Source organism: Rhinoderma darwinii, chromosome 3 (assembly GCF_050947455.1).
Source record: "Rhinoderma darwinii isolate aRhiDar2 chromosome 3, aRhiDar2.hap1, whole genome shotgun sequence".
NCBI lineage: Eukaryota > Metazoa > Chordata > Amphibia > Anura > Rhinodermatidae > Rhinoderma > Rhinoderma darwinii.
Window position 1 is genome coordinate 24,183,689 of NC_134689.1, and position 70,035 is coordinate 24,253,723.

The following is a 70,035-nucleotide window of genomic DNA, read 5'->3' on the forward strand; positions in this document are numbered from 1 at the left end:
CAGAGAAGAATTTTACCTAAAAAGGACATGGTGTTAAGGTGGGTGTTCACGTTAAGGCCTGATTTACACGAGCGTGTGCGTTTTGCGCACGCAAAAAACGCGTTTTGCGTGCGCAAAAAAACGCAGCGTTTTGCGTGCGCAAAAAAACGCAGCGTTTTGCGTGCGCAAAAAGCACTTGACAGCTCTGTGTCATCAGTGTATGATGCGCGGCTGCGTGATTTTCGCGCAGCCGCCACCATAGAGATGAGGCTAGTCGACGTCAGTCACTGTCCAGGGTGCTGAAAGAGTTAACTGATCGGCAGTAACTCTTTCAGCACCCTCGACAGTGAATTCCGATCACAATATCGAGTAACCTGTTTAAAAAAAAAAAAAAAAAAGTTCGTACTTACCGAGAACTTCCCGGCCGTTGCCTTGGTGACGCGCCTCTCTTGACATCTGGCCCCACCTCCCTGGATGAAGCGGCAGTCCATGTGACCGCTGCAGCCTGTGCTTGGCTTGTGATTGGCTGCAGCTGTCACTTGGACTGAATTGTCATCCCGGGAGGTCAGACTGGAGGAAGAAGCCGGGAGTTATCGGTAAGTCAGAACTTTTTTTTTTTTTACACGTTCACGTATATTGGGATCGGAAGTCACTGTCCAGGGTGCTGAACCAGTTTAACTCTTTCAGCACCCTGGACAGTGACTGTCTCCTGCCGGGTTTTTAGTCAAAACGAGTTCGGCCGAACCCGGTGAAGTTCGGTTCGCTCATCTCTAAGACACTCGGTTCGGATGTTTGTAAACAGAAAAGCACGTGGTGCTTTTTTGTTTACATTCAGTTTGACAGCACTAGCACGAATCACGCAGTTCGCACGGAAGTGCTTCCGTGCGGCATGCGTGGTTTTTACGCACCCATTGACTTCAATGGGTGCGTGATGCGCGAAAACCGCACGATTATAGAACATGTCGTGAGTTTTACGCAACGCACTCGCGCTGCGCAAAATTCACGCATTGTCTGCACTGCCCCATAGAGTAATATAGGTGCGTACGACACGCGTGAAAAGCACGCGCGTATATTACGCTCGTGCAAATGAGGCCTAAAGCTGGTTTCAGATTTCAGTAGTATGGCCCATATAAAAACCACAGATGTACAGAGTGTTGGGATTCTGAACACAAGCTTCATTTTTTATGCATTTTATTTTTTAATAACTTGCTCAGACTGGAATGAGAGATAAATAGAAGGCACAACAATTTTGCTCTTTTTGAAATTTTTGTTTTTTACAAATACAAACTAAAAACCATGAGGAAAAAAATAAAAATAAAACCCTATCAAAAAATTCACAAATTCATTGTGTTTTAAAGTCAAGTAGCTAGACATTTAAAACCGATCCCAAAATTTGGATGGTAAAACAGTAGTTTACAGAATTATTTTTCAATTCCATGATGGCGCGTATATAAAAAAAAAAGTTAGTATAGAAATTCCAATGATCACCCTTTATTCTTACGAAGTAAAACAGCATGGCTGGAGAGTGTAAGCAGCTGCTCTAAGCCACTTGTGTCTTCATCACTTCTCCCAGCTTCAAAGGATATATATATATACTACTCTCAACTCCTGAATACTGTGCCAAGGGTTTGCCTTTCTACAAAGGGCATTGAGTAAAGTGTCAAATTTTCCATCAGTCAGAAACCCAGATGCTATACCAGCATTCACAATCACTGGTGGATTTGCCCAATATCAGGTAATGTTCCATTGTATCTGACTCCTGAAAACAGGATTAGGATTAATTTTTCTTTAGTCCTTTTATCCCCTAAAAAGAAATTGTCCAACAAATGCTGGATTCTGGGAAGTGGATCGAGAAGAGTGGGAAAAATAAAATTGAATTTAAAAAAAAAAAAAAAAAAAAAAAATGTAAAATTGCAACACATTTGGGATGGGACAGGTGAAGTGAGGCAGTCCGTCACGTTGGGACAATATGCCAAGACATCCAAGACCCAAGTTTCAGAAGGCTGCAGGACAGAAGAGGGCTGTACCCAATTTGATGTTAGAAGCCACTCAGAGAAACAAATAAAAACAAAATCACTGGCGTGGACCTTGAACACCTCTTCCAGCCCCGAAACCAGGCTTCTGTGACATTGCACCACGTGGTGGTCCTCTCAGCCCTCCTCCAAGGCCTCCACGTGGACCTCCAGGACCACGGGGCCTCTCGCCACGACGGTCACCCTCTCTAGCTGCACGGGTTTTCTTCTCTTCCACATTTAGGCGGACATCTCCACGAAACATGATTGGCTGTGTGAAGAACAACATTACCAAATTAAATTTGTGAAAAAAATTTGGTCCTGGTGGTTTTATAGTAGCAAAGCCTTAAGGGTAGGAACACACACGGCGTAAACACTGCAGATTTTCTGCAACGGATTAATTGCAGAAAATAGAAAGCGTATTACAGTAGCAGCAGTGTGGGTGAGATTTCAACAAATCTCGTTCCCACACTGCGGTGAACATCCGCCTAAAAAAAACGCACATAAATTGATCTGCGATGCGGTTACTTCAACCGCAGCATGACAATTAATTCTGTGGCTACGCAGCTCTTCTGTTGCGGGTTTACCCATTGAATTCAATGGGGTGCTTAAACCCGCAACAAAGCAGTGTGTTGCAATATTTGCTGCAGAATCACAGCGATGTGCTGCAAAAAAAAAAAAAAAAAAAAAGTTATACTTGCCCAGAGTACCCTGCTACTTCTCCAGTCAGGCCTCCCTGGATGATGTGGCAGGCCAGGTGAGCGCCGCAGCGTCACATGGCTTGCAACGTCACTCTAGGAGGCCAGACTACGTGCCGAGAAGAGGGAGGGGGCAAGTATGAAAGTTTTTTTGTTTTTTTTTTCCGGCGCCCCTTCGCAGCAGAAATTCCGCTGGAAAAACATATCACAATGTGGTGCCATTTTCCGGATGGTATTCCCTGTGATGTTCAGGGCGGATACGCTGCGCAGATTAACGCAGTGTGTGTTCCTACCCTAAAGGGGTATTCCAGCCTCCAGCATTTTTTTCGAACCTATCTATTGTATAGGTGAAAAACGCTAGATCGGTCGGGGGTCCGAATGCTGTTGCCGTCAGTCATATAGACTTTGAATGAAGTGGCACCGTGCATGCCCAGACTCAGCTGAATTCAAAGTCCTCCTAGCTGCCGTTTTGTGGCTGGAACCATGACTGGGTGCCCGCTCTAGCAATCGTTTTGGGTTCCAGTAATTGGACCCACACCAATCTAGGACTTTTCACCTATCCAGAGGATAGGTGAAAAAGGCTAGAGGCTGGAATACCCCTAAAGTCTTTAGCTGACTAAACATACAAGATAGCTGCCGATTGAACACTCATTCAACTAACCGCTTCACCCCTAGACTCCCCCACAAACATTCATAATTAGCTAAGCATGTGTGTTCATTCGATACAGAAGATTAAGACTAGTCACCAATCCTTGCCCCACTTAGTCTGCCATCAGGGGACAGTCACATTACGGGTCCCATCCAATTGCTTTTTCTTTCTGGTATATATGTAAAGCTTTAGGCAAACCTCACCAAAGAAAAATCAAAAAGTACTTACTCGGCTGCCAAGGATTTTCTGCACTGGTTCTGCATCATCAAACACCACAAAGCCAAAGTTGGGAAGCTTTCCACCACTGTTTATACGTAGCTCAACCACATTGCCATAAGCTAGAAAAAATGACAAGTAAAATGTTCACACCAGTGCTTATAAATGAAGCCACCACTAGAGATTGTTAGATGCATGGAGAGGTTACACAGTCTTACTCTGGAAGAAGTCCTTGAGCTCGTTCTTGTCTACATCATGCGGCAGATTGCCTACAAACAACTGATGGCTATCAGGATACCGGTTGATGCGTCTGGTTTCTAATTCTCCTTGTTCACCTTCTCTCACTGAAAAGGGAAACATTTTATTTAAAAACAAACCATATACAGTTATGACATGTTAAACTGCAAAAGACGAGATATTTGGATATTGGTAGAGGATTCAGATAAATATAAATAACTGCAGCTAAACACGCAGACCCACATTTATCAAAGTAGCATCATTTTAGTCAATGTCTGAGCGAATCTCGGATAATTTATAGATAAACATTGTGACAACTTTATGACTACTTTGATAAATCGGTGACCACATACAATCAATTCCATTAAAGAAGCACTATGACATTTTTTATTGCTTTGCCGGTCTGTAATGGGCATCTTGTATAGGCCATTTATTTTCTCACCGAGCGTCTAGTTTTCAAAACGCCTTCTCCGTTCAGTCACCTGATCTCTAATCTGACCGGCCGAGTCACACAGCGTCTTGTGTGGACTGTAAGCCAGTTTCTCTATGCAAGTCTATGAGACTCAGAAGGTGTGTGTCTCAGACTTAGAGAAACGGGCTTCCGATCCACACAAGTTGCCGTGTGAATCGGACAGTCAGATTAGAGATCACGTGACCGCACAGGAGAGACGAAAGGAGTTTTTTTTTGTTTTTTTTTGAAAACTAGACGCTCGGTGAGCAAATAAATAGCATATACATGTACAAGATGCCCATTACAAACGAGCAGAGCAATAAAAATGCTCATGGGAGGGCGGCTTTAACGGTCACACTGGCTAAAATGACCGCACTTTCTCTACACCACGAGCTGTGAGTAGTTGGGAATAGAAACTTCACATTTCAGAAGTTTGTCACTAAATTAGAAACCTACGAAAAGGAGTGCATTTGATGAACGTTTGTGTACAGTCTAAAGGTGGTGCGAACAAAGCCTTAGCCCAACAGTCAACCTTGCCACAATGTTACGGAGAGGACAAAACAAAAAAATGAGTGACCTACTGCACCAGCAACACAAGATTAGAACTAATGTGCGTTACTAAATGGTGCAGATGTTTGTGACATTTTTTATCATGTACCGCAACATGCACAAGATTAGAAAATAGATGCAAAGTGCAGAAAAAATTGCCTCTGTTGAGAACCATATTTGGCAAAGAAGATTAGTGTCCGGCCATGAGGCTTAGAGTCTATGTACGCCTTTGGAAAATTTTGACAAAACGTAACAGTGTGTTTGGTGCAACTTTGTAATTACGTTTTATTAAAATATATTTTAAACTTTATCAAATACATCTGCTTTGTATGCTGTATACCGAGCAGAAATATCGGGTGCGGAGACAGTCAGTGGGACTGTCCGGGTCAGTGACGGCAGGTCCTGCGTGTCTCTGACACAAAGGACTGAGCGGTCACAGATCACATTTATCATGACTAAGATGTGATCGATAACAGGTGGCTCCAGCGTGTAAAGAGAAAACGCAGGACCCGCCGTCACTCAACCCTTTAGTCCCGCTGAACTGACAAATTCAGGTCTCAGCGCAAGATACAGCTGCTCTGTATACAGTATACAAAGCAGTTGTATCTCAAAAAGTAAAAATATTTTTTAAAGAATTACAAAGTTGCCCACGAACATAGATTTATTTATTTTTTTTAAATAAAACAGCGACTTAATAAACTAGTGACAGATCCTCTTTTAAAGGCTATGTACACCTTTGGAATGAATTCCCGATCTCCTAGCTAATCTAATAGGCGCTATGATGCTGATAACTAGTGTTGTTTTTTTTCAAAAACCTTTGATTTGCAAAGTTATGTACGTTTTTCTAAATATGCTAATTTGGCTATACTTGCCAAATGGGAGGTAACGCTTTCTTTTCACTCTGAGAGGTGTAAGGTTTTCTGTATGAGTGTCCAATCAGCCACATACAGTGCGCCTCTTCCCTGCCCAGCAACACAGGGTGATCATATAGTATACAGATTCCATTCCCAACTGGTGATATCTCCGTGTTTTTTCCACAGCTAGAACTGGTGCCATATGAAAGATAAGAATCTCCGGCTGTTCTAGGTGGTCCACAGCCGGAGATATGGCTGTTTTACGTGATCCCCTTCCTTCCAGCCTCAGTCTCTTACACTGTGTGTAGCAGCTTTATGTTGATAGGACGGCATCAGAGGCTGTGACGTAGCTCCACCTCAGGAGAATCACTGGTGTTGACACCCACTGGTCTGGTATGGCCTCATTTGCATATTTAGGAAAAAAGCTCACAACTTAGAGAACTTTTCACCTGCCTAGACATGTGCAGCTGATGGCAGCATGTAATAGGCAGGGCTGTACAAACCCGGTCGCTCTATAAATTTATTTTCGATCTCTCTCAATTATTTAGATATTAGTGTCGTCATATTTGGCACCCAATATTTAAAATAACCCCCTGAATGGGCAAGAGGGCGTGTAACATCACCGTGACACTGTCCAATCAGCTACAGACCGTGTATGAACCTGTGCGCAAGCAGCTCAGGGCTGTGCGAGCGCGCACTCTCAGGGTTTGTGCACACGCTAGCTGTCATTTACGGCTGAAATGACAGACTGTTTTCAGAAGGAAACAGCTGCGTCGTTTCAGTCGTAAATGCTCCTCCACGTAATATACGAGGCGTCTGACGCTCGTAATCTTTAGCTGCTCTTCATTGAGTTCAATGAAGAACGGCTCAAATTACGTTGCAAAGAAGTGTCCTGCACTTCTGTGCCGAGGCAGTCCATTTACGCGTCGTCGTTTGACAGCTGTCAAACGACGACGCGTAAATTACAGGTCGTCTGCACAGTACGTCGGCAAACCCATTCAAATGAATGGGCAGATGTTTGCCGACGTATTGTAGCCCTATTTTCAGACGTAAAACGAGGCATAATACGCCTCGTTTACGCCTGAAAATAGGTCGTGTGAACCCAGCCTAACTCTTCAGCTCTCGGCAGATAAGGACGACAAGACTGATCTCAAGATATCTTTAGCTCGCACAGCTCCGAGCTGCGCACGCACAAGCTCTACTCTCTCCAGCTCTTGTGTGACAAGGGCCATTGCGGATTGGACAGTGTCACAGCGATTTTGCACGCGCACTTGCCAATTACACGCCCCATTGTTAGTTCAGGGGGTTATTTAAATATCGGGCGCTAAATATAACGGCATCGATATCTAAATAACGGAGGAGAATAAGAAAGTTCTTAAAGTACTCCAGGGTTCCCCGCCTATTACATGCTGCACATGTATGGGCAGGTGAAAGGTTCTCCTTAAATAAACGTTTTGGGAACAAATTTTCTATAGCATTATCAGTGTGACAGCGCCTATCAGATTAGCTAGGAGATTGGGCATTACCAAACTAGTGACAAAGCCTCTTTAAGGAATAGAAGTGTGCTGTCTAGTATGCCAGGAGTTGCATCAAATTAAACGACTCGCTATCCCTTTGTAAAATCTCGTTCTTCTGACACTTTCTGTGACTTGCCCCATTGGGTCTAATGCATAGAAACCACTGCAATCGGATTGCTGGGAACAGACTATGGCAGAACAGCTTCCAATGTGTATACTCACCAGGTCTTGGCCCTCCTCGTGGAGGAGCGGTTGTAGTCCTCTGTTCCCTTACTCTTTGATCTCTTTGTGGTGGTCTCTGTGCGGTCTGGTTTTCAGATTTAACTTCGGGCCGGGGCTAAGAAAAAAAAAAGGGACATCAATATTTTCAGGTCAGGATAACTTAATATTGGTCTTAAGTGTATAATTTGGTCAATTTAATACATTATTGAGGAGGGCACCACCATAGCAAGCTGTTGTGAAAGCATCAAAACCTACCTACTAAGGCCGAATGCACACGACAGTGTTTTTTTTTTCCTGTGTGCTATCCGCAATTATGCGAATAGCACGTGGACCCATTCATTTATATGGCCCCATGCACATGACCATGATGTTCGCGGATCCGCGTGTGGAGCCGTAAAAACTCAGGACATGTCATGTTACTGTCTGTAGTTGCAGATCATGTGACCTACTCAGGTGTTTAGGACAAACTGGTCTTCCTTTTTTCGTGGATCTGTGAATACTGAGGACACACAGATGAACTACAAAAGGTGTTTTTGCAGACAAATGATGCGCAAATACAGACAACGGATCCGTGGTTTTGCAGATCGCAAACTCACCACGGTCGTGCGCATTAGGCCTAAAGGCTTTTCCCCACCTTAGACACTTACGGCATAAACACGGACCCGAACCTATGTCCAGCAAACGTGCTCAGCTGTTTCCATCACTCCCATCAAGGTGAACAGAGATAAAGGCACACGTGCGTAGCTACCTCTACATTTATTTTCTGCATGGATGCGGTGGCCACCCTGACAGACAGAACGAAGGCCGGTTGACAGTATACCACGCTTCACCGCGCAGGTGGAGTGTACTATCCAAAGCTTCATGTGTGCAATGCACATGATGCCGCTAAACCAATCTCCCGGACTTCGCTCACTTATTTGTACTTTTTGTTGTTTTGTTTTTTTAACTAACTTTTACCAAAACTGCAGTTTTGGTAATGTTTAGAGAACTACACACCAGCAGTCTAATGACATGATGGTGGTTTAGTAGCGCCAAACATAGTGACAGGTTCCCTTTAACTTGCTCAGTACTCCTAGTAAACACCATGGTGACTAAGAAACCCCTCTAAGAAAATATTAGATCAGTGTAAATAGAGGAATTACTTGAAGTGACATTTTAAGTCCTTCCCTTAACGCTATACGAATGTGAGTGCCTACCATGTCAAACCAAGAACAGTTTTTATAAAACGTGCTGCAAAGTGTCAATAAGATTTTCAAGTATTTTACACCTAGATGCGTTAGTCTTCCCAAGAAAAGCGTGAATGAGGCTTTACTGTATTTTTAATTCGATAAATTGATACATTATGGAAAGTTCAGTCAATTTCTAGCTGACTAATAATAATAATAGTACGAGGGGACTGGGGTAGACGCGGAGCCGTCAGATATAAACCTAAATATTGGTTACCTGTGATGGCTGAACTTTGACAACATGTGGTGGTATTCCGGACACCGGGACAGCCCCACTGGGTGGAAGATTTTTGCTGGTTACAGATGCCCACGAGAACGTCTAAAAACGAAAACCATCATTAGAAATGCTCTCGCATAACATGAAACCAGCTTTGTCGGCTAAAGTTGATTTTAAGCCGGGTTACCCTGGAGTCTTCTTGTACTGCTGGTGCGGGATCTGCAGGAAGAGGAGATGGGCTCTTTTCAACCACTTCTTCCTCTTCTGGAGTCGGTTCCTCAGACACTGGTTCACATTTTTCTTCAGTCACCTCAGGCTCGGGATCTTGCTCTGGTTCAGGTTCTGGCTCGGGTTCAGGCTCTACAATCTGCTCTTCCAGTGGCTCATCCAAGTCATTGTTACTAAAATGATAAAGTTAAAATGACAATTCAGAATAGAAATGACCAGTTAAAGTGAAGGGAGAGGAATGCTACTCACTTGCTGGTTTGATCATAGTACGCGCCGTCATCTGTGGCAACTACTTCTGGAGTTTGCTGCCTTTCTTCTGGCTCATCTACTTCCTCATCGGATTCTTTATTAAAAAAAAAATAAAAAAAAAAAAATAAGAGAATGATTAAATACCAAACGAATACTAATTTCCCATCTATTGCAAGTGCAGTTTAGGAGACCGATTGGCCTGATGGTACAGCGCCTACTGAAACCAAAAATGCTGTAGATGTGACCTGGGCTCACACGTTTTCCCTGCAGCAGGTGCTATGTATAGTTAGCTGCAGCAGCTGTTAGTTGTCGGTCAGGCTGCTGAAACTCGCAGCAACTAGTTGGAGGGTCAGCTTCATTTCCAAAAAGGGCTGTAATGGCGAGAAAACCCCATTAACTGAACATATCAAACGAAACAATTATACATACCTTCGGGAGGTTCTGTGTCAGAGTCACCAAAAACTTCATCTTGGTAACGGAATATGTCATTATGGACATAAAACTTATTTGCCACAGAGCCCTGAAAAGTAAATATTACAAATTAGTTTGTCATCCTTAGTAAATTTGGGAGAGCGATTTTAGGCATTTTGTATAAATATGAATACCAATAAATGGTGACATATCAGAATCGCACATATACATATAAAATAATTATACATACACACAATTACATTAACTTTCAAAGAAGCGATAGCCTACCTCCGGTGCCAGCACAAAGGTCTGCATGAAGCGCCGCATGGGTTGTTTGTTGTTGGAAAGCTCCCCCATAACTTGTACCACAACCCCATCATTCAGAGTGGCATGGGCATCAACGTGTCGGATTTTTGTTCGGCAATCCTTAAAATTCAAGGACATTACTTTCTTATGGATGTCCTATAGGAGGAGACACACATTATATTCTATGCCTTATTTTAGCTTGCAGCTAACAGAGTGCAATAGACTGGCGACTTACAGTTTGTCCATATACAGCATCCGCAGGTTTTCCACTGCTGTCCAAACCACCATGAACATAGGAAGAACTTTTGCCATAGAACCTAAGAGGAAAGAGAAAACGAAGCCCATGAAATACAACATGCAATTTACCAATGTTCAGGCACATCTCAACTTATTCAATTATTCCAAGCCAATACAAAAAAAAAAAAACCTAGCAGATCACCTATATGAAGGCTGTGGGTGTTTAGACTGGCTCAGAAATCTTACCTGTGCAGAAAGTCAGGTGCCTGGTTAAGCAGGGTATAATACTGCCTCACAAACTCCCGCCCGACAAGCAGGGGACTTGGCTTCTCCATCACCATTTCTTTGGTCAACTGAAATCTGAAAACAAAGAAAATAAAACTAAAGTTTAGACCAAGTTTATAAGTTACATCCTTTAAAAAGGTACCGGTCAGTCACATTATACTGCCGTCACGGAGGAAAGTATATAAAGTATTCAGAGCCCAGGCAACGCCGCTAGAGAGGGGTCCAGTGTATTTATGAGCTGCCGCCAGCTTCGGCCACTCCGCAGATTGACAGGTCTCTTTATGCACAGTAAGACTGTTTGTGTTTGTCGTTGTTCTGCTCAGTCATAGGAGCAGAACGAAAAATTGGAGCCGATGAGTCCGTCACATGACAGAAACCAAAGAAAGCTATTGACTTTAAGGAGTTCCGTTGGGTTTCAGTCATGGTGTCCGTCGTTTTGTGGGACAAACTAGTGCAGAATGGGGAGCTATCTCCAGAGAAAGCGACAAAATAAAACCACTTTTCGGGCAAAAAAAAAAAAGTAGTTTTATCTGATTTTGACTATTTTTTTTTCCCACAAACTTTACTTAACTGATTTAAATTTTTTTTTTAGTCCCACCACGGGACTTCACTATGCGATCTGCTGATCGCATATATAATGCTTTGGTATGCTTAGTATACCAAAAACTGACAGGCAATCTGTTAGGTCATGCCTCCGGCATCTCCTAACAGGCATTTGCTGAAGGCAGACCTGGGGGTCTTTGTTAGGCCCCCGGCTGCCATGGAAACCCGACAGCGACCCGCAATTTCTTTGCGGGGGCACCGATGGGGTGACAGAGGGTGCTCCCTCACTCTGTCAAACACATTAAATGTCGCTGTCACTATTGACAGCGGCATTTAATGGGTTAAACTGCCGGAATCGGAGCGCGCTTCGATTCCGGCAGTTGCAGCAGGAGCCAGGCTGTGTATAACAGCCGTGCTCCTGCCGCTCATCGCGTGGGTAGTGGCAGTACCCGCGCCATCACAGGACGGATATATACGTCCTTCTGCGCGAACTAGCAGCTGCAGAGGACGGATATAGCCGTTCTTCAGCGTTAAGAGGTTAATATTACTTTATGTTTTTACTTTATTTTTAAACTTTAATGTACTGGCATATATCTATATGCTGATAGTAATATACCGGTATATATCTATATACCAGTACATTAGCCTGTGTACGGGACACAGGCAGTTGTTAGGTCATACCCAAGTATGCCCTAAGAACAGGAAATATGGTCAGACAGCCCATCAATGGACCCTGGATTGTCTGCCCATATATGGTATGTCCCTCAATCGCGTCACAGGGATTCCAGTGATGCGATCCAAGGGGCATCGCCGCCTTCTCATTTTCCCCTTGAATGCGGCATTCAGGGGAATAACGGCAGAAATAAGAGGTTTCTCTGATCTCCGCTGTTAGAGCGGGGCTGCGGCTGTGTAATACAGCCATTGCCCCGCTCCGGATAACAAGTGCGCGCGGTCAGCATGAGGTGATGCGGCCGGCGCTGCACTAATGAGCCCCGGCACTGAAGACAGAACAGGGGGGGTGTTCTGTAGAGCGCCCGCCACGTTGTCAGGTCTGAGGAGTGCTCTCACACATTCATGTGTTACTATACTTAGCGGCCCGACAGTTTAGTATGGAAATACATGAAATAACAGTATTGAACCGTTTGGGGGTGCACGGTATCGAAACAGTATCAAAGTTTCTATGCACCGTGCATCCCTACCATTATGCAGTCTAAATCACCAGACGAGGACTACAGATTAGTTGCTGGAGAATACAGTAAAGATCATTACAAGACAATACAGTATCGAAATTTACTTTCATACACAAAAAGTTGATAAGGAAGGATTATGGTCCAGTGATAAACTCTTCGCTAGATGTAAAGGAAGGATTTCTTCTTTGCCATCTAGATGATCTTTATGTACACAATCCCTGACCACTACTTCAGTAAGAAAGATGCCAATAAATCCCAGAGGCATCACCGGCCATGCATGACCACGACGAGCATCTTGAAGAACTCAACCCAAGATTTATTCACAATTCCAGCCAACCGGGATCCTGAACCCAGAGCTGCTTTTCATACATAAATGGCATAGGGTCATTTTAATCCTGTAATTATATCATCCATATTTATTCAGCACACACTTAGCCCTGATTCAGACTAGCGTATTTCACGTCCGTGTGCTGCCCGTTTTTTTAACGGACACCACACGGACCTATGAAATTTGATGGGGCTATACAGATATGCGTTGTTTTTCACACTGCATGTCCTAATTTGGTGCGTTTTTGCTCACCGCGCAGCCATTGAAGTCAATGGGTGCGTGAAAATCACGGGCAGCACATGGATGTTTTCTGTGTGCTGGCCGTGATTCACGCACCAGTTGGTAAAGAAACGCAGAGAAATTTATTTTTTTTTAAAATGTGAACCAACACAGACATCAAAAACTCATGCCACGCGGAACAAACACTGATGGCATACGGAGCTGCAACGCAGGAAAAACGCTGTGTTTTTGCGGACGTTCATGTGAATCTAGCCCAGGGCCCTTTCACATCATGTTTTTGTCTTCCGTCAGATGCATGTCAAGAGGACTCGATGTATGCCTTCAATGAAAGGCTGTAACATATCCCAGTGTGTGCGCGCGCATGCGCATAATATATATATACACACACATATATATACATACACATATATATATATATATATATATACACACACACATATACACACAAAAAATGTTGTCTTTTAGGGACCATTTGCCACGTGTTCTTAATTGTTTTTAACATATGGTCATTTTCTTTGATGAAGATACATTTGTATTCAAGATTTGCTCAAGGTTGAGCGCCTTTATACAGATATTTTTCATAAATCGGCACAAGCAGAAAGTTAATTCCTCACCGAAGTCTAAGTTCCCATGGGGCGGATACGCTGTGTAAAAACGTGCAGCGCATCCGCCCGGTGCGCTGCAGGGAATCGCGGGCGAAAAACCACAACAAACTGTGGTGCAGTTTTTCACCCGGAATGTCCGCGGTGGAAAGATGACGTTTCATTCCAAGAGACCGCTGCAGCCTGTGATTGGCTGTAGCGGTCACATGGGATAAAACGTCATCCCAGGAGGCCGCGCTGGAGGGAGGAACACAGACTTCTGGGTAAGTATGAGATTTATTTTTTCCCAAGTTGCGTTTTTTTGCAGCAGAATCGTTGCAAACCCGCCACAAATAACGCATCAACTGCTATGTGTTGCAGGTTTTACCTCCCCATTGAAAATCAATGGGGAAACTCACAACAAATAGGCAACGTTTACGCAAATACAATTGACACGCTGGCGGAATAAAATTCCGCACTGCAGGTCAATTTGAGCTTTTTTTTCTGCTCAGTATTTACGCAGCGTGTGAATGAGATTAGTTTTAGCTCACCCACTTTGCTGCTACTGTATTTGCTGCAGATCCGCAGTATTTACGCAACGTGTGCATTTTGGAGGGCAGGACATGGGTACCAATCTGCTCTGACGCTGCACCTGCTGCTACTATAGCACTTGCCATCTGTTCTCACTCTGGAGAGCGGACACCTCTTAACCCAGTGTAGGTAATACTCCTGGTAAATGAAGGCGACATTCCTCTAGTTTTATTAACATACACACCTTGTACACCTAACCACCACAACCAGCAGCTGCTAAGCAATGCTTATAATACAAGTATATGGGAAACAATGCCAGAGAAGATGAATAGTCCGACACCACAGGGAGCGGCAGATCAGAATAACTTCTAGTGATGCTCAACAGAAAACGATCCGACCAGCAACCAATCCCTCAACATCCACTAAGAAGTGGCCAAAACAGAACAATGAGGTTCATTTGCATTCACATCACCCGGGTAAAGACACAGTTAATATAATGCAAACGTTATGAAACCCACAAGCGGAGATTACAATACAGACGTAAAAAGGGAAACCGGATTCTTGTACCCCGACATTAACAATGCAAGATGACAGGAACATCTTTCAATGAGGAGACCCATACTGGAGTGGGTTATGAAGAAAACCCCTAGCCCTCCATATATAGCCTATTAGAGTATATGGACATCATAAAGGGCTGCAGTTGCAGCTGATAAGACAGGGGTTTCTGTAGCTGGTCCTGCAGCGATCTGATTCAACGTCTATGGGAATGACGGATAGAGCTGAGCGCTGTACTCGGCCATTCCCATAGCCTTTGTATGACGAGTCAGCGCACTCGGGTGGAACACTGAGGAGGAATGGGGGTTTGTGAACCCCATTCTCTCGATCAGTGGTGGTCCCAGCAGTGTGTCCCCAAGCAATCAGAAAATGATCACCTATCCTGTGGACAGGTGATAACTTATGATCATTGGAAAAAGAGGGAATCTTAATGGGAGGGCTCATTTAAAAAGCTCCTCAACATCAGATATTACCTCTTTGCTAGGTTATACAAGTTGATCAGGAATCTGGGAAAGCAGGGTGACCCCCCCCCCCTTTACAGGAACAGTACCGGCAGCCACTTTGGTAGCCAACAATTGAGGACGTTCGGGAGTGAAAACATTAAATCATTTCAGAAGAGAAAAGAAAGAAAGAGTGACCCGGCTACAGAGCAATGCGCAGCTCCGGCTGTAGCTTCATGTTCACTTGCAGCTATTTATGGCACTTGGAAATAACTTGTACTCGCGTTACTAGAAGCTGCTCCGCTATTCATGGCAAGCAAGCAAAGTGCAAGAACAGGACCCCAAATGAAAACCACAAAAGTAGGTGTATATATAGTACACAGGACTACCGGGTAGAATATAAGAAATATAAGGAAGATGGGATCATCTCAGCACATACACGAGAGCCCGGCAACTGTGTCCCAGACAAATCTCCACTCCAAACAAAGCCACCACCTCAAACTACAATTGCAGCGATTACCAGGAAGAGTTAACATAGGGGACAGATTGCCACAGCACGCTATGGGCACCTAAGCCAAGGTCTGTGTGACTGCCTTGTATACAGGTGTTTACACTGACATGAGTACAGAACATTAGACAAGATGGCATACAACCTAACTTTTTAGGGCATCCTGTTTGCAAATTCACCCATTAGGTTTTCTTTTTTTCCCTTCTCAGGATCTGTTCACATTTTCATCATCTGCCGGTTCCAAATGGCGCCAGATAGACGACATTAAAGGGTAACTAAACGTTTGACAAACTTCTGACGTGTCATAGTGACACGTCAGAAGATTTGATTGGTGGGGGTCCGAGCAACGAGACCCCCACCAATCGCTAAAATGAAGCAGCTGAAGTGCTCGTGTGAGCGCTCAGCCGCTTTGTCTCTGTTCGGCTTTTTCCAGAAATCAATGCATCGGAGTTCGGGCTCATAGAAAGTCTATTGAGCCCGTACTCTGATACATCGGCTTTCCTGAAAAAGCCGAACAGAGACTAAGCGGCTGAGCGCTCACACGAGCACTTCAGCTGCTTCATTTTAGCGATTAGTGGGGGTTTCAGTGCTCGGACCCCCACCAAAACTTCTAACATGTCAGAAAATTGTCAAACTTTTAGTTACTCTTTCTTATAAATGGGTTCTGCAGTTTCATTGGTTAAAGTGAAGAAAATGCTGCCTAAGCCACTAAACAGCAGTGTGAACAGTGTCTTAGTATGGCCACTGTAGGGAGGATGGTAACTGATCCGCCAAGAGGGCCACTCTTCACTAGAGCGTCTGACAGATGAAGCTCGTGTGTGACAAAAATCCGGCAGACTCAGATTATTTGCGACTATCATGTCACAACCACATTCGTTACTTGTGACGTTGCGATCTTCATGACACAACCAGAGTTTCCATTTAGCCCTCGCTTTATAAACCACAGTTTGCATACAGCTTGCACCAAACGGTATTTTGGTGCAGGGTTGTCACAATATAAGAAACTGGACTTCAATATCGATACTTTGCGTATTATCGCGAAAAAAACAAAACAAAAAATAGAGCGTCCTTCCATTTGCTAATGAGGCACCTGGCGTTATACATTTTTAACCTCTGTGTGCTTCACATTAATAGAATTAAGCCCGTCGTGTACCAGTCATAATGGTAACGTTGGCTCAATGTGTGAAGTACATGAAGGGGTTAAGGACTATTAATGTGAGGCACATGGAAGTTAAAAATGTATAACATCACGTGCCTCACATTAATGAGTGACCCCCCCCCCCCCATGATGGCATTGGGGTTAACCCTTTATTTCCCCTCTGCATCCCAGCGTCCAGAACCATTTTATTTTTTGGTTGACATAGTTGTAGGATTATTTTTTGTGGGACGAGTTGTACTTCATGAAGGTGCAGTTTTTGGTACATTTACATGATCGTTTAATTTATATACATTTCTATTTTGTCAAAAATGCAGAAAAAAAAAGAGAAAAGAGCAGTTTTAATTTTCGCTCTTACAGTTCACACCGATAATCATAAATAGATAGCTATAGAAGCGTTGTGCAGGTTATATCAGTCGCGATGATACCAAGTACGCGTGTATTATTTTATGTATTGGGACATTTTTTACAATAAATAATTAGTAAAATACGCAGCGCGTTTTTGTTTTGTTTTTACAGATTTTAAAATTATAGTTAAAAAAAAACAAAAAACAAAACAATGTACTGGCGTATATCTATATACCAGTACATCAGTATGTGTATTAATACACAGGCAGTTGTTAGGATATACCTAAGAAAGCCCTAACAGGAAATATGGCCAGGCAGCCCTGGGGTCCTTCAATGGACCCTGGGCTGTCTGTCCAGCCATATAAGGTATGTCCCTCAATCGCGTCACAGGGATCGTGTCACCCCGCGACACGATCAAAGGCAGGTCCCCTGTTTTATTTTCCCATTTAATCAGCTTTGATCTCGGCATTCAAGGGAATAACGGCAGAAATCAGAGGTTCCTCTAATCTCCACTGTTAGGGCTCATCCACACACTGCGGAATTGTCGCGTTTTTCCGCACCATTTTCTGCCGTAAAAAAAACGCAGGAAATGGTGTGTTTTTGCCAAAGCGGAAAGTCTAATACTTTCAACGGAATTGCTACAGAAATGTTCTGCAGCAGTTCAGTTGTGTGTGGACAAGCCCTTAGAGAGGGGCTGCGGCTGTGTAATACAGCAATTACCCCGCTCCTGAGTGTGCCGGCGCGATTAGCATGATGTGATGCGGCCGACGCTGCACTAATGAGCAGAGGTGCCAGCGCTGAGGACAGAACACGGGGGCACAGTACGTGTTATCGGTCTTCAGGGCCGGAACTGCCGATTAGTGTAGCACCGGCCACATCACATCATGTAAACACATGAATACAACGTATTGAACCGTTTGAGGGTGCACGGCAATGAAATAGTATCGATATTATGATGCACCGTGCAACCCTAGTTCGGTGGGTCGCTCAGCAGAGGCAAGAGCACACGATGGATCACATAAACAGCACTCAACCCATAGGTCGTATGAAGATGAACCGTGCATGCTCGACAACCACTCCAAACATACTGAGGGGAAGGATGGGAGACTCCATTCTAGTGACCGCCCCAGCGGTTGGACTTCTTTCCCATGGATAGATTGTAAGCGGCTGGAATTCCTTCCCTCTTAAAAAGGGTTTTCAAAGATAAGTCTTTTATCAGACACTGCGGTTAGGTCCTCATGTAAAGTACTTATACGGTCTCTAAAACTTGCAATTTACTGCTGCGTGCCGTATACCCATCACGCAGAGAAGGCTGTGAATGTCTCTGCTACGTATACAGACCATGGCAGCGTGAGGACACCAGGAGCTGAACGGCAGCGGCGGCGGGGAACCGTATAGAACATTTATCAAACCTTGTGCAAATGAAAAATGGAGGCGTTGTCCACAGCAACCAATCAGATTTCACTTTGCAGAGGTCCTTTGGAAACGAAAGCAGAAGCCCAATATCGGTTGGCATAGGCAACTACTCCACTTTTCCTTTACACCAGTTTTGATAAATCTCCCCAATGCGTGCAGGTGTAAAGATATTTACTAAGGTTACGGACTGATGAGCAGAACATGGGAGGAGCTACATAACCGTTCTGATAACAGCAGAGACTCATGGGAAATCGTTTGATATGGCTATGAAACACCCAGCAATACCAGCACGAGGATGTAACCCTGCCGTGCACCGTTTTGGTAAAAACAAAAAAGTAAATGGTCATATTGTAGGTTGAACGATGGGAATCACTTAAGTTTTTCCTTCAGATCTCGGAAAATGCCCTTAATTTAGGTGTAGGATAACGAAGACCACGTGCCAGGTGAACCCCCTCCTCCTCCATTAAAACAACCCGATGCGGAGCCAATCATAGTAGTTTATTGGGGAACACCGACACCGGCTGACACCAGTTGTAGCACAAACCCCAACATCTCTGGTATATCCTCGGTCTCTAGCCCTACCAGGGACTGGAAAACCAGACAGGACTATTATGTGCATCTATACCGTGTGATTCCCTGATGGCCAATGGGACACCACATAAACCCCCTCTACCCCAGACATCAAGGTCATTATGGGAAATGAAATTATTGAGGTTTGTTTACTCAAGGGGTCAAGAACCTTCAGCTGCTATAAAACTACAATTCCCAGGATGCTCGAACAGCTCTTGGCTGGAATACTAAAGCCTTTGGCTGGCAGGGTATGCTGGGAATTGTAGTTTCACAACGGCTGGAGTGCTGAAGGTTGCTGACCTGACCCCCTGGACTAGATGACTAGTACATTGTGAGAAGACCGCAACCCATTATATGACACCACAAATAAAAGGGCCACAATAGAAGAAATCTTCATTTCCTATTAGGTTTATTATTCAGTTATCAGCCGCTTCGAGCTTACTATAGTGTGTAATACTGAGGGTGTTTATAAAGGCGCCTGTCGCCCCTAATATCACGACAGTTACGGGACCCCCTATAAACAAAAACACAGATTTAAGTGGTCCAGTCCGGTGTAAACTATAAAGCCGTCGATTGCTCACACGACGCGTGGTAATAAGACGCGAGTGTCAGGTCTGCGAGACAAAGCCCGGGAGGTTCTAGAAGGCAGAATGGAGAACCGGCCACAGCCTGTCGCACATGCCCGGCGTACACAGGGGGAAGTACGTAATGCGAGGCGTACGTAACGCAAGGCGCGCCGGGGATAATGGCGTAGGCCGCAGGCACCCGGCGCGACGCTCAAGGAGAAAGAGGTTGCGACTCGGGCGACAAGGACAAAAGAGCGCGCTTATCCATAATGGACAGGGGGATTTTTATAGAAACGGAGACCGCTCTTACCTGCTGTAGGTCCGGCTTGGGGCGGGCTCTGCGCTCCGGAACAGCCTTGGTTTACCTCACAGTGTCGGCACAAGCAACGGCGTGCTCAGCTGCCGGCTACATATACTAAGGATACAACCTAACCCACTGATCCCGTGTAGCCAATCGCTAAAGGCGACTCAACAGTTACAAAAGCCTATTGGACTCCAGACATCCAGTGGGCGGGGTAACCAGATGACCGATGGCTTTGCTAGCTAATAAGATTCCAGAACGATTTCCGTGAACCGCAACAGTCTATACCGGGCAGCCTACAGAAATTGAGGACACATCAAGATGGGCGGGACATACAGCGAGGCCTATAACAAAGGAAAGAGCTTGATCGTGGTTGGCGTAGTTTTGTTTCTTACACTAAGCTAGTGTGGTTGTGGTGAAATAGATGCCCCTGTGATATTGGGGAGGAAACCCTGGACGATCATAAAGCGGAGCGGGGAAAGAGATCCGCTGACCAATTAGATAGAAAAAGTGGGTTGATTGACAGTAGAGAAAAAAAAAAACCTTAAAGATAAAGTGTCCCATTAAATAAGCTCATACATGGTCACAAAACAGTTGTCTCTCCTCAGTACTACCACCTACTGGAGAGAGAAAGGGACTAAAATGTCAAAATATTATCATTATAAAGTGATATACTTGGGTCATGAACTCAACCCTGCTGTTCCCGGCATAATTACCTCATCACTATAGAACTGAGGTGAAGGGGGAACAAAAAAAAAAAGTAGTAAAATACAAAGACCAGTTCACGTGACCAGGTCCATTGCAAACGGTAAACATTCGTAACCGTAATCGTCCCATGTAAAAGAAAAAATGTTTCTTGTTAAAAAAAATAAAAATTTAATCTACGTTAAAATCAAGAGATCAATTATAGGAAATCACTGCAATCCTCCCAATACCTCCGAAACACGAGTATAAGGTCAGGGCATCACGCCGTTATATCGCCCACAATGTATTGCGCTGCGATGTCATACGAGGAGAAAGCAAACTCGCGTGCGATATGCCTGCCAAGTTTGTCGGCAGCAGGGGGGACTGTAATGTGATTTCTGCGATCCACACAAAAAAAAAATCCAACACTGTTGACATTTTTGCAATTGCGGACACGTGACATCACAGCGCACGTGATGTCATGCGTTCCCATAGGTTAGCATTGCATACGATATCGCAATGTAAAGCTCTGTGTAGCCCTGGCCTTCAAAGCGACCATCCTGTCTCCAGCAGCGCTTACGTCTTTAGCGCTGGTTCATTGAATAGCAGTGGAGGGGGTTGGGGCAGGTCTCAGACCTCCAAATAAGCTCTCCACAGCAAACTCTGAAACTGCAGCGGAAAACGGGGAACCGGAACGGAGGCTGGATCATTCAGGAGCGCCGCAGCAGGTAAGTTGACTATACATCTTCGCTTTAATGCAATGTTGGCAACCTATTATGTAAATGGGCCTACATGGTTTGCAGAGATTCCAGTCAAACCCCGGCCCTGGCCTCTGGGGGGGCCCAAAAGCCCGTCTGCCACATAAGACACCAGGATTATAAATGACACATGGTTGGAGGGGGCCCTGTTACAGATTTTGCATCGGGGCCCAGGAACTTCCAAGTTACACCTCAGGCCAACGTGTGCCACAGAAATCCTAGACGGGGGCGGTTGTCTGTAAACCCAGATTCAGAAAACCACAGTACAACAGCAAGACCCAGATCTAAGTTTTATTGAATCACATTCAGATCCCCATAGGGTTCCAGGTGATCCGCAATAGGGACTATAAAATGCGTTAATATTATGGCTTTCTGAAACCTAATAAAGTACACATCGAAGTGTATGGGACCATACTGTACCATCGGCCTTCAATTTCATATGGATACATGCAAAGGTTTTTCTCTGTCGGGGTCACATGATAGAAAAATATATTTTGCCATGTTCTGTCTCATTCTGTATTGGGGAGATACTCCTAGAAGCTTTGCATCTATGGGTGAATATCGCCGTCATATGGGGGTACTAAATAGCGGTACACAGTCTCAAATTGTGGTACAGAGTTATCGGGACTTCATGTGTCGCCATTCAGGTTAAGCCGTGTTCATGACACTTAGGGTATGTGCACACACAGTAATTACGTCCGTAATTGACGGACGTATTTCGGCCGCAAGTACCGGACCGAACACAGTGCAGGGAGCCGGGCTCCTAGCATCATACTTATGTACGATGCTAGGAGTCCCTGCCTCGCTGCAGGACAACTGTCCCATACTGTAATCATGTTTTCAGTACGGGACAGTTGTCCTGCAGCGAGGCAGGGACTCCTAGCATCGTACATAAGTATGATGCTAGGAGCCCGGCTCCCTGCACTGTGTTCGGTCCGGTACTTGCGGCCGAAATACGTCCGTCAATTACGGACGTAATTAGTGTGTGTGCACATACCCTTAAAGGGGTTGTCCGCTGGGGACAGGAAGGTTTTTAATACTGATGACCCATCCCAAGACAACCCCTTTAAGGCTATGTTCAAATCACAATTGGGCCATATATCTCAAAAATGTAAACTGGAACGTTCCCATATGTTTTTATTATGCCAAGTGACTGAAGTCTGGATTTAAAAAAAAAAGAAGGATTTTACACTAAGGCCTTATTCACACAACGGACGTTACACGGCCCTATGTAATTCAATGGGGCCATTCAGACATTGTGTTTTCCACGCAGCGTGTCCCCGCTGCGTGAAACTCACTGCATGTCCTATTCTTGTGTGTTTTTTGCGCATCACGCATGTCAATGGGTGCGTGAAAATCACGGACAGCACACCGACGCACATCCGTGTGCTGTCCGTGATTCACGCAACAGTTGCTAAAGAAATGATGAGAAAAAGAAAAACACCTTCATTTTTTATTTTTTTTGCTGATGTACAAAACGCGTGAGATACGGATGACATATGCGCGTAAAAAACGCAGACGCGCCGTACACGGATGTCACACGGAACTGCAACGCAGGAAAAACACTGTTTTCTACGCGCGGAAAACATACACGTTCGTGTGAATAAGGCCTTGAAGACCAGTCTCTAAGGCCCATCCCCGTACCTTGTAAAGTCTGTCATTGTTCTGTACAGGGAGAGTCCAAGATCTGACTAAGGGCAAATGCACACAGTAAAATAATGTACATTGAAACTGATTTGCTAACAGATCTTTCTGATCGGCTTTCCGAGGAAAGCCGAGCAAGTGTTGTACGGTCTCCCAGGCTTTCTATTAAGCCCATACACCGCTTTAAGGGAAGCCGATCAGAAACAAATCACCCGAGTGTTTCTGGCGCTTTGTTTTAGGGATCGGTGGGGTCTCAGTGCTCGGATCCCCACTGATCAAAACTTCAAACACGTCAACATTTTTTTTTTAAAGTTTAGTTACCCTTTAAAGTCCACAACCCCCTGCTCAACAAAATTCAGGCAATACATTCAAGTCCCTGTTTTTTCTCACGCTCCACCCTCTGAGAACTTTAACAATTCCGCTCCCCACATCGCTGCTCTATCACAAGGCGCCCCATGACAATGACAGCACGGAACACAAGACTGATTTCATAAATAAATGTTTCATGCATGTTTCTCTTTCTGACTATACAATAACTTTCATACTGGATCATAGTCAAAAAACACATAAGATGAGCAATGGTGACAATAATACATGTACGTTACCAATCACTGGGCGTGGGCAGGAAAGCTGAAGGGGGGGGGGGGATTGTTGATCCCTCGTTTGAAAATATAGAAACGAAAAAACAGCCTTTACTTGTTCCCTGGCTGAGTCACCGAGACATCACCGACTTTATTATAATGAAATGTATGTGGAGCCTGAACTGAAGAGATTCCTGTCAGGCCTTAGGCCGGATTCACACAAGCGTGTGTGTTTTGTGCGCGCAAAAGGCACTTGACAGCTCCGTGTGTCAGCCCCTTATGATGCGCGGCTGCGTGATTTTTTGCGCAGCCGCCATCATTATGACTCTCCGTTTGGATGTTTGTAAACAGAAATATGATGCGCAAAATCCGCACAAAGAACGGACACGTCGTGAGTTTTACGCAGCGGACTCAGGCTGCGTAAAAATCACGGACTGTCTGCACGGCCCCATAGACTAATAAAGGTCCCTACGACACTCGTGAAAATCACGTGCGTTGCATGGACGTATATCCCGTTTGTCTGAATAAGCCCTTAAAGTGCAGCTAAACGTTTGACAAACTTCTGATGTGTCATAGTGACATGTCAGAAGTTTGTATTGGTGGCGGTCCGAGCTGTGAGACCCCCACCGTTTGCTAGAACGAAGCAGCTGAAGCGCTCGCGTGAGCGCTCAGCCACTTTGTGTCTATTTGGCTTTTTCCAGAAAGCCGATGTATCGGAGTACGACTTTCTATTGAGTCCGTACACCGATACATTTATTTCCGGAAAAAGCCGAACAGACACGAAGCGCCTGAGCGCTCACACAAGCACTTCTACTGCTTCGTTCTAGCGATTGATTGGTGGGGGTCTCAGTGCTCAGACTCCACCAATCCAAACTTCTGACATGTCTCTATGATATGTCAGAAGTTTGTCAAACGTTCACGGAACATTGTTCCCGATCATTGTCCTGTGTAATCATGGCAACGATCAGCCGATGAACGAGCTCGTATATCTGCTGATCGTATCGTTTATGCAGCAGAAAATATTACGATGTCGGCAGCGCATCTCCCTGTGTAAACAACGAGGTGCTGCCGACATGATCGAAATGTATGGGGACGAGCGACGTAGTAACAATTGCCCGTTCCCATACATAGTTCCTTGTGAAAGGAGCAAACGAGCGCCGATCAATGAGCTGTCTGGTAGATCGCCGCTCGTTTATACGGCCGTGTAAGAGGACCCTTAGACTGCGTTCAGATGCAGTGGATCAGAAGCGGATTCCGTTTTTTGGGGTTTTATTTCCAAAAACCTCACACATTAAAGTTTTTTCTGCTGTGGATTTCAGGGCATACTGTGAATGTTTCTAGCATGCCTATAATGCAAAGGGTAAAATTTGCGGAAAATCCAACGCAAAGTCAGTATGGAACTTTGGTCGATTTTGCACGGAATTCGCATCAAAATCCGGATTGGGACAAAATCCCCTGTGTCTGAACATAGTGCAATATCACATATAATGTATTTCTATGGGGTCGCATGACATCACTTGTACTTGTATGACAATTTTTGTGATTATTGCAAATCGTATGCGATTTCTCTCCAATAAGTTGTTATTGAAATGCCACGCCATCACGATGTTATACAATATCAAATATAATATTTACTTTTCTTTAACCCTCAAAAACAAGGCTTGCAGTAAATCACATGATTTTAATATATTCTGCGACGCATACCCACGGGCACTCCGTACAGTACAGACCTCTAGCAGTCAATGGGTACTGCCTTACAGATCAATACAACACATTTGTAAGGCTTCGTTCACATCTGCGTCAGGGCTCCGTTCATGGGTTCCGTCTGAGCTTTCCATCAGGGGAACCCGTGAACGGAACCCTGAGTGAAACAAACGGAAACCATAGTCGACTGCGCTATTGATTCCGTCATAGCAACAGAACCCTTGCACAACGGTGACAAACGGAAACCATTGGCACCGGATCCGTCACCATTGAAATCAATGGTGATGCAAACGGAAACCTATGGTCAGGGTTCCGTTCATGGGTTCCCCTGACGGAAAGTTCCGACGGAACCCATGAATGGACGCAGATGTGAACGAAGCCTAAGTCACGCTCACAGCTGATGGTTTGTTACAATGTACAAGTTTAGATAAGAGGTATTAGCCAGGATACCAGTGTAGGATAGATATTTACCAATACAGAACACAAACAGATAAAACCACAACATGATCACTGATGCCAAATAACTCAATACCTATCGCAATCAAATGCAAAATGTGAAATAGTGGTGGTGGCGGCACACAAAAGCCCCCCATGTATGTGACACCCAGAAATAGGGTATCCACAAAAAAATGGAGCATAGAAATAGCGGAGGAGCCTCTAATACAATGTGTCTAAAATAGAGGAAGGCCCCATAATACTAAAGTGATAATGCACAATAGAAAACAAAAAGGATTTCAAATAAACTCATGTGTGACCATTGGGAGTCGTGAGGATGTGGCGCCACAAAGTCCACGCAGCAGGACCAAAAACAAAACCGCCAGATGCGCCTTTCTTGGCGATACAATATAAGTGTATTATTTATTTGAATGCTTTTGTAAAATAATTAAATTTTTATGTGAAAATGTTGTTGTTTTTTTTGTTTGTTTTTTACCGCGAACAATTTTTTTAAATAATAAACTTCGTTCAATTTTGTTGGAGCGAGTTGTAGGCTGCATACAATTCGCCGCTCCCGTGTCATCGATTGGGTAAACGATTACGTCATATTGCGGTCTCAAGACTGGTACGCCCATTTGCGCAAATGGTCTAAAGATCAGAAACTATTTATTGTGACAACATGCGATATTTTGACTGCTCCCCTATAACTATGCCCCCGATCTAATGACACTGACATGACTGCTCCCCTATAACTATGCCCCCGATCTAATGACACTGACATGACTGCTCCCCTATAACTATGCCCCCGATCTAATGACACTGACATGACTGCTCCCTATAACTATGCCCCGATCTAATGACACTGACATGACTGCTCCCCTATAACTATGCCCCCGATCTAATGACACTGACATGACTGCTCCCCTATAACTATGCCCCCGATCTAATGACACTGACATGACTGCTCCCCTATAACTATGCCCCCGATCTAATGACACTGACATGACTGCTCCCTATAACTATGCCCCGATCTAATGACACTGACATGACTGCTCCCCTATAACTATGCCCCCGATCTAATGACACTGACATGACTGCTCCCCTATAACTATGCCCCCGATCTAATGACACTGACATGACTGCTCCCCTATAACTATGCCCCGATCTAATGACACTGACATGACTGCTCCCCTATAACTATGCCCCCGATCTAATGACACTGACATGACTGCTCCCCTATAACTATGCCCCCGATCTAATGACACTGACATGACTGCTCCTCTATAACTATCCCCCGATCTAATGACACTGACATGACTGCTCCCCTATAACTATGCCCCCGATCTAATGACACTGACATGACTGCTCCCCTATAACTATGCCCCGATCTAATGACACTGACATGACTGCTCCCCTATAACTATCCGCCGATCTAATGACACTGACATGACTGCTCCTCTATAACTATGCCCCCGATCTAATGACACTGACATGACTGCTCCCCTATAACTATGCCCCGATCTAATGACACTGACATGACTGCTCCCCTATAACTATGCCCCGATCTAATGACACTGACATGACTGCTCCCCTATAACTATGCCCCCGATCTAATGACACTGACATGACTGCTCCCCTATAACTATGCCCCGATCTAATGACACTGACATGACTGCTCCTCTATAACTATGCCCCGATCTCATGACACTGACATGACTGCTCCCCTATAACTATGCCCCCGATCTAATGACACTGACATGACTGCTCTCCTATAACTATGCCCCGATCTAATGACACTGACATGACTGCTCCCCTATAACTATACCCCCGATCTAATGACACTGACATGACTGCTCCTCTATAACTATGCTCCTGATCTAATGACACTGACATGACTGCTCCCCTATAACTATACCCCCGATCTAATGACACTGACATGACTGCTCCCCTATAACTATGCCCCCGATCTAATGACACTGACATGACTGCTCCCCTATAACTATGCCCCCGATCTAATGACACTGACATGACTGCTCCTCTATAACTATACCCCGATCTAATGACACTGACATGACTGCTCCCCTATAACTATCCCCCGATCTAATGACACTGACATGACTGCTCCCTATAACTATGCCCCCGATCTAATGACACTGACATGACTGCTCCCCTATAACTATACCCCCGATCTAATGACACTGACATGACTGCTCCCCTATAACTATGCCCCCGATCTAATGACACTGACATGACTGCTCCTCTATAACTATACCCCGATCTAATGACACTGACATGACTGCTCCCCTATAACTATACCCCCGATCTAATGACACTGACATGACTGCTCCCCTATAACTATGCCCCGATCTAATGACACTGACATGACTGCTCCCCTATAACTATGCCCCCGATCTAATGACACTGACATGACTGCTCCCCTATAACTATGCCCCGATCTAATGACACTGACATGACTGCTCCCCTATAACTATGCCCCGATCTAATGACACTGACATGACTGCTCCCCTATAACTATGCCCCGATCTAATGACACTGACATGACTGCTCCCCTATAACTATACCCCCGATCTAATGACACTGACATGACTGCTCCCCTATAACTATACCCCCGATCTAATGACACTGACATGACTGCTCCCCTATAACTATGCCCCCGATCTAATGACACTGACATGACTGCTCCTCTATAACTATGCCCCCGATCTAATGACACTGACATGACTGCTCTCCTATAACTATGCCCCGATCTAATGACACTGACATGACTGCTCCTCTATAACTATGCCCCGATCTAATGACACTGACATGACTGCTCCCCTATAACTATGCCCCCGATCTAATGACACTGACATGACTGCTCCCCTATAACTATACCCCCGATCTAATGACACTGACATGACTGTTCCTCTATAACTATGCCCCCGATCTAATGACACTGACATGACTGCTCCTCTATAACTATGCCCCCGGTCTAATGACACTGACATGACTGCTCCCCTATAACTATGCCCCGATCTAATGACACTGACATGACTGCTCCCCTATAACTATGCCCCTGATCGAATGACACTGACATGACTGTTCCTCTATAACTATGCCCCCGATCTAATGACACTGACATGACTGCTCCCCTATAACTATCCCCCGATCTCATGACACTGACATGACTGCTCCCCTATAACTATACCCCCGATCTAATGACACTGACATGACTGCTCCCCTATAACTATGCCCCGATCTAATGACACTGACATGACTGCTCCTCTATAACTATGCCCCCGATCTAATGACACTGACATGACTGCTCCCCTATAACTATGCCCCCGATCTAATGACACTGACATGACTGCTCCTCTATAACTATGCCCCCGATCTAATGACACTGACATGACTGCTCCCCTATAACTATGCCCCCGATCTAATGACACTGACATGACTGCTCCCCTATAACTATGCCCCGATCTAATGACACTGACATGACTGCTCCCCTATAACTATACCCCCGATCTAATGACACTGACATGACTGCTCCCCTATAACTATGCCCCCGATCTAATGACACTGACATGACTGCTCCCCTATAACTATGCCCCCGATCTAATGACACTGACATGACTGCTCCCCTATAACTATACCCCCGATCTAATGACACTGACATGACTGCTCCCCTATAACTATGCCCCGATCTAATGACACTGACATGACTGCTCCCCTATAACTATGCCCCCGATCTAATGACACTGACATGACTGCTCCCCTATAACTATGCCCCTCATCTAATGACACTGACATGACTGCTCCCCTATAACTATGCCCCGATCTAATGACACTGACATGACTGCTCCCCTATAACTATGCCCCCGATCTAATGACACTGACATGACTGCTCCCCTATAACTATGCCCCCGATCTAATGACACTGACATGACTGCTCCTCTATAACTATGCCCCGATCTAATGACACTGACATGACTGCTCCCCTATAACTATGCCCCCGATCTAATGACACTGACATCACTGCTCCCCTATAACTATGCCCCCGATCTAATGACACTGACATGACTGCTCCCCTATAACTATGCCCCGATCTAATGACACTGACATGACTGCTCCCCTATAACTATGCCCCCGATCTAATGACACTGACATGACTGCTCCCCTATAACTATGCCCCGATCTAATGACACTGACATGACTGCTCCCCTATAACTATGCCCCGATCTAATGACACTGACATGACTGCTCCTCTATAACTATGCCCCCGATCTAATGACACTGACATGACTGCTCCCCTATAACTATGCCCCCGATCTAATGACACTGACATGACTGCTCCTCTATAACTATGCCCCGATCTAATGACACTGACATGACTGCTCCCCTATAACTATGCCCCCGATCTAATGACACTGACATGACTGCTCCCCTATAACTATGCCCCCGATCTAATGACACTGACATGACTGCTCCCCTATAACTATGCCCCCGATCTAATGACACTGACATGACTGCTCCCCTATAACTATCCCCCGATCTAATGACACTGACATGACTGCTCTCCTATAACTATGCCCCGATCTAATGACACTGACATGACTGCTCTCCTATAACTATGCCCCGATCTAATGACACTGACAGGACTGTTCCCCTATAACTATGCCCCGATCTAATGACACTGACATGACTGCTCCTCTATAACTATGCCCCCGATCTAATGACACTGACATGACTGCTCTCCTATAACTATGCCCCGATCTAATGACACTGACATGACTGCTCTCCTATAACTATGCCCCGATCTAATGACACTGACAGGACTGTTCCCCTATAACTATGCCCCGATCTAATGACACTGACATGACTGCTCCCCTATAACTATACCCCCGATCTAATGACACTGACATGACTGCTCCCGTATAACTATGCCCCGATCTAATGACACTGACATGACTGCTCCCCTATAACTATGCCCCGATCTAATGACACTGACATGACTGCTCCTCTATAACTATGCCCCCGATCTAATGACACTGACATGACTGCTCCCCTATAACTATGCCCCGATCTAATGACACTGACATGACTGCTCCCCTATAACTATGCCCCCGATCTAATGACACTGACATGACTGCTCCCCTATAACTATCCCCCGATCTAATGACACTGACATGACTGCTCCCCTATAACTATGCCCCCGATCTAATGACACTGACATGACTGCTCCCCTATAACTATGCCCCCGGTCTAATGACACTGACATGACTGCTCCCCTATAACTATGCCCCGATCTAATGACACTGACATGACTGCTCCCCTATAACTATGCCCCGATCTAATGACACTGACATGACTGCTCCCCTATAACTATGCCCCGATCTAATGACACTGACATGACTGCTCCCCTATAACTATGCCCCGATCTAATGACACTGACATGACTGCTCCCCTATAACTATGCCCCCGATCTAATGACACTGACATGACTGCTCCCCTATAACTATGCCCCCGATCTAATGACACTGACATGACTGCTCCCCTATAACTATGCCCCCGATCTAATGACACTGACATGACTGCTCCCCTATAACTATGCCCCCGATCTAATGACACTGACATGACTGCTCCCTTATAACTATGCCCCCGATCTAATGACACTGACATGACTGCTCCCCTATAACTATACCCCCGATCTAATGACACTGACATGACTGCTCCCCTATAACTATGCCCCGATCTAATGACACTGACATGACTGCTCCCCTATAACTATGCCCCCGATCTAATGACACTGACATGACTGCTCCCCTATAACTATACCCCCGATCTAATGACACTGACATGACTGCTCCCCTATAACTATGCCCCCGATCTAATGACACTGACATGACTGCTCCCCTATAACTATGCCCCGACCTAATGACACTGACATGACTGCTCCCCTATAACTATGCCCCCGATCTAATGACACTGACATGACTGCTCCCCTATAACTATGCCCCCGATCTAATGACACTGACATGACTGCTCCCCTATAACTATGCCCCGATCTAATGACACTGACATGACTGCTCCCCTATAACTATGCCCCGATCTAATGACACTGACATGACTGCTCCCCTATAACTATGCCCCGATCTAATGACACTGACATGACTGCTCCCCTATAACTATCCGCCGATCTAATGACACTGACATGACTGCTCCCCTATAACTATACCCCCGATCTAATGACACTGACATGACTGCTCCCCTATAACTATGCCCCCGATCTAATGACACTGACATGACTGCTCCCCTATAACTATGCCCCGATCTAATGACACTGACATGACTGCTCCCCTATAACTATGCCCCCGATCTAATGACACTGACATGACTGCTCCCCTATAACTATCCCCCGATCTAATGACACTGACATGACTGCTCCCCTATAACTATGCCCCCGGTCTAATGACACTGACATGACTGTTCCTCTATAACTATACCCCCGATCTAATGACACTGACATGACTGCTCCCCTATAACTATGCCCCCGATCTAATGACACTGACATGACTGCTCCCCTATAACTATGCCCCCGGTCTAATGACACTGACATGACTGCTCCCCTATAACTATGCCCCGATCTAATGACACTGACATGACTGCTCCCCTATAACTATGCCCCCGATCTAATGACACTGACATGACTGCTCCTCTATAACTATGCCCCGATCTAATGACACTGACATGACTGCTCCCCTATAACTATGCCCCGATCTAATGACACTGACATGACTGCTCCCCTATAACTATGCCCCGATCTAATGACACTGACATGACTGCTCCTCTATAACTATGCCCCCGATCTAATGACACTGACATGACTGCTCCCCTATAACTATGCCCCCGATCTAATGACACTGACATGACTGCTCCCCTATAACTATGCCCCGATCTAATGACACTGACATGACTGCTCCCCTATAACTATGCCCCCGATCTAATGACACTGACATGACTGCTCCCCTATAACTATGCCCCGATCTAATGACACTGACATGACTGCTCCCCTATAACTATGCCCCCGATCTAATGACACTGACATGACTGCTCCCCTATAACTATGCCCCCGATCTAATGACACTGACATGACTGCTCCCCTATAACTATGCCCCCGATCTAATGACACTGACATGACTGCTCCCCTATAACTATACCCCCGATCTAATGACACTGACATGACTGCTCCCCTATAACTATGCCCCCGATCTAATGACACTGACATGACTGCTCCCCTATAACTATGCCCCCGATCTAATGACACTGACATGACTGCTCCCCTATAACTATGCCCCCGATCTAATGACACTGACATGACTGCTCCCCTATAACTATGCCCCCGATCTAATGACACTGACATGACTGCTCCCCTATAACTATGCCCCCGATCTAATGACACTGACATGACTGCTCCCCTATAACTATGCCCCCGATCTAATGACACTGACATGACTGCTCCCCTATAACTATGCCCCCGATCTAATGACACTGACATGACTGCTCCCCTATAACTATGCCCCCGATCTAATGACACTGACATGACTGCTCCCCTATAACTATGCCCCCGATCTAATGACACTGACATGACTGCTCCCCTATAACTATGCCCCGATCTAATGACACTGACATGACTGCTCCCCTATAACTATACCCCCGATCTAATGACACTGACATGACTGCTCCCCTATAACTATACCCCCGATCTAATGACACTGACATGACTGCTCCTCTATAACTATGCTCCTGATCTAATGACACTGACATGACTGCTCCCCTATAACTATGCCCCTCATCTAATGACACTGACATGACTGCTCCCCTATAACTATGCCCCCGATCTAATGACACTGACATGACTGTTCCTCTATAACTATGCCCCCGATCTAATGACACTGACATGACTGCTCCCCTATAACTATGCCCCGATCTAATGACACTGACATGACTGCTCCCCTATAACTATGCCCCCGATCTAATGACACTGACATGACTGCTCCCCTATAACTATGCCCCCGATCTAATGACACTGACATGACTGCTCCCCTATAACTATGCCCCCGATCTAATGACACTGACATGACTGCTCCCCTATAACTATGCCCCGATCTAATGACACTGACATGACTGCTCCCCTATAACTATCCCCCGATCTAATGACACTGACATGACTGCTCCCCTATAACTATGCCCCCGATCTAATGACACTGACATGACTGCTCCTCTATAACTATGCCCCCGATCTAATGACACTGACATGACTGCTCCCCTATAACTATGCCCCCGATCTCATGACACTGACATGACTGCTCCTCTATAACTATGCCCCCGATCTAATGACACTGACATGACTGCTCCCCTATAACTATGCCCCGATCTAATGACACTGACATGACTGCTCCCCTATAACTATGCCCCGATCTAATGACACTGACATGACTGCTCCCCTATAACTATGCCCCGATCTCATGACACTGACATGACTGCTCCCCTATAACTATGCCCCCGATCTAATGACACTGACATGACTGCTCCCCTATAACTATGCCCCGATCTAATGACACTGACATGACTGTTCCTCTATAACTATGCCCCCGATCTAATGACACTGACATGACTGCTCCCCTATAACTATACCCCCGATCTAATGACACTGACATGACTGCTCCCCTATAACTATGCCCCGATCTAATGACACTGACATGACTGCTCCCCTATAACTATGCCCCGATCTCATGACACTGACATGACTGCTCCCCTATAACTATGCCCCGATCTAATGACACTGACATGACTGCTCCCCTATAACTATGCCCCCGATCTAATGACACTGACATGACTGCTCCCCTATAACTATACCCCCGATCTAATGACACTGACATGACTGCTCCCCTATAACTATGCCCCCGATCTAATGACACTGACATGACTGCTCCCCTATAACTATGCCCCGATCTAATGACACTGACATGACTGCTCCCCTATAACTATGCCCCCGATCTAATGACACTGACATGACTGCTCCCCTATAACTATGCCCCGATCTAATGACACTGACATGACTGCTCCCCTATAACTATGCCCCGATCTAATGACACTGACATGACTGCTCCCCTATAACTATGCCCCCGATCTAATGACACTGACATGACTGCTCCCCTATAACTATGCCCCCGATCTAATGACACTGACATGACTGCTCCCCTATAACTATGCCCCGATCTAATGACACTGACATGACTGCTCCCCTATAACTATGCCCCCGATCTAATGACACTGACATGACTGTTCCTCTATAACTATGCCCCGATCTAATGACACTGACATGACTGTTCCCCTATAACTATCCCCCGATCTCATGACACTGACATGACTGTTCCTCTATAACTATCCCCCGATCTCATGACACTGACATGACTGCTCCCCTATAACTATACCCCCGATCTAATGACACTGACATGACTGCTCCCCTATAACTATGCCCCGATCTAATGACACTGACATGACTGCTCCCCTATAACTATGCCCCGATCTAATGACACTGACATGACTGCTCCCCTATAACTATGCCCCCGATCTAATGACACTGACATGACTGCTCCCCTATAACTATACCCCCGATCTAATGACACTGACATGACTGCTCCCCTATAACTATGCCCCCGATCTAATGACACTGACATGACTGCTCTCCTATAACTATGCCCCCGATCTAATGACACTGACATGACTGCTCCTCTATAACTATACCCCCGATCTAATGACACTGACATGACTGCTCCCCTATAACTATGCCCCGATCTAATGACACTGACATGACTGCTCCCCTATAACTATGCCCCCGATCTAATGACACTGACATGACTGCTCCCCTATAACTATGCCCCGATCTAATGACACTGACATGACTGCTCCCCTATAACTATACCCCCGATCTAATGACACTGACATGACTGCTCCCCTATAACTATCCCCCGATCTAATGACACTGACATGACTGCTCCCCTATAACTATGCCCCGATCTAATGACACTGACATGACTGCTCCCCTATAACTATGCCCCCGATCTAATGACACTGACATGACTGCTCCTCTATAACTATCCCCCGATCTAATGACACTGACATGACTGCTCCCCTATAACTATGCCCCCGATCTAATGACACTGACATGACTGCTCCTCTATAACTATGCCCCCGATCTAATGACACTGACATGACTGCTCCCCTATAACTATGCCCCGATCTAATGACACTGACATGACTGCTCCCCTATAACTATGCCCCGATCTAATGACACTGACATGACTGCTCCCCTATAACTATGCCCCGATCTAATGACACTGACATGACTGCTCCCCTATAACTATGCCCCGATCTAATGACACTGACATGACTGCTCCCCTATAACTATGCCCCCGATCTAATGACACTGACATGACTGCTCCCCTATAACTATGCCCCCGATCTAATGACGCTGACATGACTGCTCCCCTGCACCCCTCTAGCTATGCCCCCGGTCTCATGACTGCTCCCCTATGATCTAGTCTCATGACATTGACATTGCTCCTCTGCACCGCATTTCCTCTTTATGTTACAGGGTCCTAGTGCCATCACCACCCGCTCCAGCCCTGTTGCTCTCAGTTCGCTGCCCGGCACTATATTTGCTCCTCCTGGCACATTCTCCAGCAGCCATGCCAGGAGTGAGGTGTGCCACAAGTCCCAACAAAACAGGAAGAGACGAGACACTGAGAGGAGACACAGCGATGACTCCAAGGACTTTATTGCCATGAAGAAGCAGCAGAGCCGGCGGCGGCAGGGGGCACAGACAGGGGGTACATACTTTGTGTTGGGTTCTCCCATGATGACAATTGTGTTGTCCTCACTTTGACCATGCACACCAGAAGATGGCAGCAGCATCATGTCCTGTGTGTGGTGTCCCGGCCAGGCCTGGAGAAGAGAGAGAGAGAGAGCGGCTCCTCCTCCTCCGCACCGGGAGACAGGAAGCGGGGCCGGGCCTCCTCACTGCTTCCCGTCCAGCACAGTAAAGCTGAGCTGTCAGACACCCTGTGACCAGCCCGCAGCCATGCCGGTAAGTCAGCCTCCACCAGGGATCACAGCACTGCACGACAACCCTCTCCTCAGTACACACTGTACTACTGATTGCAGCAGAGCTGAGTATGTGATATCATAGCCGTGTCTAATGACAAGCTCAGCTCTGCTACACCTGTATATTATCAATGACGACATAGTTGCAAAATGAATCTCTGCATATGGAAACAGTTTATCTTTAAATGGCATATGGTAGATGAAGCGCTCCGCTTCTTGCTGTAAGCCGCGTTCACACGTTGCGGCCAAAATATATATATATATATATTTATTTTTTGCTGCAACTGTGGTAAAACTGCTGTGATTTTCAGAAAAAAGCAACGCGTTTTGGCCACGACATAGGAAGCCAGCCTTAGTTTGGTGGGAGACGGGAATATTGAGGTAACTGCAGTCACACCTGATTTTCCATGGAGTTTGGATTTAGGGTCTATTCACACTGTGCAGTCAAATCATTGCTTGTTGGCTGTGGAAAAATCTCGGTGAAGTGCAGCGGTTTTGTCTCGTTTTTGCAAAAACGTCAGCGTTTTGCTACAATATTGCGGCAATAAACCGCTATTGACCGCAGCGCCTAAATTGACCCAAAGGCCCTGTTCATTCATGAGTATTTTGCAGGCAGAAATTCCCTCAGGAATTGTGAGGCAGGTTTTGTCCTGCCTGCACTTTCTTGCCGTGGTTTTTGCAGTTTTTTTGTCGTGGCCTTTGAGCGCCGTGGGCAAAAAAAACGCTGCAAAAAATGCATTCTCTGCCCCCTGTTGATTTTAATGGGAGGTCAGAAATGGAACCACGGGAAGAAAGAGCATGTTTCTTTTTCTTCCTGTGAGCAGCAAAAACCGCGAGCTGGAAAAAAAAACACCTCCACCTCCCATTCAAATCAATGGGAGGCGGTTTCGGGCGTTCTTTGGCGCTGATTCAGACGCGATTTCCGTATCAAAATCCGTGCCAAAAAGAACTCTGTGTGAACAGGGTCTAAGGGTATGTTGACATGGCGGAATCTGCCACGGATACCACCTCCCATTTATTTTTAATGGGAGCCGGACGCTTCTGTTTCCCGCTGATTTTTTTTTCTTCTTCAGGTAGCGGGAAAAAGAAGCGTCCTGCCCGATCCCTGGGCGGATTTCCCCCAAACCTCCCATTGAAGTGAATGGCAGGAGGAAACTTTCTGCCTTCAGCAGGAATAATTTTTCAAGCAAAATCCGACTGACCCTTGGGCTATGTTCACACGCTAAACAAAAAACGGCTGAAAATACAGATCTGGTTTCAAGGGAAAACCGCTCCTGATTTTCAGGCGTTTTTTACGGCCGTTTTTGGAGCTTTTTCTATTGAGTCAATGAAAAACGGCTCAAGAAGTGACATGCACTTCTTTTTATGTGGAATTTTTTTACGCCCCGTGGGATCCGAATGCCGTTTTTCCCATTGAAATCAATGGGCAGATGTTTGGAGGCGTTCAGCCGGCCCGAAAAACGCCTGAAGCCGTCCGTAATTACGGAAGCGTTGCTATGCAGGGGATTACCCTAGATTCCTCCCTGTCTTTTAGTGGATCCGTAAATACAGACCGCATTTACCGACACCCTTCTGTATATGCGGAGGTTTTTCGGATGACTTTAAGTGACTACGGATCTGTATTTACGGACGGGTAAAAATTAGATTGTGTGCATGGGGCCTAAGGGAATGTTCACACGGCTTATTTTCGGCCGTTTTTCGGGCCGCCGAAAAACTACGGAACAATTGGAAGCAGAACAACGCCTCCAAACATCTGCCCATTGATTTCAATCGGAAAAGCGGCGTTCTGTTCCAACAAGGTACATTTTAACGTTTTGAAAAACGGCCGCGTTAAAAAAAAAAAAAAAAAAAAAAAACACCAGTGAAGAAGAACTGCATGTCGCTTCTTGAGACATTTTTGGAGCAGGGAAAAACTGCAGGTAAAAAAAAAAAAAGTTTCATACTTACCCATAGCCAAGGTGACGCGGCCTCCTGGTATGAGGTTTCTTCCCGTGTGGTCGGCTGCGGCGGGCACGTAATGAAACGTCGTCCCGGAGGCCGGGCTTGTAGAAGAAGCACAGAATTTCTCTCCCTTACATTACAAAGTTCATGTTCCCTATATCCGTCTAGTACAGTGACCTTTACATTATATGTTTAAGTATTTCAAAGGTCATTAACCACAGGTCTCCGCTTGCATCACCATTAATTTCCACTCCGACGGAACCCATGAACGGAGTCCTGACGCAGATGTGAACGAAGCCGTGCTGTGATGTGGTTTTCCATAGAACAGTTCTAGGAATATTTTCTAAAAGGATTTTGTTAGAAGGTCCCCCAATCATAAGCTGATCACAGTGATCAGCTCTAATCTATGAGGAAACATAACAGTAGAGTTCAATTCTTCTACAGTGCCACCGCAGGGGAAATGAGGCATTACACATTTCCATTTGGAATTAGTGTGCGGTCTGGGCTATACAAGGACATACCGATGAGGGGACTCTCTTCTATTATAGTTTATCAAATTGGTTTTCCTATAATGGCCTGCATTGTAGAAAAGTCTGGTTTATTATGTGTGTTTGCTGCTTTTTCTTTTTTGGTCCAGCATCCTCTTTTTATGGATGGTTTTTATTCGGATTCCCATTTGTGTCATTTAGGATCTGTGGAAAACTGGGTGATAAACCTGAAGGGCACATAAACATGCTGTTATGTAGAGTTCCTCCCTGCTCTCTTTCTCTTACGACCATGTCTTTTATTCATGTACCAGGAAGATCAGGATGAACAGTTTGATTCTGTTTACGCTATTGTTAGGGTCTATTCCTTCACGTTTTTCGTTGCTTCTTCGCAACCAGACTATGCTGATCTTACCTGTAAAAATAAACTGAAAGCTTAGAGGACCCATCCGAAGACAATAGGCGCCTTTACACAACAGATCTGTCATAACGGAAGCCATGACACTAGTGTGAACAGAGCCTTATAGCGCTCACACAGGTAGAACAGTTTTAGGCCCCATGCATTCGACCGTACATTTCGTCCGCTCCCGTTTATTTCTATTGACCAAGGACACATTCCCGTATATTTGCAGGAAAGTGTCCGTGCCGCAGAAAGCCTCTGCAAAAGATAGGACATGTTTTGCTTTTTACGGACCGTGTTCCCATACTTTATATGGGAGTGCAGGCCGAAAATGCAGGTGTTCTAATTGCCACATGGTAGTTGGCATGTTACAGACTTTGTATGTGGGCAAATGTATCACTCCTCTCTTGTAATTTAGTGTGGGGAATATTTAACCGGCAGCCGTTTTAAGCAGTTACAGAGCTATAATTTTGTCACCGAGTCACCCAGGCTTCATAGAAATGCACAACTGCAGCTTTCTCTTCCCTTTCTTTTCTCTCCTGTTAGGCCCTTTCTGTTTTACTCTGAACTCATGCAATTCCTGGTGCTTGGCAGCCTGAGATTGAAAAGCAAAAAAAAAACACAGGTAAAATTTTACATCAAAATCAGAGTATTTCAATGCAGCCAGAGGTCGCAGCTACGCCTGTAAAGGCTCTTGAACGCTTTGAAGTCAGACTGGAGTGTATTCTTACACTTGACACTGAATTCACTCGAGGCGGGAGGACGGCGCCGGCAGCTCAGTATGAGACTTGGGCTACATTCACATGAACGTGGCCAACCTCGTTTTTCATGTCCGAGGTGCCCCCATGCGGGACGCGTTATAGCGCATCCCCCCCCCCATGTACTAGAGTCTATGGAGGGATGCGTGTAGCACAAAAAAATGAAACAACGGCCGTGTGAACGGCCCCATTGAAATACATGAGTTCGTGTGACGGCCGTTGTTTTAACAGCCGTCACACAGACGTGAAACGCTCGTCCGAATGAGCCCATAAAAGTGACAACACTAACTGGGCGGTCAGTCCCAAGCTGCCGGTGAATGCTGAACAACCTGGGGGGTAATGACAGGGGCCCCTGATAGAGCGGACGCTTGTCTCCATGAGAACTGTGGGTGACCCTAGATGTGCTCCTAGTATGACAGGACATGTGTGGGGTCTCTACTATAAGAGTTGTGTAGGTCCCCAGGCTCTAGCCCTTGCTGTGGCCCTAGTATGATTGTGGCTGTGGCCCCTGAGGTGTACTCTAGATCATCGTAATACAGTACCAGCAAAGTACACTTTTATTAACTTGACATCGTACATGTATTCCAACATAGTATAACTCTTGATGCACATATGAATACTACAAACAAAACAATGGAGCCCCCTTCAACAGTCCCCCAAGTCCCCCACACACAGCCCCACACCACCTAGTCACAGTCCTTTCCCAAGCAGTGCAATAAAGATATCCGTACATTCCCAACGTTATCCAGTAAGCAGCCATGTAATTCCCTTTATTCCTCAGTCCCGTACCCAAGTAGGTCAACCAACATGTCAACACGATCATCCCCATGACCACATCCCTTCCCTCCATCCTCCTGTTTAAGGACCTTTCCAGTGTAGACCTGACTTACCACATTACTTTTAACTTTCCATAATTTAGTCCTCCCTCCCCTGTAATTCTCCTGATAGACGGATTCTAAGCAGTGCAGGCGAAGCCAATCCCGAGTGATCACTCCACTTATCCCATTGTTTTCCAAATTTCTTGACAGCACCCCTTTTCTTGTATATGTTCTATTCTATCAAAATGGTCTGATTGATAGTCCCAATGATTTCCCCCATTGATGGTGATTCTGCATCCAACCAGTGTTTAGCTATTCCTTTCCGGACCTGGTATAGAATCTTGGCAAAAGACAAACCTTCCTGTTTTTCCCCTTCCAGGTCCCCAACATACCCAAGGAGCAGCACTTTTGGGTCATCCGGAATCCCCACCCCATAAACCCGCCGTATCAAATCCATCACCTCCCCCCAAAGGGCCCTAAGTGCCCCACATGTCCAAAACATAAAAAATATCTGCCTTGTCTACTGGGCACCTCGCATCCGTTCATCAGCAAAGTCAATTAGATATCAAGTAATCTCATCTACAGGTCGCAGAATTTTTCCGTACATGAATTTTAAAATCCTCAGCGTGTTAATTTATCTTGCGTTTGTCTCCGAATAGTTTCTGACAAGTTTTTTATAAAATGCACCAAAATCCGTGGCATAAAATCCACACCTAAAAATGCAATAATAAGTGAGTATTTTACCTGTGGAATTATCTGCGGTTTCAAATTCTTCACCGTGTTCTTGTAGCCTCAATGTAGTATTCGGAGACATCACCACTGATCTGCGTTTCGTTAATAGCTGTGTGCCTGTGTTTAGCTCATTGCTACATTTTCCTATATAGTACATTGATAATTCACCATGCCATATGTGAGGACCTATTTCAGAGAATTCCATTTTTTTTTTTCCTAATAATAAATCACTAACCTAATAATTTAGGTATTTTTGGTGTTTCTTTTGCAAATATGCGATGGTTACCGCCATTTTGAATGTAGAAAAGGCACTTGGCCAGCTGAGCGTCTTTTGTAACGCTCGTATACTTCAGACTAGAGAAAATAACCATCGTTTAAAAGCCATATGGGAAGGTTTACGATGGGGAGAAGTGGTGTTGGTGCCCTTTATTTCCCATCTCAACCTATTTTCATAAATGTTTAAAGGCTATGGAAACCTTTTGAAGGCTTCGGTGACAATGAGTCCTACGTCTCTGACACACAGGATCCACCCATTATCGATCCCATATAAGTTCAGCGCTTAGATGTGATCGATAGCGGCTGGATCCTGCGTGTCAGTGCCGCTGACCTGACTGATTTGGGTTTCAGCTCAAGATACAGCTTCTTTGTATTCAGGATACATAGAAGCTGTGTCTCAAAAAGTCAAAAAAAAATGTTAATAAAAAAACATTACAAAGTTGCACCAAATACTATAATACATTGTTTTCGTAAAAAAAAATTTCAATAAAGTTTACATAGCCTTTAAGATCTTTAGAAATAAATGCCCTCTATTGTATACCATGTAGTTTGTATACTGGTTATACCAGTCGTTTGTTGCAAGTTTTGCCACAACTGATTATTTCTAATATTTCTTTCAGAAGGAAGAGTTTTTCGTGGACATGACCTGTGAGGGTTGTTCAAATGCTGTGACCCGTGTACTTTCTCGGCTTGAAAGTAAGGATTTTGATCATTTATCTGAACATTCTTGATTTAGCAAATTTTAAAAACTGTCCACCTTTATGTAATTCAGTCAACTTGTAGCACTTGTGAACTGAACCCTGTGGTAGCAGCTCTCTCTGTCTCGTGTACAGCAGGAAATCCTAGCACGACTTAAAGCACCTATCCGTAACTAAGTTACAGGCGGCCAATCAGCTTTGTCCTAGTTTCCTTATCTCCTCCCACTTACTTTGCTGTTAACAACCCCTTTAAAGTGAAAAATCAGCTGGCGCTTAAAGTTCAGGGGCCCTACTCACCCTTAAAGGTACACTTACCTTCTCAGCGCTGATCACGAGAATACCCACGCTCACAAGTTTCCTCCTGCAGGCTGCACTCTCATCCAAACACCGCGTAAGTTTCTCAGGAATCTACATAGGAAATACCCCAATGATTGTATGTGCGTAGTTAGTTATTTCCTATACAGATTCCTGGGCCTATGACAAGCGCTGCTTGGAAGAGAGCAGGCAGCAGCTAAACCGTGCAAGACGAAGACCACAAGGGATCTTGGGATTTGCATCAAACAGGTAAGTATGGGTTAAGTAGGGCAAATAAGTGACTGATTTGCTACATATTTCATAGACCGGATTGTTGATTATCTAAATAAATAATTCAACGCTGCGCTCGCTGCCAAAAACAAGATGAAAGACGGCCAGGAAATAAATCTACTAAATGTCGCTTAACAATAGAAAAAATAATATCTGGCGCACAAGTAACCAGCAGAGAGGAAAAGAAAATAGTAATGCCACGTCACAAAGTTATCTCGGTATTCGCAAAATGTAATAATATTTAAAAAGTAGTAGTTAAAGGGGTTCTCCACTTTGGGAAAATCCCTACTTGTTAGAAGAGTCTCGTGACCATAAGCTGAGCAAAAAGTGTTCCCCCTGCTGGGACCCCTAGTGATCATCTGTAATCTCTTGGGAAACCTGGCAGCAAAGGTGCCCACATACATTATGTGAACGTCGGCCGGACCCGCTAGTGGAACTAACCAAACATCGAATGTGTATAGGGGTTTCCTGACTTTCCTCCAACCACAGCGGCTGGGGGAAAGATAGATCGGGCATGCCCAATCCTTTGTTTTCATGGGAGGTAAATGACTGCCAGACGTGTCTGGCAGCGGCTTTTTCCCCTTTCCCCATTGAGATCGCATGCATGATCAGCCGTGTGTTTGGGAGGGGGTGGGCTCGGAGGAATAGTTATCTAAGGTGTATGGCCACCTTGAGTTCAGTTTCCCTGCAGTGCCACCACAGGAGAATCTAAGCATTGCACAGTGCCTATTCGAAATAATGGGTTGTCTGTGTAATGCAGGACTAGACTGGTCCTCCAGAGTAATGCCTCATGCACATGACCGTCTTTTGTCTGTGGAAATACTGTCTCATACTGCAATCAAGTTTTCAGTATGGGACAGTACACCGCATTCCAAATTATTATGCAAATGTTATTTTTTGCTGATTTTCCTAAATAGTCGATGCAAATAAGTCAGTATAATCTTCAAGTCATCAACCGTTGGAGTATAATGCAAATTTTATTGAACAAATCTAGTCCTAATGATAACAGATTTTTTTTTAGAAGTAAAAAACGCAAAATGCACTGTTTCACATTATTATGCACAATAGAGATCAAAACATTTTAAAGGTTGTAAAGAGAACTAAAATGTTAATTTGTTGAATTTGCAGCATCAGGAGGTCATATTTACAGAAATCAAAAGCTCTTTCAATCAAAAAAAACCTTAACAGGCCAAGTTACATGTTAACATAGGACCCCTTCTCTGATATCACCTTCACAATTCTTGCATCCATTGAATTTGTGAGTATTTGGACAGTTTCTGCTTGAATATCTTTGCAGGATGTCAGAATAAACTCCCAGAGCTTCTGTTTTGATGTGAACTGCCTCCCACCCTCATAGATATTTTGCTTGAGGATTCTCCAAAGGTTCTCAATAGGGTTGTGGTCAGGGGAACATGGGGGCCACACCATGAGTTTCTCTCCTTTTATGCCCATAGCAGCCAATGACACAGAGGTATTCTTTGCAGCATGAGATGGTGCATTGTCATGCATGAAGATAATTTTGCTATGGAAGGCACGGTTCTTCTTTTTGTACCACGGAAGAAAGTGGTCAGTCATAAACTCTACGTACTTTGCAGAGGTCATTTTCACACCGTCAGGGACCCTAAAGGGGCCTACCAGCTCTCTCCCCATGATTCCAGCTCAAAATATGACTCCGTCACCTCCTTGCTGAAGTCGCAGCCTTGTTGGGACATGGTGGCCATTCACCAACCATCCACTACTCCATCCATCTGGACCATCCAGGGTTGCACGGCACTCATCAGTAAACAACACGGTTTGAAAATTAGTCTTCATGTATTTCTGAGCCCACTGCAACCGTTTCTGCTTGTGAGCATTGTTTGGGGGTGGCCGAATAATAGCTTTATGCACACTTGCAAACCTCTGGAGGATCCTACACCTTGAGGTTCGCGGGACTCCAGAGGCACCAGCGGCTTCAAATACCTGTTTGCTGCTTTGCAATGGCATTTTAGCAGCTGCTCCCCTGATCCTATTAATTTGTCTGGCTGAAACCTTCCTCATTATGCCTTTATCTGAACGAACCCGTCTGTGCTCTGAATCAGCCACAAATCTTTTCACACTACGATGATCACGCTTAAGTTTTCTTGAAATATCCAATGTTTTCATACCTAGTGCAATACCTTAGACAATTTCAGCATATTAGCACTATTCCGCTTTTCGGCAGCAGAGAGATCCTTTTTCTTTCCCTTATTGCTTGAAACCTGTGGCCTGCTTAATAATGTGGAACGTCCTTCTTAAGTAGTTTTCCTTTGATTGAGCACACCTGGCAAACTAATTATCACAGGTGTCTGAGATTGATTACAATGATCCAAAGAGCCCTAAGACACAATACCATCCATGAGTTAATTGAAAAACTAATAATTAAATGTTTGACACTTAAATCCGTGCATAATAATTTGGAACACGGTGTATTTCCGGAGAGGGAGGGACTCCCTGACTTGTGGTCAGTCTGGGAAATACGGCCGAGATACGGACCATATACCACATACCGAACACGGTCGTGTGCATGAGGCCTAAGAGACTCTCCTTGTCACTGCTCCCCACTCTGGCCAAGAGATGAGGATCCTAAATAGAGGACCCCCCCACCACTATTACCTCAGAATTTCCTAATCTAGTATATGAAACTGGGTTTTCTAAACTTGACAACCCCTTTTTAAATACATCTTAAAGGAAAACTAAATGTAGATAATAGACAAAAAAAAAATCACAGCATTTGGGTATTCCCAACTTTTGATATTTATGGGCATATCCATGCAGCGCTTGAACGGCTGTTTCCATGACTCCCATAAAAAAGAATGGAGAGGGCTGCGCACGCACCCTCTTCACTAGTACCCCCCTGGAATCCGCAGCCAACAGCCCGCCTTCCCCCTCCATTATTGATCTAAGTCACAGAGTTATCAGACACATGTATGGCATGTCCAGTGGAATAACCCTTTTAATATCCTCCTTTCCTTTAATCCTATATTATGCTATATCTAATCTAAAGAATCGTTCTATGTGTCCAAGTAGATCATGCATTCACCCCCTTCCCCTTCTAAAAATCCTAGCTCAGACTTGTCTCTGACTGTAAGGCTACTAACTAAACTAGGAGCCCCCCCCCCCCCTCACTACTTTGTCTACATTAGGCGAACAAACATTCACTTCAGTCACCTGACAGACTTAAATTTAAGACATCAGGCGGAAATGACCAAATTTCTTCCGTTTTTTATTTTTGTCATTCATTTCTAGGTTTAGTGTTCCTCATAATTGATCTATAATGGCACCAAATGTAAGACATGCAAATAAAAATCCAGTTCATGTCCCCTGCGTGTCTGTCTCCGTGCCAGAACAGTGACCTGTGAATGGGATTTTTTCCAAATCTCTCGTTCTGAAATCCATCTGATCTATTCTTCGCCGATACATTGTAACAAGCTGCAGCTAGAGTATTTTCAGCCTCTAAATGTAAATAAGATTTTTTCATTCACTGGCAGCAACCAGTGATTTTTAAAATGTATGAGAAATTGAAACACAAATTAGAAAGTTGCAGAACTTTTCGTTTAAATTAGTCCAACAAATGGACTTCAGGGAACGTCGAGTTTAGAAACTTCTATTCCGCTTGAGATGAAGGTACTTTCTGCCTCCATGAACGGCCTGAACTCTTCAGTGTAATGTGATGTAACTTCCACTTTGTTTCTGCCCCTTTTGTTTTTGCTCTGAAGAGTCTTGGCTTCGTAACACTGTTTCTGGGACGAAAAACTTTTCCGTTCCTGGTAAACAGCATTTGGGCAGAGACGGTGCCTGGAGACGGGCGCTCTTCTTCATTCACTTCACCTCGGACTAAATGTTTACTCCATGCAACGCAACGCTACCACGTAAAGATGCTCATAAACATTACACAAAACTCGGTCGGACCAGTCCATTTAGAGGGATTGACATATAATCTAATGTGTATAGGGCCCGTCAGGGGAGATGTTGGATTTCAACGTGCCCGATCCTTTGCTCCCAGGGGAGATATGTGACTGAGGGGTCTGGCAGCTTAGTCCCCTCTCCCCATTGAAACAAACCGTGCACGTTCGACCAAACCGAGCATGCGTGTTTATGGTGGAGCTGCGAGAGACGGCAATTATTTTATGTGTATGCCACCTTTAGGGCTCATTCAGACGCACGTGTTCCTCGTCCACGTGCTGGCCGTTGAAATAACTGACAGCGCACGGACCCATTCATTACAATGAGGATATTCAGACGTGCGTGAGTTTTTCACACAGCGTGTGTCCGTTGCGTGAAACTCACTGAATGTCATATATTGGTGCGCTTTTGCGGATGCTGTCGCCCATTGAAGTGTATGGGAGCGTGAATGACACGGACAGCGCACGAACGACATCCGTGCATTGTCCGTGTTTCACGCGTCAAATGCAGAGAATTATTTTTTTTTAAAAAAGTGCTTGCACGGACGTGAAAAACGCATAACACGCGCAGTGCACACGGACATCAAATGCAAGAAATCTGCTGCGTTTTTTACACACGTAAATCAGACACGCTCATGTGAATGTGGCCTAAGGCGGAGTTCACACGAAAAGGTTTGTTGCAGATTTTACCCCTTACCGTGCAAAGGGTGAGATCCGTGTCAAATCTGCGACTTGTGAACTCCGCCCAAGGCTTCCTGCACACGGGGCGGAGATAATGCGGATTTGCACTCTGAACATCTGCAGCGGGTGACCGTACCAGCCATGTGTACAGGATTTGAACAAATGTCATCCACATGCTGCGGCATATTTAACGCACGGAAATCGGAGCGTGCCGCGACTTTTCAAATCTGCAGCATTCGCCTTGTGTTACGGATGTTCATAGCGGATTTCACACTTGCGTAGAAGGGGTGAAATCTGCTGTAAATCCGCACCGAACACGTTCACAACAAAAATGTCGGGACAACCGCTTTTATGTCTCAACTGGGACCAAAAAAAAATTACATTTAATTACACCTTTGAAATAAATATATATATATGTATTTATTTTTTTGTTTTGTGCAGCTTTATAATTTTAGTTTTTATCAGAAGTAATTTTAACTTTTTGAGATACAGCTGCTTTGTGTCCTGTAGGTTTACATAGTCTTTAAAATAAATCCATAACCGATGCTGTTTGTTGACTTTGTATTATATACTCGCCTCTACTACTATTCGTTGTACGCTTGATGTGATCACTTTATATGGTTTCTCTTAGGTGTTCAGTATGAAATTGATTTGCCGAACAAAAAGGTGGTGATCCAGTCTGATAACCATTCCGTGGACCAATTGTTGGAGACCCTGAAAAAGACGGGAAAAGAAGCCAAACACTTATCTACCAAATAACGTGAGATAAGAGGACGATGGTAAATATTGTACAAGAAATCAGTGTAACCACTGATATAATGAAAACGGAATCTGACCTCTAGATCCGTGTTCAGGATCCACTCAAGGTTCGAAAAGAAAGGGGCAGAGCATGAGCGGTTAGTAAAGCGATCCCGGGACAGGGGGATTTCTGGGGCCCTCGTAGATCTTTACAACAGTAGACCCTCAGGTGAAGAAGATCTGGGGGGGGAGAAGCCTAACACTGAGAAAATCTAAAATGTAAATTTTAGCTGGAGTCATTTTTTTTTTTTTTTTTTTAGGCGTCAAACTGGTTCTGATCTTTGCATTAGTAAAGGTGACTGTATTGGGGGGCAAATTAGAAATATTGCAGAGTGCCCACAAGGGTGCTGGATCGCCAGCGCAAGGATTTCCTCACACTTCACCAACTCCTCATACAATTCCGTACATGTAGGACCCACTAAGTTCCAAGAACTTAAGACCTGTAATAGGGACACATCAGAAGTTCTTACTACCGAAGAATCGTGTGCTAGAACTGAGGAGTGGCGCGCGTCCATGCACCATTCCTTTTCCGCTAGCATTCGCACCTCTCGGTTTCGTTCAGGTGAGAAGATGGGCAAGTAGAGTAGATTGCAGTCTAGCCCATCTCCCTTGATAGCAGCCGACCTCAGCCATTGTGACGGACACCCACTGGAGAGGACTTCCGACATGTCACAGTTGGATATCAGAACTTCTTTGAAACGTTCAGTGCACTACAATGGCTTATGGTGAATTTTTCGATGTGGGTCTCTTATGACTTCTCCCCAGGGTGGTCACAGTATGGTATTATCCCTTCTGTATTTATGTTAGTACTGTGCTGGCACGAAGGGGCACAGTGGATAATTACTGTAATTATATCACCACTATGATAAGCCGCCTAGTGGGTACAAGGGCTCTATTTTCGTGACTTGCTTTGGGCACTCGGAGCTGTAGCCACATTAATAAAGTGTGGCTTTAAGGCACCGTTCCCTTTTTAGGTCATGGGTTTTGTCTTTACAGGATCTATTTGCAACAGTTCCTGATAAACGATCACATTGACCTGTTATGGCTCCCTCGGATTTTTTATAATTTTTTTGTTCTATTTATATAATTAATTAAGAAAACGACGCTATTCTGCCCATTAGGGGCAATGGAAAACTGATGGATCGCTAATGTGAATAGAGCCTTACATCTGAAGACGTTGCTGTTGCACATCCTTCCATTCTTCCAGCCCCTGATCGGCATCTAGCCGTTATTGTGGCTTTCAAAAGTTGCAATGTTTAGAAATAACCACCAGGTGGCACTGATCCTGTCTTTGGGCTCCAGCACTTATCCAAATTTTACCTTCGATTCTTCACATCTAATTTTAATTGATTCTTTATCTTTCAGATCAGAGAATGAACGGCGCTCTGGTAGACCTATGGCGCTTACATTGCAACCCTAAGGAAGAGAGGTGGAGCCTGAGTCGGGGATCTGTCTGTATCTATATCCGATCTGTCTAGATCTCTATTAGTTGTATCGTCTTTCAGGATTATTAGATAATCTTATTAGTGACATTGCGTCGTGCACATTGGGAATGGATTTGCTATTTTAAGTGCCTCTGTTTTCTGTCTTTGATATTAGTTTCCCAATAACTAATATGTAAAAAAAAAACACATTCAAAGCCTGTAGTTGTGTGTGTGTGATAATAAATAGTAACGTATGACATGACTTCTGTGTCGATGATCTGTTCCTGATGGTCGAGATCTTACAAGAAGTTCACTATATAAAGTCCGATATCAAAGAATACTCCTCCTGCATATTTAATAAGACTTCCCGCTGAGTATATGAATAGCCGGGATCCTTGAATTTCTCCAAGAAAGTATTTTATCAATAATTACCGCCATTGTCTGCTTTACGTAACCCCTTTCCATATGGCCTATTGGAGAATAAGGGGCATGTGATAGAGGGGGCCCAATATCCCCACCCTTCCTCTCCCTATCCGCTCTTTGCCGGATGAACTTTCAGATGGATACTGGTTGTCCAAAACCGGAATATATTCTTTTGGGCTATCCCCTGCCATTGTAGGTGACCTTGCCTTTTTAACACCGGTACAGTAACGATTTTTCGGTCTACCCCAGTGGTGTCCGCCCTGTGGCCCCCGGCTACTTATCGCTCCTCCGGCTAAATACCCGACTTGGCAAGCTTTAATTATGTCTCCTCTTTTTTTTTAAAGGAGATATTAATTTGTCCAGCAGGTGGCAGCATCACATAGTCATGATTCTCCCGCAAAAATGGAGGAGCAGATAAGAGGTGGGAAAGGAGGTGACTAGATGCCAAAGCTGCCCGTACAATAGTTTACTGAAGAACTATTCCTCCCGACTGCCATATAGGTGCTTGCCCAATCCTTTTTTTCCCTGGCTTCTGCGGTTGGGGGACGGTTGGGACACCCAATTTAATGCATACTAGATAGTTGGCCGATGCCCCCGAAATCAATGTGTGTATGTCACCTGAAGAGTTGAATGTTCAAAGTGCAAGGCAAGCCGATATCCTGTGTGACTGCACAGTATAAGGCCTTATTGACACGAGCGTGTCCGTTTTGCGCGTGTAAAAAAACGCAATGTTTTGTGCGCGTTGCAGTTCCGTGTGACATCCATGTACGGTGCGTGTCTGCCTTTTTACGCACGTTTCATCCGTATCTATTTTACGTCCGCAAAAAAAACTGAAGGAGGTGGTTTTCTTTTTCTCATCATTTCTTTAGCAACTGTTGCGTGAATTACGGACAGCACACGAATGACGTCCGTGCGCTGTCCGTGATTTTCACGCACCCATTGACTTTAATGGGTGCGTGATGCGCAAAAAACACATAAGTTTCATGCAGCCAACACGCTGCATGAAAAACACTGGCATACGTCCGTGTGACGCCCGTTGTTTTAACGCGCGTAACACGGATGTGAAATACGCTCGTGTGAATAAGGCCTTAATGAGGTATGTGGCTGTCACTGTATAGGGGTGGGGGCAGGTATGCGGGGCTGTGAATTTACTTGCATTCTGAAGCTGGCAACTTGGGAAGGGGGGGGGGTGAAAGTAGGGCTGGGCAATTAATCGAAAATTAATATATTAAATAATTCGGCCGCAAGGCTTTTGACGATTGTTTTATTAATAAAAACTTTGAATCGATTCTTTAGTGGCGCCGTCACGCCGTGCTGCAGGAGGAAGCTCTGCCCGATCTGACAGGCTGCGCCCCGTTCTGTCTCTGCTTCCCCCCCCAGGACTGCTGTGCTGTTCTCTACTGAACAAAATGATACAGTACGGAACAGCAGCACCGTGGGGAAGCAGAGACTCCTAGTATACAGCCACACCGCCCGCTGTAGATACTACCCCACCTTGTAGATGGCACCGCCACCCCACTGCAGATAGCACCCCCCCCCCCCCCCGCTTGCAGATCGCACAACCACCCCCCCTTGTAGATCGCAGCACAACCCCCCCCCCCCCCCTTCAGAGCGTCGGCAACCTCTCACCGGGGATTCAGCTCTTTGTTCCACTGTAGTTGCCAACATCTACAAGGAAGGGGGGTGGTGGTGCGATTTGCAACGGTGGGGGGGGGGTTTGAGTGCGATCTACATGTGGGGGTGCTTTCTGCAAGGGTGTCTGGCACTGTCACTATGTGGGCACTGTGGCACTATCTACAGGGACATTGCGGCATTATCTACATGGGCACTGTGGTGTTTTCAGGGGATTGGGCCAAAAACCCCTGACAAATGAAATCCATTTTGAGACACTGATGCAAAACGGACACGAAAAACTGACAATTGATCGGTTTTTAACCCCTTCCCTCATTTTTCGGATTTTCACTTTTGTTTTTTCCTCCCCACCTTCCAAAAGCTATACATTTTTTTTTTTTTTTCTCTGTTGATCTAGCCATATGAGGGCTTGTTTTTTTGGGGAAAAGTTGTTGTTTTTCATGGCCTCGTTTATTGTACCGCATAATGTACTGGGAAGCTGAAAAAATATATTTGTGGGGTGAAATGGGGAAAAAAACAGCGATTTACTCCATTTTTTGGAGTGTTTTTTTTGTTTTTACAGCGTTCTTCAGGCGGTAAAAAATACATATTCACCTTATTCTACAGGTTGATAGGATTACAGTGATACCAAATTTATATATTTTGTTTTATGTTTTACCACTTTAAAAAAAACAAAACACGTTGCTAAATTAAAACAAATATTTTGTGTCGCCATGTTCTGAGAGCCATAACTTTTTCATTTTCCCATCAATTTAGTGATGTGAGGGCTTACATTTTGCAGGGCGAGCTATAGTTTTCACCGATACCATTTTGGGGTATTTGCGACTTACCGATCACTTTTTTATTTTATTTTTTTCGAGCGCTAAGGTGACAAAAAAAACAGAATTTTGCGTGTTTATTTTTTTGCGGATTTCATCCTGCGGGTTAAACAACGCTTTATTGTGATAGTTCGGACTTTTACGGACGCGGCGATACCTGTTAACTTTTTTTTACAATGTTTTTAACGTTGATTTAGGGAAAAAATTTGAAAAGGGTTTTTTGAACTTTTAATACTTATGGTTTTTTGGAACATAAAAAAAACCCTTTACTTAACTGTTTTTTACTTTTTTTTAATTAGTCCCCCCCCTTCCCCCTAGGAGACTTGAAGCAGCGATCATTGGATCACTTGCATAATATACTGCAATACTAATGTATTGCAGCATATCGTGATTCTGACAGTCTCCATTGAAGCCCTGCCGGAGGCAGAGCTTCACAGGAGTACAAAGATGGCGGACCTGGGGGGGGCCTGCGATGTCTGAGACCAGCTGAGGGGGGTGATGGGCAGAGAGGGATGTTGGTGAACGCAGCGCATCATTGATTATAGGATCTGTTAACCTGTTCCCTGCTGGGGAACACAAAATTTATAATCCTTTAGATTGACATTTTTCCAATTGTATTTCACATATTTCCAATTGAAAATCACAGTGTTGAAAAAAATCTAGATTTTATATTCTGGCAAAATCGCCCAGCCCTAGGTGAAAGTAATCTTGATATGCAGGACTAAGGCCCCATGCAGGCGACCGTAGTTTTCATCTGTAATTACAGATCAGGTAATTACAGATGAAATTGTTGGACCCATTCATTTCTATTGGCCACGGACACCGTTCCATATATTTTACGGATGTGTGTCCGGGCCGTAGAGATGATTCACAAAATATAGAACCTGTCCTATTCTTGTCCAGAACTGGGGCACGGACTCGCCCATAGAAGTCTACAGGGACTTCCACAATTGGGGATGGCTACGGATGTGAATCCGTATTTGTGGACAGTAAAACCCCTATGGTCATGTGAAAGAGGCCTAAGGCCCCATGCCCACGTCCGTAGTTCATTCATTTCTATTGGCCACGGACACCTTTCCGTATATTTACAGGTGTGTGTCTGGGCTGTAGAAAGGAGTCGCCAAAAATAGGACATGTCTTATTTTTCGCACTTACGGACCGTATGTCTATACTTATTACTGTGCGCACGGTCCGCAAATGCGGACAACACTCCGCGGCCTCGTCCGTGCAGTATTTACTGACCATTTCTATTCCAGATTTCTAGTGCAGAAAAGTCCCACATGCCTTAAAAGTTGCAATGAACGCAAAGCATTTGCGCTTCTTACGCCACTTAGACAAAGGGGCAGGGCCGTTTGCGGCCCTAAAAATGAACTGTAGAAATTAGGATGGATGGCCAGAGATGCACCGATCTTATTAACCTCATAATATTAAAATTCCTGAAGGAATTTTGAGGCAGATTTTTCTGCCTGCAGGAAAACAGTGTGAACAGGGCCCAATGCAACTGGTACATAAAAGGCAGCAGGCAGGCATTGGGAACATCTATGATAACAGATGAAGGACTGCAGGGGCAGCCAATTTAATAATAATATGTGCCCCCTGCGTATTTTGTTGTTTTTGCTGCTGTTTGCGTAAAATGTGCACAGAACAGCGTTATTTCTTAAGCAGTTCTATGAAAATTGCCGCAAATACGCATCCATAGCAGTCCCTTGGCATCTGCCCGAAATTAGTAGGACATACAAAATAATAACCAAGAAGTACAAATATTTACACCATTAGGGTATGTTCACACGGCTTATTTTCAGCTGTTTTTTGGGCCGTAAACTCCCTAAAAACGGCTGAAAATTCGGGGGCTGAACGCCTCCAAACATCAGGCCATTGATTTTAATGGGAAAAACGGCGTTCCGTTCCCATGGGGCGGTTTTTACGCAGCCGTTTGTATAAACCGAGCGTAAAAAACGCCCCGTAAAAAAGTGCATGTCACTCCTTGAGATGGTTTTTGGAGACGTTTTTCGTTTGGTCAATAGAAAAACTGCTCCAAAAATGTCCGTAAAAATTGCTTGATGCTTTAAAAACGGCTGAAAATCAGCGGCGGTTTTCCCTTGTAAACCGCTCCGTACTTTACAGCCGTTTTTTGTTAAGCGTGTGAACATAGCCTTAGAAACGACGAAGTACGATCTGCTCAGAAGCATATACATGTATATAATCTTATCTGTACAGTGTTTGTCCCCGCTTATGCGTCTTCGTGGTAACAGACTACAAACAAACACTGTGTAGTCTGATCCTAAAGTCATACTCGCTCCCATCTGTCCTCTACTTTTTGCTAACATACATTTGATAGGTTAACAAGATTTGGGTCAGAGATGGGAGTGAGTAGAGTTTGTTCACACATGGCAGATTTGAAGCAGAAATTTGTGTGACGGTCCAATTCATCTGAACGGATCTTGCAGAAAAGATATAGAAACCTCTGGAAAAAACGGCTGCTGCAGATTTCCGCAGCGGAATTCAACCGCAATTCTGCCACGTTTGAAATTCCCCCATATGGTTTTACCCTAGAGACACAGAGGTCTGTATTGGAGCTGTAGACACATAACTGTAGAATATTTTTAATCAAGACTATTTCCCAAGTTGTTTTATCCTTCATTTTAGATGCACTGGAGCAAAGTTGCACATAACCTTTTATAGGGTAACTAAAATGTTGTCACATCATAGTGACATGTCAGAAGTTTTGATTGGTCGGGGTCCAATCACTGAAACCTTTACCATTCACTAAAGCGAACAGGCAGAAACGCTCAGGGGACTGTTTGGCGCTATCTACAAAGGGTAGGTGGGGATGCCATCTGCAATGGGGGGCTGTATGGAACGGTCTACAAGGTGTAGGTGGGGGATACTATCTACAAGGGGGAGGTGTGGGGGGGATACTATCTACAAGGGGGAGGTGAGGGTGCTATTTACAAGGGGGGCTGTATGGCACGATCTACAAGGAGGAAGTGGTGGGAAATATCTACAGGGGGCTGTATGGCACGGTCTACAAGGGAGGAGGGGGCACTATCTACAAGTGCGGTGTCACACTGCCTACAGGGGGGCTGTATAGCACTGTCTACGGGGGCTGTATGGCAGAGTGGGGTATGACTGTCTGCAGGGGACTGTATATCAGAATCTACAGGGGGCCTGTATGGCACTATCTACAAGGTGCTAATGGGGGCACAATCTACAATGGGGCTGTATCACACTGTTTACAAGTGGGAGGGGCACTATCTACAGGGGGGATGGGTGACACTACCTACAAGTGGTGTGTGACACTGTCTACAGGGGGGCTGTATGACAGAATCTAAAGGGGGGCACTATCTACAAGGGTATGTGGCACCCAGTGGAGGGGTGGGCCCAGTCAAAAGTTTGCTATTGATCCCAGTGTTTCCTAATTACACCCCTGACCCCCACTGTCCGTTTTTTTACAATTTTAGTTACCCTTTAAGTGTCGCTAAATAATTACAAATCTAGTATTCAAGGTCTGGGAAAACTGGGTAATGATTCGTTGTAACGGCAGCCGTGTCACTTGTCACCCAAATTTCCTAGAAACCAATATAACTAAGAAATGGCTAAATATTTTAACTAATGTGGAAAAATGTAAAGGGGGATGACTTATTTGTGATTCATTAGAACAATAACAATTATTGCAAAAGTACACAAATCATTTAAGGCTATGTGCACACGTTGAGTATTTTGCTGCGGAAAATCCGCCGCACAACGCAGGAAATTCGTAGGTAAAAACTGCACCATTTTAAAATACGCAACGCAAGTCAATTTACGAGCAGAAAAAAGACGCAGCGTGTACTTGAGTTTTCCTGGAATCATTGACTATGCTAGTACCGTATTACGCTGCGGATTTGCTGCCCGCCAATACACGCGGCAAAACCGCAGGTACTACGCATGTGTACATTGAGCCTAAGAGTTCCCTTAAAAACCACCACCAGATGGCGCTCATATATAAGTTATGTGCAATGTAAAGCCCTAAAACCAAATGTCCAACAGCAAACATTGCCGCCCGTGATTGTGCTGTGATCAGCACGTTACATCTTCAGGAACTGGTCATTGGAAAATATTATTCTACATAAGAGTGGTCATTGAATAAATAGCTACGTTTCTAATGTGTCTGTCAAATAGGGTCAATAATAGTTTAGGGAATATAGTTTGAAAACCAAATGAATATTTTTGCTAGGAGGAAACCTATATAGAAATACATATCTCAGGCCTCGTGCACATGACCGAATAAATGGTGGCTGTTTGGCCACCAATTCCCTATAGAAATCTATGGTCCCATGCTGTGCCTCCAGGTGCCTAGAATTTAATTGAATGCCATATTACGGAGGAACATGGAACGTCAGAGGCATTGTACGACTCCACAATAATGATCCGCCGTGTGCCATTTATTCCTAGGAGCCTGTATATAGCGCGTGGAGCAGTATACGCAGGCTGTCGTAAAATGGCCTTTGTTTGCTGGCAGGCGGCACGGACTGTGATTTCTCGGCTCTCATTACTGAATCGCTTACAGGTGCCGTTCCAATAGTAGAAGTATAATATATGTAATTTCATAAGCATACAGTATATTCACCATAAACAGGGAATAACCTCTACCCTTCTGGACAATGATCGGCTGAAAGACATAAATCAGACCTAAGAATGTTACTGGCAGCAGCCACGGCCCGCTATTTATAAACTGGTACAATGAATACACCCGGTAATTCAGCAGCTGCTTTGGATATTGCCAACTAAATCCTAGACGGGCATCCCGGCCAATAGCGTGACATCAGGGCAGCTTCATGAGATGGGACTTCCCGGAGTTCTGGAACTTATTTCTAGATTTTTATACTTAGATTCAAATCGAAGTATTTCCATCTTCTGTCCGTATAGACGTATGTTTATTACAAATCGTGCAAACTGTGGACAGGTTGTCCTTCACCCTTTTCAGGTCCAGACTGTTTTTTGTTTTTATGCTTTTGTTTTTTCCTCCCGGCTTTCAAAAAGTTTTTTATTTTTTCGTTGCCACAGCCATGTGAGGGCTTAATTTTGACGGGACAAGTTGTTCTTTCTAAGGACCTATTTAGTATTATGTGAGATGTACTGGGAAGCCGGAAAAAAAATTCAGAATGGGGGGGGAATTGGGAAAAAAACAGCAGTTCCGCCATTTTCTTATGGGTTTAGTTTTTTACGGTGTTCAATGTACGGTGAAAATGCCACGTTATCTTTATTCTGTGCATCGTACTGATCACGGTGATACCAAATTTATATCGTTTTTGTTAAGTTTTAGTACCTTTAAAAAAGAAAATCGAAAAGTTTGAAAGAAACAAAAATATTTTTGCCTCGCCATATGACCCCCGTAACTTTTCTAGATTTCTGTGTACACAGCTGTGTAAGGCGTCTTTTTGTACAGGGAAATATGTAGTTTTGGTTGATACAATTTTGGGGAATATATGGCATTTCGATCACTTTTTCTTACATTTTATTGGGGTTTGAAGTGGCCAAAAAACTGCGATTCAGCCATTTTGACCTTTTCTCCTGCTATGACATTCACTGTATTGGATAAATATTTTTAGAGTTCTTTTGGATGTAGGGATACCTATTGTGTTTTATGCTTATTTTTATTTATTATTATACGTGATTTAAAGAAAGGGGGGGGGGGTGATTTGAACTTTTATATTTTTTTACTTTTTTAAAATATTTTTAGGAACTTTTTTTACAATTTTTTATATTAGTATTTTTAGCCCCTCCTAGGGGGCTTGAACCTGCGACCATTAGATCGCTTATGCCACAGACTGCAATATCACCGACTTAAATTAATCAATAAGTCTCCCTAAGATGCTACCAATGAAAATGACATCTCGTCCCGCAAAAAAAAAGGCCACATATGGCTACATTGACGGAAAAATAACAATGCTATGGCTCTTGGAATGCAGAAAACAAATACAGACACACAAATTTTATTGCGCAAAAGTAGTAAAACATTTTTTAAAAAAAACTATACATATTTGGTATTGCCGAAATCATACCAAAAGAGTTGAATAAAAGTAACACGTTATTTATGCCATACAGGAAAGACTAATACAAGGTGTAATGCCAAGAGCAGGGAGAGGGGGCGCTGCGTGACACAGGAATTCAAAAAGCACCAAAGATAGAAGTCATGCACCGAGATACACATGTTATCACATCCTGCAGTATGCTTTGGAAATACTTGTGGAAAGCTGTCGCCCCAAAAGAAATCGCCATGAACAGGTGAAGGGCAAACTTCATACACTGTATGCACTACGGATGGGATACAAAGAAAAATGGATGGAGTTCGGGTATTTTCTCTATGTGTATGTGAACAGCCTATACAGCTCTTTCTTTCTTAAGGTCCTCTTACACCGGCCAGTTTTAGCCAGTGCAACGAGTGCCGATAAATGAGATCAAAGCTCGTTTGTTCCTTTCACAAGGAGCTAGTACGGGACGAGCGCTCGTAACTCCGATCGCTCGTCCCCATACGTTATTATCATGTCGGCAGCGCGTCCCCCTGTTTACACAGGGAGATATGCTGCTGATAACGATAATATTTTAGTTTTTTAAAACGATACGATCAGCAGATGAACGAGCGTTTGGCCGTTCATCCGCTGATCGCTGCCCTGGTTACACAGGACAATTATCAGTAATGAGCGTTCTATGAACGATCGTTTGCACGATAATTGGCCCGTGTAAATGAGCCTTTAGTTATATCTGTTTCTGGGAAACCTGGTGACCGCCGCCATTACAGCTCTCACGGGAGTTATTACCCAACGTCATGAATGTAGTACAACAAATCTGCAGTGATATATCCCGTGCTCCCATGTTGATGCCCAGGCAGACTTATGAGTATGGAAAAGCTCGGTGACAACCCCTATGGAAGATGTAATACATTGGTTGTTGCCCAGCTTTCTGCAAAATAGATGTACCGTAAATGAGAACTTTTACTTGTCCCAATAGGAAAACTTAAAGTCTTATATTTACAGGGGATTTTTATTTCATTGTAAATGCTCTGGAAAACTAAACCCTGACAAAAGATGAAGCTCCAGGAACCTATTACAAAATCTGACACAGTGCCCCTCAACTACCACGTGTCAATACTGGTGTTTTCTAATGTGGCAGAGGAACTTTCGTGCCCCCACAGACACCAGTGACTGGGTGCAACTGCTACCTCATGTTGCCCCCTTAACCACCCAAAAATACTGTCTGAATAAAAGTGGGGCGTGATTTTGGGCTCATGGCTTCACACAAAGACCTTATATTATCAACTATCCCTGGTGGTCTAGGGCATGAAAGAGATTGTCAGAATTTGTAGTGGTCTAGGGTGGTAAGGAGCTGATGTCAGCAGAATGGTTGTTCTACGGCAATAAGGGGTTAGTGTCGGTATCCCTGGTGGTCTAGGGCAAAGTATGCTTTATTGTAATCATCCCTGGAAGTTGAAGGAAGGGAAGAGTTTAAAGGGGTTTTCCCACAAAACACATGGATAGCAGATACATGTGTGATTGCTCGGGGTCTGAACACTGGGACCTCCAGCGATGAGAACAGGGGAACGAAAGTCCCGCAAAGTGTTTCATAAGAACGGAGTGCTGGTGTGCATGCTTGGCCAGCGCTGTATTCATTTCTATGGGACTTCCAGGACCACTGTCTCCATCAGCTCCATAGAAATAAATGGAGCGCTGGTCGAGCATGCGGACCATCACCATTCTCAAGGGGGACTTACGGTCTCCTGTTCTCCACATCTCTGGGTGTCCTAGGGGTCGGACCCTCAGCGATCACACTTGTATCCCCTATCCTGTGGATAGAGGATACATGTATTTGTGGGAAAAACCCCTTAACGTAGGCATACCTGGTGGTCTAGTGTGGTGAACGGTTTACCCATAGATAGAACAGCTGCAGGGTTGTCTCTGTGTTCAGGCAAAGTGTGCGATCACAGCACGATGAATTACTATTGTCTGTAGAAATGAAATACCGAGATGGCCTTCTGGTATAAGTCACCGGGCAGGAGGGTCAGTCACCGGGCAGGAGGGTCAGTCACCGGGCAGGATGGTCAGTCACTGGGTAGGATGGTCAGCTCTGTCTGCACCCCTTATATTTACGACCCCTGACTGTTTTTGTTCCGCTCTGTTTGCTAACTCACAGCCCCCCATGTTGCTTGCTACCAAGAGGTATTCTCCTTCTTTTCAGAGGTGAAGACAGGAATTGTTCAATGGGAAATAAGAATGTGTGTTATTTAAACAGCTGCTCCTGCTATGTGTACATATGGAGGATGTGCGGTGCAGCATGTGGGCTTGAGGACATAGTAAAGATACTACAATGTAACTTCTCCAAAAGACCACCTCATGAGAAGACCACCTCCCATCAAGACCAGATTTTTCCATGTTCAATTTCCCTATCATCTGTGTATATTGGTCTCTTCTTTGATAGGACCACCAGCCTAAAAGACCATTTTTTCCTGCAATTTTGGGTTCTCCTCTCAAATACTTATAAAATTACATCTCAACACAACTGCATCAAAAACCATGTGGTAATATACATGGTTTTCCTACTGATAGTATTTATAATATATGAATTGGCATAGGAAATGTATTTAGTGGGGGTCTAACCAATGGGAACAGGATCCTTTTGACTTCCATCAGCCTGACTTGGCTTTCCACAGGAGGCCTATAGACAATAATGGGCCAATCTGGTGTCCCATCCTAATGCCAGCCTATGAAAATGTATTTTAATTTGCTAAATAACCCTTTGACAGATGGTCTTTAATCGAGTTATATCTAATTAGAAAAAAAGTTCTACCTCAGAAGTGTAACTATAGGAGGTGCACTGGTTGCGGTCCCACCCAGGCCCTGAAGCTTGAGGGGACCTAAAATGTCCATCTGCCCCATAAGTAGAAGCCAGTACTATAAATGACGTGTAAAAGTTGGGGATCCCTGTTGGTCTACATTTCTTTTCCAGAAATGTGCTATGTCTGATATTGCAACTCAGTCCCATCAGCCCCAGATGCAGACAGGTGAAGGTCCATGTGCAAGAACAGTATATGGGCCCCTTACTCGTCAATATGTCATCATAAATCCCCCCCTCTTATGTGTCTCTAACAATCTATGAGTAACTGTTAGCCATAAAATTCATTAGCTCAAGGATTTACATGCAATCTAATAGATAGAAGACGGTTGCTTTAAGATGACAGTGGGCCCCTTACCTACTGGGCACCTGTGCAGCCGCACAGGTTGCACCAATGGTATGTCCTCCCCTGAGCCCGTTTAATTTAAACGCGGCTGAGCTGCAATGCCAGACACAGTCCATGGATAAGCGTGGGGCTGTTCCAAAAAAAAAAAAACAGACCCTAAACTTCTACAATGCCTTTAAATGAGAGATATGGAGAACATGTGCGGTTTTCATATCTCTGTTCATTTTAATAGCGCGCGACCATGCCGACACGGTCACTTATCCAAAATAAAGGGGCCCAGGACTCAATAATTCTTATGATGTCCCTGCAGTTGAACCTTCACCATTCACACGTTTATCGCATGTCTTATTATGGTGACTAATGTGGTCCCTGTATTCATTGTCCATACTACACGCTATCCCAGATTTTACATTGCAATCCTATGGCAGATGCTTGATTATTCTGGAACTGTACAAACATAGCTCAATCTGAATGTCTTCCATCCTTCAGCTGAACTGCCGGTTACTAGAAGTCAGCATTGATCTTTTTTTTTTTTTCTTATTGCTGCAGGGGGTAAGTTTTGAGTTTGTGGCTAGGAAAATGATGTCTTCTCAGCAACGTGTCACATCACTGAAGAGGAACGCCCAGAAGCCATGGTGTAAATGATGATATCGTACAGCTGGCAGACAACTCATAGCCTGCAGCAAATACATGTACAAATATAGTATATTCAGCACTTAACCCATTGGGTGGGACTGGCAGAATGCTATGATCTAATATTCCTATAAAGTTTACAGTAATTATCTTCAGAGTAAATCTAAACTTCTTAAAGAGATTATTCTCCTACAATAAAAAAGTAGTAACTTCTTCAAGACAACCCCTATGGGTCCGTCTTCTTTAACCCCGGTGACCAGCTGATACCGCGTGGGGAAGTCTTGTCTGCCCACTCAATATAGCATTACTTGGTTGGCCGATCCACCAGACTTGGAGCTCCTCTTACAGAGCAGCTTTACGTTTTGGCTCATAAAGGGGGATCCCAAGTGTGGAAACCCCCTCTATGACCATCGTCTTAATAAGAAATAACCTTTAAATGGGTATTGCAGCTTCAAGTGAATGGGGCCGTGCTGCAATACCAGACATGGCCTGTATCAATATGAAGCACCAGCCTGTATGGTGAGTGACACTGCAAACAAAAACAATGGTGAAAAACACATACAAAAAGTAGAAATAAAATCCATGAACATTTTTAAAAAAATAATAAAAAAGTAAATAAATTGTGAAGCCTCAGTGTTTTCGGGAATCTATCGTCTCCTCACTTCCTAACTTGTAAAGCTCTATAACATTTCTATGAAATGTTCAAAGAACAAAATGTATTCATGCAATGCATTCCTTCAAAATGACTCACAAACGAATCGGGAACTCCTCCGACTGTCCATGAGCTCAAAGCTTTAGCCACGTCACACAAGCTGCATTGTAGTCACGGCAAAGTTAGAACTCCTCTATCTATTTAATCTATCTATCATCTCATATCTATCTATCTACAGGACACAAGAAAATGTCACCTAAGCCGCTAAATATAAATAAACATTACTGCTAAATCTACTTACAATAGGAAGGTTCTTAGCGCACATTTTGATCAAATTGTGTGAGCCCATCTGCCACGACAAGGTGACCTCTATGAGGTAGGGACATACTCTGCACATACGAACGATTGTAACAGAAAATATATCTGTGGAAAAGTTGATGGGCCATGCTGGAATTGTTCAGTCATTGTCCGGTGACGTCATATAAAGTCATTCATTACCAGCAATAGATCTGCATCCCATCAATAGAAGCCAAGGCCACTGATCAAGGCAGAGATCAATGGGCGATTTGTTGTGGAACAATATGCTGGCCGCTTTAGCCACCACAAGAGGGAGCTTAGGAGCTAACTGCATACTTGTTATACATTGATCTCAATGATAACACAGTATGCGGTAAGCTCCCTCTAGTGGTGGCTGCAGCAAACCAGCACGTTATAGTTTAACTCTTTGGAGCTCTGACCGCTATAAAGATATTTGATCAGCACAAATTTTTTTGACTAAAAACAACATGGTGTTAAAAGGTGGAGATTCACTTTAAATTTTACTTCAGGTTTTTGTGGTGTCTTTTATGGCCTTTTTTACAGCATTGTTCTGTAAAACACAGCGGCCAGATGTTTGCTGTTAGTCAGAAGTTCTCTAGACACAATCCATTTTCGTTTGTGACTTTTTTTCGTGTTGATTTTGGGCCGGTGCCATTTTTCACAAAAAGCGACATTCTCTAGGTGCGGCATTTTTGAGGATATTAGCTGTAATTTTTTGGTGAGTTTTTTTTTCAGGCTTGTGTGTAAATACATTTAATATTTTTTATCTTCTGCCAGAAACTTGGTACTGTACTTGGAACTGTATTAACCCCTTTAGTAACTAGTGCACCTTGTGAAACATCATTTTAGTATTGCTTTAGCTGTGTCTGGTATAAATAAATATAGTCAAGTGCTGGTAAATTTATCATGTTTTTTCTGAGTTGAATAAATAGCAATTTTGTGGCATAGACGCCACGTACACTAGCAAATCTCCCATCATGCACCCTGCCATTTGGTTCTGGTTAATGGAAGGAGTGGTGCATTTTGGGCCAGGAATAGGAGGCTTCTCCTCCTGCCACGTCTTCAGCCCAATCAGCGCTATGTTAAACCTCAGCCCAGATGTTTTTTGTCTTGTGGAGACATGTAGTGTAGCGGCAGCTGCTGCTTTGATTGCAGTAATCAGGTTTGTACATGGAATAGACTGTAATAATCAATCCCAGATTACATACATCATAGCCGGCATTTCCCCTTAAATTTAAAAAATCCCACTGCGCTTTCCTCTTCTTTCACTCATAGGGCAACCTTTACAGCTCCCATAGAGGTTGTCATCATTCGGACTCCTGACAGACAATTCTGCCTCTTTGTTGATCAATACAGGGACAGGGGGATGTATTACTGCATTGCTAGACATATATGCCATTCAGGAGTTTTGGAAAGATAGTTGACTCCCCCCTTTGTGGGTGCTATAATGTCAGCCATATACGTTGTCAACCTCCTTTACATAGGATATGACCAAGAACGGTTCATGATTATGTGTCATATAGAGATGTAGCAGTCTTTAACTTGACATGGTAAATACACTGTGGCGAGAAACTAGTCCACACATGGTGGAAATACTGCGGATTTTTCGCTAAGTATTTCAATGCGGAAAACTTGCAGCATAATACAGTAGCAGAGGAGTGGATGAGATTTCAAGAAATCATATCCACACGCTGCATACGTGATATGCGGAGATTCCACACATAAATTGAGCTGTGGTGCGCTTTTTTAAAACGCAGCCTGTCAAATGTGGCTGCGGAATCGCCAGTATTTTGTTGCAGGTTTTCTCCATTGAATTCAATGGGGAACTAAAACCCGCAATAAACAGTCAAGTGTTGTGACTATTGCGGCGTAATCACAGCGATTACGCTGCAAAAATCGCAACTTAGAAAAAAAAAAAACTTTATACTTCCCTCTAGCGTTCTGCAGGCCGACCTCCTGGAATGACGTTTCATCCCATGTGGTCTCCTAGGAGGAAACTGATGCTGTAGTTTTCCGCAGCAGACATTCCCTGCGGTTACACTGTGTGAAATTACCCTAAAGGGGTGTTATCAGAATGGAGAATTATCACATCTACAGAATAGGTGATAAATGTCTGATCACGAGAGGCTCCATTGCTAGGACCCCCACCGATTGCAAGGGGTTAACTTATATGGGGGCACAAAGAGGACCTAACTACTATATAGGGGCAAATGGGTCCCAACTGCTATATGGTGCTCCAAAGGGAATGCTAACTGCTATATGGGAGTTTAAAGGGGACCTAACTAACATTGGAGCACAAATGTGACCTATATTATATGGGAGCACAAAGCGGGACCTAACTACTATATGGGGACACAAAGGGGACCTAACTACTATAGGGGGGGATCAAGGGGACCTAACTACTGTATGGGGGGGGGGAAAGGGGGACATTGCTACTGTGTGAGAGAACATACAGAGTACAAAGTGTCACCATTACTGTGTGAGGCCCAAAGGGAGCACTTTTACTGTTTGGGGGGCACTATTACTGTGTAGGCATTATAGACCTGTCTTGCGAAGTACATCTTTTTTTTTAATTTTTGCCTAAAAAGTTGGTTTGACCATGATTTCCCCATTAACATAAGAACGTTACTTGGTGACCTGTTCACATCAGCGTTGCCTTTCCGTTGAGAGGTTCCGTCTGAGCTTTCCATCGGGGATCCCCTAATGGAAAGGCAAACGGAAACCATAGCTCTCAATGGTGACGAATACTTTGCTAATTGTTTCCGTTTATCACCGCTGTGAAAGGGTTTCAGTCGTCTGCGCTATTGATTCCGGAAAAAAACCTGAACCCTTTCACGACGGTGACAGAGAACAGGCCCATAAATCCATTCCATACCTCTGAAAAGGGTTGTTTCTGCAGCATGTCCGTGGATTTCTGCAAGCCCCATTCTGATGCATCAGAGAGTCAGAAATTTCTGCAACAAATCTGCCGCCTGTGAATATACCCCAAGGTCAGGTTCCCACAGGTTGGATACGCTGCGTAAAAATCACGCAGCATGTCTGACCTGGAACCTGCAGTATATTCCGTCCGAAAAATCGCATGCGGGTTTTCTAACGGAATTTCCGCTGCGGAAGAAATCGCTCATACATACCCCCTCTGTCTTCTCTGCGCATATTCCGGCCTACTACGATGATGTTGCAGGCCTGTGATTGGCTGAAGCAGTCACATGGGATGAAAAGTCATCCCAGGAGGCCAGACTGCAAGAAGAAGGCAGTAAGTATGATTTTTTGTTTGTTTTCCGTAGTTGCGATTTTTGTGCCGTAATCGCTGCGGATACGCGGCAAAAGTCACAACACTTGGATTTCTGTTGCGGGATTTGCCTCCCCATTGAATTCAATGGTGAAAACCTGCAACGGAAAATCAACTAAAACGCAGCATAAATTGACAAGCTGCGGAATTAAATTCGCACCGCAGGTCAATTTATTAACGTTTCTAAATCTCATCCACTTTGCTGCTACTTTAATTGTGTTTCTGTGCTACGTGAGAACCCGGCCTAAATCCTACAGGTAGCAAAACAGTTGGTGTCTCCCAGGTAAATGAATGTTCATGCTAAAAGCAATAAACACATGGCTAAGATGACCGTAAAGAAAGATGAGCAAACAAATAATGTCATTACGGGATAGCTCCCTAATCCGCCCTCAGATCACAGAGGTTTTTCTTGTTTCTGCACATTTCCGACCTTGTTTGGCCAGTTTTCATCATCAAATTACATGAATTATTGTTATTGAGTGGGTGGGACCTTAAACAAGCCTGTGCAGCATGGAGAGGCAGTCTATTGTATAGCAAATACAACTAAGAATAACTCCTGTTAAATATGAATTTTCCGTTTTACCTAGTACATTGGACTCCCCTCCATAACTTCTACTTTTACCATTTGTGAATGTTCAGTGATTCTCTGAAAAAGGGAGGCAAAGGAATAGTTTTATGGGGGTAGAGGAGCACCTAAAATTGCTAATGAGGACCTGCTAAAGGAAGATTCTGGCAGCTATACAGTTTCCCTGCAGCGGCCACTGCAGGAGAAATGTGGTATTGCAAAGAATCTATTCAAATGAATGGACGACGGTGTCGTATTGTGCTGATGGGAGACTCTCTTTGCGATGGCTGTCCACTCTGGCTAATAAAGGAGGATCTCAAGCAAAGAACCAACGCTTTTAAAGTCCATATGGTCTAACATGTTGCTCCCCTTTAAATAAGGTTCTCACAACAAATTTACATACGAGATCATATCACCAAAAGCAGCTTTAGTTATTAATAATTTGACCGTTCACACAAAAGTTCTGTTAGCAAATTTATTTTAGCTGTGGGAAGTTTTGCTTTTATGAACATTTGGTCGCCGGGATGGAAAAATAAATATACAGAGGATTTAAAGGGACCAAATTTTTTTTTTTTTTTATAATGGCCCATAAGAGATGGATCACTACTAACCACATGCTTGCTCTTGGTAATGACTCAAACCAAATATATAAATAAACTGGTGCAGGTCTGTATATTCTGTAATGCCAGGCAGGAAATATAATTCACAGATCTGTCAGCTCACCTCTCACAAGCGAGTATCTATTGAAAACTCACATCCTAAAACCAAGACATGCGCTAGGCATTACTGAAGCCTGGACGGGAGTAACCCGTTATGGAAAATAGCAAATACTATAAATTATTTATAAAACAACCTCACTTTTTATAAAGTTTTTATTTTTATGTTGACTAACGCCACATAATGTATAAGTATCCTCCGTTATGAAGCCTGAAGTCAATGGTTGTCATCCCCCTTTCTATATACCATATTAGTGCATGTGGATGTCATAGATGGGGGTCCCAGCTCAGGTTTCCAGATATTTAATGGCCAGCAAAGGGTTGGCTTTTTCCCCCCAGAAACGATGCCACTCTTGTCCATAGGTTGTGTCTAGTATTGCACAGCCACTTTAGTGAATGAGACTGCGCTGCAATACTAGACACAGCCAAGGGCCAAGAATGGTGCTGTTTATCACCAAAAAATCCAGACAACTCCTTTTATGAACTTTATTTCTAACTTGAAATATTATAAGATAAATAGGCCACAAATTAAAAGTTCTGGAAACACCCTTTAAATAGAAGGGTTTCCTACATATGACACCCTTTATTAACTAAAGGTGGTGCGTCCAGCAGGAACATATATCGTAAACTATGGTTGGCACGGGCGTCCCCTGATACGTGGGCCAGGGCACCATCTCCCTGCACTGACTCTCGGAGGAACTTGAGAACCCTTGCTATTTATTTCAGCTATTTCTTAGTTTTCTAAGTTTTTGGGAAAGTTTGGTGACCGCTAATATGATTCCCATATCAGCTCCAAAAGGTTGTCTTGGCACGTCCATGCGTTAAGCGGACAACACATTGATTCAATTGGAGACTAGGTAATGCTTGATTTCTCCTGTGGTGGCGCTGTAGGAGAATTGAACACTTGCTGCTGGATTCTTCCACAGATTACAGCGGATCCTTTCGGCTCCCAGCAACAGGGCGTCCAGTAATCAGCCTATTGTCAGAGAGCTACCATTTTTTTTGGGGGGGGGGGGGGGGTGAGTTGTTGTTTTTTAATACAAGAATATCACCTTCAATTGATTTTACTACAGGTAGATTTATTTTTAGGCCAGGGTCACACACACAGTTTTGATGCATTTTTTGGTGCAGTTTTTGGCAATTTTTTTTAGCTAAGGAGTGGACTCAATAGACAGGAGATGCATTCGTTTTTTCTTTATCGTTTCCCTCCTTTTGGATCTACGTCTGAATTTGATTTAAAAAAAAAAAAAAAAACGGAGCCAAAAACTGCAGAAAAACCTCATACCTCGATCATACTGCATTTTGAACAAAACGTTACTGACCCCAAAAAACGCGAAAAAAAAAAAAAGTCCACAAATCAAAACGCTATGTATGTAGATGAGCATATTTATTATAGATTATCTCTCCGGATAGTATGCCTAAACGCTGTGAGGGAATACAGTCAAAGGGTCTGTTCACATCAGCGTTC

General features: G+C 44.4%; 2 protein-coding genes across 3 annotated transcripts; one reads left to right on the forward strand and one right to left on the reverse strand.

Moving 5' to 3' along the window:
• Positions 1-1,153: 1,153 nt before the first annotated feature.
• G3BP1 (G3BP stress granule assembly factor 1) lies at positions 1,154-36,666 on the reverse strand. 2 transcript variants are annotated; one of them, XM_075856134.1, is made up of 12 exons: positions 36,526-36,666; positions 10,505-10,618; positions 10,257-10,338; positions 10,004-10,177; positions 9,734-9,824; positions 9,305-9,398; positions 9,015-9,228; positions 8,828-8,929; positions 7,385-7,499; positions 3,773-3,898; positions 3,567-3,676; positions 1,154-2,262 (listed from the first exon to the last, which is right to left on the reverse strand). In XM_075856134.1, exons 1-12 carry the CDS (start codon positions 36,603-36,605, stop codon positions 2,053-2,055), a joined length of 1,512 nt encoding a protein of 503 aa, XP_075712249.1. In that variant the 5' UTR covers positions 36,606-36,666; the 3' UTR covers positions 1,154-2,052. The 2 variants fall into 2 exon arrangements, with proteins under 2 accessions (XP_075712249.1, XP_075712250.1); XM_075856135.1 differs by lacking the exon at positions 36,526-36,666 and adding an exon at positions 19,826-19,953.
• ATOX1 (antioxidant 1 copper chaperone) lies at positions 36,638-50,569 on the forward strand. Its single transcript, XM_075856136.1, has 4 exons — positions 36,638-36,774; positions 42,822-42,897; positions 48,717-48,864; positions 50,249-50,569. Exons 1-3 carry the CDS (start codon positions 36,769-36,771, stop codon positions 48,842-48,844), a joined length of 210 nt encoding a protein of 69 aa, XP_075712251.1. The 5' UTR covers positions 36,638-36,768; the 3' UTR covers positions 48,845-48,864; positions 50,249-50,569.
• The last annotated feature ends 19,466 nt before the right edge of the window (positions 50,570-70,035 follow it).

Excerpts from the sequence above, each read along its gene's own strand:
- G3BP1 (XM_075856134.1), bottom strand. The coding sequence starts at position 36,605 with ATGATGCTGCTGCCATCTTCTGGTGTGCATGGTCAAAGTGAGGACAAC. Across the intron at positions 8,930-9,014 it reads CAGTACAAGAAGACTCCAGG|ACGTTCTCGTGGGCATCTGT; the intron begins GTAACCCGGCTT and ends TTTCGTTTTTAG. Across the intron at positions 2,263-3,566 it reads AGAAAATCCTTGGCAGCCGA|CCAATCATGTTTCGTGGAGA; the intron begins GTAAGTACTTTT and ends TTCTTCACACAG.
- ATOX1 (XM_075856136.1), top strand. Across the intron at positions 42,898-48,716 it reads TGTACTTTCTCGGCTTGAAA|GTGTTCAGTATGAAATTGAT; the intron begins GTAAGGATTTTG and ends GGTTTCTCTTAG.